The 72,089-nt window shown below is 39.0% G+C and overlaps 1 non-coding gene across 1 annotated transcript; it reads right to left on the bottom strand.

The window, feature by feature from the left end:
* Nucleotides 1–38,683: 38,683 nt before the first annotated feature.
* LOC131244928 (small nucleolar RNA R71) lies at nucleotides 38,684–38,790 on the bottom strand. The gene has a single exon (XR_009170696.1). It is a non-coding gene; the product is annotated as a small nucleolar RNA R71 (small nucleolar RNA).
* Between the last annotated feature and the right edge of the window lie 33,299 nt (nucleotides 38,791–72,089).

The raw sequence follows: 72,089 nt of genomic DNA, 5'->3' as shown, positions 1-72,089 counted from the left end.
TGGGATATTTTAGAGCTGACACACGAGAGAACATTAATTGTCAAGAAATCTAAAGTCCAACTCTTCATAACCAAATTTAAAGAAATACATATGGAGGAAAATGAAATGTTCATGGACTTTTATACAACATTAAATGACATTGTGAACTCTATGTGGGGTCTTAGCGATAAAATCTCAGAAAGTAAAGTGTGTGCAAAGATACTACACTCACTACTTGAACGGTTCAACTCAAAGGTTACCACGATCCAGGAACTTCGTGATGCAGACAATATGAGGGTAGAAGAACTAGTTGGGTCTTTACAAACCTATGAGTTAAATTTCAAAGCTCCCAAATGAAAATCTATTGCCCTTAAATCTTCTAAATGTATTTCTCAAGAAAATTCTGATTTTGAAAATTCTGAAGATGATATGGCCCTTATAGCGAAAAAGTTTTACAAGATTTTCAAAAGTAAAAAGAGGGTTGATTTTCAAAAATCAAATGATAAGAAAAGATCTAAATCTAAATCTAAAACTTAGAAATATTTAAAGATAGTCAATGTTACAACTACCAAGAATATGGGTATTTAACAAACAAGTGTCCTAAAAAGGACAAACCTAAAAAGAAAGGAATGTTGGCTACTTGGGATGAATCTTCTGGCACGAAGCCTCTTCTTAATCAGAAGATTCTGAAACCGAGTCGGGCAATGAAGTTAAAGCCCTTATGACTCTAGCCAAGTTCACTTTTTCAGATCACGATGATTTAACTAGTGAAGAAAATCTAAATAGTGATCATGAAAATGAAGAAGACCTTCAAGATGCTTACAATGCCCTATACAAGGAAAGTTGTAAAATTGCAATAAAACTAAAACTTCAAAAAGAAAAGTTTTTAAAACTTAAAGAAAATTTTGATTCTCTTGTTTTAGAAAAATCCCACATTTCAGATTGTTTTGAAAAATCAAAATGTGATTTAGATTTCAAAACTTCCTTGATTGAAAATCTAAAATCTGAAAATGAAAATCTTAAACTTGAAGTCTCTTCTCTTTTGAGTTTAAAGGATACATGGAGGTATGCCCAAGGTGATCCTAAGTTAAAAAAACTTTTATTTAGATTAAGAAAATGTGGCAACCAATCTGATTTGGGCTACGATAAAAATCTTCCTCCTAAACAGAAGAATACTTCTCCTAAGTTTGTAAAAGGAGAGTCCTCAAACTCAAAAGAGAAAAGTTCAAATCAAAAGTTTTCTAAAAATGCTAAAACATTTCAATCATATAAACTTAAAAGTTATCATATCAACTATAATAATCAGAACCGAAACGCTTTAGCAGAGAAATCGTTGATTTACTTAATGAGCTCTTAAAATCTAACTCAGTGGGTCATTCTTACAACAACTACAAACATAAGAAGACCAACTATATTCCTAAACCCAAAACAGTTATGAAATGGGTTCCTAAGGTTACTTGTTTAGTTGCCCACATGACTTTCAAAGCTTCAAGCCATTCAAAGTGGTACCTAGACAGTGGATGCTCTAGGCACATGATTAGTGACAAAGGTCTATTCACCACTCTTAAAGACATGACTGATGGTTCAGTCACATTTGGTGATGGTAACAACTGCAGGATTATTGGCCAAGGTACGGTTCAACTTTCTAACCTCCCCTTATTTGAGAATGTTCTGTACGTTAAAAGTTTAAAACATAACTTATTAAGCATTTCTCAATTATGTGATAAAAATCATAGTGTTAAATTTTCTAACCTAGGGTGTGAAATTTTAAACAAAAATGGTTCAGTAATATTAACTGGTCGTAGAACTTCTGAAAACTGTTACATCGTAAGTGATTCTAGCTCATCTATTCAGCTCATCTATTCAATCGTGTTACATGGTCCATACTAATGAGACTGAATTATGGCATAAACGCCTTAGACATGTACACTATCACAATCTATATAGATTGAGAAAAAGAGAACTAATAAGAGCTCTACCTAAACTACAAAAAGTAGATAAGATATATGGTGAATGCCAGATTGGCAAGCAAACTAGGAATATTCACAAAAAGGGTGAACTCCAATGCCACATCAAAACCACTCGAGCTTCTCCATATGGATCTTATAGGACCAACCAGGACGGAGAGTCGAGGTGGCAAAAAATACATACTAGTAATTATGGATGATTTTACCATATTCACTTGGGTAGCCTTCGTAAGGGATAAATCAGAAACCCTTGATGAAGTAAAAATGATTCTCAAACGGATCCTCAAGTTAGTAAGATCCGCAGTGATCATGGATCAGAATTCGAAAATAACAGTTTTGAGAAATTTTGTTGCGATCAGGGAATATCATATGAATTCTCTGCACCTAAAACACCACAACAAAATAGAATTGTTGAAAGAAAAAATAGAGTGCTTCAAGAAATGGCAAATCTAATGTTGAATAGTATAAAGCTCCCTAAAAATCTTTAGGCTAAAGCTATAAATACTGCATGCTATACAATCAATCGGGTTTATACAAGTTAACTTATAATAAAATTGCTTATGAACTATGGTTCGATAAGCTATTGTCAAATACTTTTGAGTTTTTGACAGCAAGTGCTAAATTTTACGTGACTGTGAAAATCTAGGTAAGTTTGACACAAAGAGTGATGAAAGTATCTTTTTAGGATATTCTTTGAACAGTTGTGCATATCGAGTATTGAATAAGAAGACCGGTGTTATTTAAGAATCCATTAATGTGGTCATTAACGATCACTTAATTACACCTGCCTCAAGTTCAGATAGTGATGAAGTTCTTTTAATTAACAAACCAGATACTTCATCAAATCAATCTAACTCTGATCTGAGGACTGTTAAAGATCACCCAACCACTCAAATTCTTGAAAACCCTCTCACTAGTGTGCGCACTCATAGACAACTAGAAGATATATGTAATTACGTGTGTTTTACATCCTAGATAGAACCGGCTAACGTAAAAGAAGCTCTTACTGACGAAAACTAGATAGTAGCAATGCAAGAAGAGCTTAACCAATTTGTGAGAAATGTTGTTTGGTATCTTGATCCTAGACCTAAAGATAAATATATTATCAGAACTAAGTGGATTTTTAAAAATAAGTCTGATTAACTTGGTAATATAATTCAAAACAAGGCTAGACTAGTTGTATAAGGGTACACTCAAATTGAAAGCATCAACTATGATGAAACCTTTACCCCAGTAGCTCGTCTTGAATCAATTAGACTATTTATATCCATTGCTTGCTTTAGAAAATTCAAAATTTATCAAATAGACGTAAAAAGTGCCTTCTTAAATGGCGATCTACATGAAGAAGTGTATGTTAAATAACCAATGGGTTTTAAAGACCCTAAGAACACTGATCATGTCTACCACCTTAAAAAGGCTCTCTACAAATTGAAATAAGCTCCCAGGGCATGGTACGAAAGTTGACTAAGTTTTTACTAAGTCATAAATTTCAAATGGAAAGTGTTGATAAGACTCTTTTTGTTAAAAAATATAACGATGATATCTTAATAGTACAAATCTATGTCGATGATATTATTTATGGATCTACCTGTACTAACATGACTATTGAGTTTGTAGAGTTAATGAAATCTAAGTTCGAAATGAGCATGGTTGGGGAATTGAATTATTTCCTAGGGTTGCAAGTAAAACAACAACCAGATGGTATTTTCATTTCTCAAACCAAATATGCTCTGAACTTGATTAAAAAGTTTGAATTTGAGAATGGTAAGAATTTTGATACTCCTATGAGTACAATCTTAAGACTCTCAAAAGATTTTACAGGTAAAAATGTGGATCCTAAATTATATTGTAGTATGATTGGTAGTTTACTTTATTTAACTGCAAGTAGACCTGATATTGCTTTTAGTGTTGGTATTTGCGCTAGATATCAATCTGACCCAAAGAGTCAGATCTAACTGCTGCTAAGTGGATTATTCGATATATCATAAGTACTGTTAATTTGGGTCTGTTATCCATATGATACTAGTGTTCAGTTGGCTGGGTACACTGATGTTAATTGGGCTGGTAATATCGATGATAGGAAATCAACTAGTGGTGGTTGTTTCTATATCAGAAAATGCTTAGTTTCTTAGTTTAGCAAGAAGTGAAGTTTTGTATCGCTCTCAACCGCTGAGGCTGAATACATCGTAGCTAGAAATGCATGTACTCAGCTTGTTTGGATGAATAGAATGTTAACCGATTATGGAATTGCACGGGAGTCAATGGTGTTATATTGTGATAATTCCAGTGCAATAAATATTTCTAAAAATCCAATTTATCGTTCACGTACCAAGCACATTGACATTAGGTTTCATTACATTCATGAATAAGTGGAAGAAAAAATAATATCTTTGGAATATATTCCGACTGAGAATCAACTTGCAGACATTTTTACTAAGCCGCTCGACAAAAGCAGGTTTAATAAATTGAAATTTGATCTTCGTATGTGCAATCTAAATTGAATATTCATGTATATTTGTATCATACTGTGTATATATATATTTGATAATTTATTAGTTTAAATTTCATTTTTTATGGAAAATGCATGTTTTTGATGGTACACGACCAGTCATGGAGGTGCTCGACCAGTCGTGGCATGACCGGTCAAGGACGACCCACAACCAGTCATGTAGTGCGCTGGCCCTTTTAAAATTTGAAAAAAACCTCATCTTCTTCATTTCCTATTTCCTCTCCAACGAGCCGACGCCCGACCAGTCGTACCTACCTTCCTGGATCTTCAAGGTTAGTGCATCATTTGTATTTTTCTTATAGATTTTAGTCAATATTACTTCATTTTCACTCTTGGAGTAATTTATTTTGGGATTCATTGCGATTTTGGAGTTTTCTTTTAAAAAATTTGTTCTAGCTAAACCCAACTCTACATCCTTTGTAATCTCTTGATTCTTTGTACTCTTTGTTGCAAATGGATGTTAGAGGTAAAAAGAAAACTTCCCTTGGTCTATCATCTTCTAGATTAACTCCTATCTCTTGGCGCCATCTTCGGTCACCCAAAGATGATCCCTCATATGTGTGGGATTTGCGAATGCGTAATGTCATTGTTGAACGACCTGTTGATCTTGACCGCATTGCTCCTTTTGGTATCCTTCTTCTTCTCCAAGCAGGAGGATGGGCTAACATCCTACATTGGGGTAGGCTTGCATACCAATCTATTGTTCAATCCATGTTTGCATGCATTTCTGAATTTTTAACTAAGAATTTAACTTTTAAAATTGATGCTAGAGAAGGTCCATTTAAAATAGACTGTCATTTAATTTCAGGTCTAATGGACATACCGATTAATGACGAGGGTATTCCTATTCATACTCTAGTTGAGAAACCCTCGGAATCAGAAAAACTCATGCTCACTAAAGCACTATGCAATATGGATGTGCAATGGACTCATAAAGGGAATGCGCTCCCCTCAAAGTACTTATTACCCAGATACAAGGTTCGCCACAGAATCTTTATTTCAAATCTATATCCGCGTTCTAATAATAAAATAGAACTGACTTCCTTTATGGTTCAGGTTTTGCATTCTGTCATCACTAGTGTAAATGTCTGTCTGCCTTCTTTAATATGTCATTCCATCATTCAATTTCATCTCCATCTAGGACATAGTGATATTCCATTTGCCTATCTTATGACTGTGTTAGCTACTCACATGCTAGTTGTAAGACCCGTGTCCTAATCCGTACTGTTCCGTTAGCTTCCGCGATCCTTCCGGTCAAATTCCGGCAACCTTCGCACCGTATTCGGTGTTTGCGCACGATCCTAAGCCAGGTCCCGCGCACCGACGTCGGCTTGGTCTGAAAGTTATATCATAGAGACCGCGTTGTCGCCGCGGTTCCAACGCCGTAACTTGCGCACCGAACCGATACCCAGGCAAGAAGATGCCGATCAGCGTTTATTCCGAAGAAACACCGCGCGTTACGGATTTTGAGGGAATCTCTACAATTAGTCCCATCAATCAACCATTAAAGCATCCCATACCTCAAGTACAACAACCCATCTCCACCTTTTACAAAAGTCTACCCTCTTTCCACCTCACCACTCCTCTTTTTCCCATTTTCAACATCAACCATACCTCCTTTTACAATTTTCAACCCAAACCATCCCCCATCACTCCATCACCCATCTCTTTCTCTCTCTCTCTCCCTTTACAACTATCTCTCTTATTCATTTTTTTCAAAAATCCAAATCCAAGAGAGAGTCCCATACGATTTAGATTTCAAAACTTCCCTGATTGAAAATCTAAAATCTGAAAATGAAAATCTTAAACTTGAAGTCTCTTCTCTTTTGAGTTTAAAGGATACATGGAGGTATGTCCAAGGTGATCCTAAGTTAAAAAAACTTTTATCTGGATTAAGAAAATGTGGTGACTGATCCGGTTTGGGCTACGATAAAATTGTTCCTCCTAAACAGAAGAATACTTCTCCTAAGTTTGTAAAAGGAGGGTCCCCAAACTCAAAAGAGAAAATTTCAAATCAAAAGGTTTTTAAAAATGCTAAAACTTTTCAATCGTTCAAACTTGAAAGTAACCATATCAACTATAAAAATCAGAATCGAAACCCTTTAGCTGAAAAAATAATTGATTTACTTAAGGAACTCTTAAAATCTAACTCAGTGGGTCATTCTTACAACAACTACAAACATAAGAAGACCAACTATATTCCTAAACCCAAAACAGTTATGAAATGGGTTCCTAAGGTTACTTGCTTGGTTGCCCACATGACTTTCAAAGCTTCAAGCCATTCAAAGTGGTACCTAGACAGTGGATGCTCTAGGCACATGACTGGTGACAAAGGTCTATTCACCACTCTTAAAGACATGACTGATGGTTCAGTCACATTTGGTGATGGTAACAACTGCAGGATTATTGGCCAAGGTACGGTTCAACTTTCTAACCTCCCCTTATTTGAGAATGTTCTGTACGTTAAAAGTTTAAAACATAACTTATTAAGCATTTCTCAATTATGTGATAAAAATCATAGTGTTAAATTTTCTAACCTAGGGTGTGAAATTTTAAACAAAAATGGTTCAGTAATATTAACTGGTCGTAGAACTTCTGAAAACTGTTACATCGTAAGTGATTCTAGCTCATCTATTCAGCTCATCTATTCAATCGTGTTACATGGTCCATACTGATGAGACTGAATTATGGCATAAACGCCTTGGACATGTACACTACCACAATCTATATAGATTGAGAAAAAGAGAACTAATAAGAGCTCTACCTAAACTACAAAAAGTAGATAAGATATATGGTGAATGCCAGATTGGCAAGCAAACTAGGAATATTCACAAAAAGGGTGAACTCCAATGCCACATCAAAACCACTCGAGCTTCTCCATATGGATCTTATAGGACCAATCAGGACGGAGAGTCGAGGTGGCAAAAAATACATACTAGTAATTATGGATGATTTTACCATATTCACTTGGGTAGCCTTCGTAAGGGATAAATCAGAAACCCTTGATGAAGTAAAAATGATTCTCAAACGGATCCAAACTAAAAAAGGTTCTCAAGTTAGTAAGATCCGCAGTGATCATGGATCAGAATTCGAAAATAACAGTTTTGAGAAATTTTGTTGCGATCAGGGAATATCATATGAATTCTCTGCACCTAAAACACCACAACAAAATAGAATTGTTGAAAGAAAAAATAGAGTGCTTCAAGAAATGGCAAATCTAATGTTGAATAGTATAAAGCTCCCTAAAAATCTTTAAGCTAAAGCTATAAATACTGCATGCTATACAATCAATCGGGTTTATACAAGTTAACTTATAATAAAATTGCTTATGAACTATGGTTCGATAAGCTATTGTCAAATACTTTCGAGTTTTTGACAGCAAGTGCTAAATTTTACGTGACTGTGAAAATCTAGGTAAGTTTGACACAAAGAGTGATGAAAGTATCTTTTTAGCATATTCTTTGAACAGTTGTGCATATCGAGTATTGAATAAGAAGACCGGTGTTATTTAAGAATCCATTAATGTGGTCATTAACGATCACTTAATTACACCTGCCTCAAGTGATGAAGTTCTTTTAATTAACAAACCAAATACTTCATCAAATCAAACTCGAGGACTACCAAAGATCATCCAACCACTCAAATTCTGAAAACCCTGCTATGTGCACTCATAGACAACTAAAGATATATGTAATTACGTGTGTTTTACATCTAAGAAAACAGCTAACGTAAAAGAAGCTCTTCTGATGAAAGCTGGCAAAAAGGGCTTAACCAATTTGTGAGAAATTTTGGTATCTTGATCCTAGACCTAAAATAAACATATTATCGGAACTAAGTGGATTTTTAAAATAAGTCTAATGAATATAATTCAAAACAAGGCTAGATGTTTAAGGGTACACTCAAGGCAGTCATCAACTATATAAACCTTTACCAGTCGTCTTGAATCAATTAGGTGTTAATCATTGCTTGCTTTAAAATTCAAAATTTGAAAAGTGTAAAGTGCCTTAAATGGATCTACATGAAAAGTGTCAGTTAAATAACCAGGGTTTGAACCCAAGAACACGATCATTCTACCACCTTAAAAGGCTCTCTACAAATTAATCTCCCATGGCATGGTACGAAAGTTGACTAAGTTTTTACTAAGTCAAAATTTTCAAATGCCTTTTGATAAGATTTTTGTTAAAAAGCAAAAGGGTGGAAGTGCATTATTTATGGATCTACTTGTACTGACTGACTATTGAGTTTGTAGATTAAGAAACTAAGTTCGAAATGGCAGGTTGGGGAATGAATTATTTCCTAGGGTGCAGTAAAACAACAACCGGATGGTATTTTCATTTCTCAAACAAAGTATGCCTTGAACTTGATTTAAGAATGGTAAATGGTAAATATTGATACTCCTATGATACAACTTAAGATCTAAAAGTTTTAGTATATATGATTCTAAATTATATTGTAGTATGATTGGTAGTTTATTTATTACTATATATAGACTGATATTTTTTAGTATGTTTGGGCCGTGATAAGACCCAACATGATATCTAGGTAAGGGATTTTCGACTTCAATACTTGTTACCATTTGGGTCCCATTGATCCATATAGATCTAGGTTCAGTGGGTACCGATTTAATGTATCGATGATCGAAATCAATAGTGGTGGATTTTTCTATATTGAAAATTGTCTAGTTTCTTGGTTTAATTGAAGTTTGTATGGGGCCAATGAGTTGAGGCCAATTCGCATGTGACAATGGGGCCAATGTGCTCGGCTTGTTTGGATGAATAGAATTTAACGATTATGGAATTGCAGAGTCAATGGGTTATATGTGATAATTGAGCCCAGATAAAATTTCTAAAAATCCATTAACCTTACGTTCAAGCCATTTGACATTAGTTATATCCATTCATGAATAGTGGAAGAAAAGACAATTTTGAATGTGGCCCAATTAATGAATATAAGGCCCATTTTTACTAAGCCGCTCGACAAAAGCAGGTTATGGATCTCCCCCATCTTATACCCGTGTCTAAAATAATTTAATGATATGGATGGGCTACGTGGATATAACACAAGCATCACCGTGGCCCAACAAAGCATGGGGTTAAGGCAAATTCAATACAGGCATACGACCATCGTGGATCCGTCTAGGCCCATATTCATTATGAACATCATCCACCCCATATAACATATTTAATTCCATGATTCATGATCATATGCATCATACGTATGCTTGATATGAGAAATGATCGATCATAGCATAGCCTTCGGGCAGATTGTTTATGGATAGGCGGTGTTGCCTACATGAGCGCACGATATGCGCAGATTTGATGATGAGTGAATAGTGTGATTCATGCATTCGCATTGTGTGGTATAATTCTTGTACGCCCTAGCGACATCGGTAGTAGCCTCCACGACGTATCGTGGTTGGCGAGGATTGGATACCTGAAATCTTGTTCTACATGGGGTGCGATAGATATCCTGGGTGAAAGTCCCTAAACCCTTATAGTACCAGGAGGTTGCTCCAACGCCTGACCGAGTGGGTGCATGAGCGCAGAGTGCCGATTACCAGGCTGCGTCTCCTACCGTGTCGTGGTCGGTTGGAAGGGGGTGCGGCCTTACCCGCCCGAGAGTAGGGGGCAATGCTAGGCTGAGTCTGACCAGCTCAAGGAATGGGTCCGCTATTGACGAGCCGAGCCCGATATTGGCAGGAGGATAGTGAGGTCTTTTCCACTCACCTTATTGCGCGCGATGGGGCGGCAATCTGGCTTGGAGTGTACTAGACCCCGGTGATATTCCAGATTTGAGCTGTATTGACATGTGGACTTAGATGAGGATTTGTATGCTTGACTTGCATTTTGCATTGCATGGCCTTGGTATGGCCGACATCATTCTTTGCACCGCATGGCCTTGGTACGGCTAATGGGATTCTTAGCATTCATCAGCATGTTCCGCATTACTCTGATACTGCATGACTACATTATCACCTTGAGCATACACTTTCACCACCCTCTAAGCTTTCTATAAGCTTATGCACGACCGTTGCGTGCAGGTGACGTTGGATCGCAGCAGCGCTGAGGCTTGGACGTGTGGCTGATCTTCCTTTGGAGTTTTGGTCTATCTTCATTGTATTTCCCTTATGCTCATTGTACTTGTAAAGTTTTTTATTATAGTGGAAATGTGATGGAGTTTTTGGTTGTTGTTTGTGGGTTATGCCTTTGGTTATGCTTATTACGAATCAAATTGATGTTGAAAATCCTCCTTGTAGCATCCCAGGATCGGAACCTGGCGAATGGGCGCTGGGAGCCGAGAATGGGGTTCTACGGAGGCTGTCGGCGCCAGATTCGGCGATCGGGAATTTTGTGAGCCCGGTTTCCGAGTTTGGGGCGTGACACTAGTTGCTATACCTGTTAGAGAGGCTCTTATTCATCATCTTATTTTCAATAACTCTAATATTAATAAAATGAAATTGGAATTGGCTCCTGGCCGAGTGGATGTTGGTGGTGGTGGAGCTGAAGTAGGGAATGTAAATGAGGCTGGTGATCTTCCTCCTGATGATATTAATATGGATGACATCTTTGATGAAATTGAATCTGACTAATGATCCTGACTATGAGCCATTTGATTTTGATGCTCGTCTTCGTGCACTTGAGGAGAAGGTAGGGAACATGAATGTTGCCCATGATTTCCAATTTAAATATATGCGCAAGTATCTTAGGCGCTTAAACAAGGGGCTTCATCAACTTGATCCTACCATACCTGCTCCTTCTTCAGGATCTGATTAGGTGTTTTTATCCTATGTTCTGTAATAACTCCTATACTATTTTGGTTTCTTTCAGTGTGCTAGACTTACTTTGGATTATACTAGTTTATGATATGTGCACTTTGAATTTACTTTTATATCTTTTACCTATTTAACTCATTTATTATTCTCTTATTGGTCTTCCTCTTCCATTTATTCATTGCTTCCTTCGTCATATTGTGACAAAAAGGGGGAGTATATTAAAGTTGGATTGAATACTTATGGATATGGATTAAGGGGGAGTAGAGTAACATATTTTTTTTGGATATATGTGTGCTACTCAGGGGGAGCAAGTAAGGAGGAGTCTGAATTTATGCTAGTTAATAATAACTAGTGCATGATTCTTTAACCATGCTGTAACTGGTTCTCTTATATGATTCTTTATTGAGTATGTTGTACTTCTCTTATTTTGATTGGAGTGTGTTTTGTCACAAATTTGACAAAGGAGGAGATTGTAAGTGCTATGGTTTCCTACTACTTTAGTTGTCAAATTTTGCGGTGCCAAAAACATAATCTGTGTCTTGTGTAACATGTTGATTTATATGTTCAAGACACTAGATCACAATGCTTCAAGTTAAGAATGGTGATCTACTTCAAGAAATGCAAGGTCAAGTACTTTGTCCACTTCTTATAATTCAATGTTCAGAGTTTTTAAAGTTACATCGAAAAGACGAGTGCTTGTTCAAGACTCAAGATAATGTTTAACTCAAGATCAAGTACAACTCAAGAACGACAAATTCAAGCTTTAGAAGCTCTCAAGTTCAAGCTACATCATATAGAGATCTCAAAGCTTCATAATCTTTAAAGGCTAACCATCATCTGAAGAAATGAAGATTCAATGCCCATACTTCACATTTAAGGTATGAATGACCTTAGATTGACCTTAGGGTAGGTCATTTTCTATACATAAGTCAATTGAATCATTTTATAAGTGTTTGGTCTGTTCTAAGAGTAGTCCTGGACCTTGTTCGACTAGTCCTAGAACTACCTCGACCAGTCCAAGAAATTCCAAGACTAGTCCTAAGTTTGTTGCAAATTTTTAGAATTTTTTGGTTGAGCTATGACTAGTCCTGGACTCTGTTCGACCTATCATGTGAACAATGCATGACTCATCCTATGACCAATCCAGAATCTACGACTCAAACTACAGTGAACAAACTTGGTGCCTCATGACCAGTCGTAGGATGGTCATGACTGGTCATGACAAGACCAGTCGTGGAGGTGTCACGACCGGTCGTACAAGGCCTACGACCAATCATGGAACTATTTTATCGATCGCGCTTAAAATTTCAAAATGCAGTTCATCCTACAACCAGTCATAGTGTCCACAGGACTAGTCGTAGATGCGATATCTGTAATTATAAATAGAGCACGAATTTCAAAGTTTGATATCCAATTCAAATAAAATCAAAGCATCACTCTAAGAGATAAGTTTGTGTTATTTTTAAGCTACATAGTGCATATTTAATATTCTCTTTTGTTAGCTTTTCTTATTTGATTTTGTTTCTACATTTCAATCTAATTTGAAAGAGGAATTGGGATATTCCACTCAGAATCAAAATCAAATAGAGCTAGCCCAACTTGATTTAATTTAAAATCAATTAGAACTTATAACCATTTCAAAGTGAGTATTGGACATTGAACTTCTATATTTGAACTTTTACTCCAATTAGTTCTTCCGGGCTGCTACAAAAGGAGAAATCCAGGTATTTTACATTATTGTAAATTTCTTTCTTTTGGTTTTATTTGAGATTAAGCTAGAAAAATCTCATTGTGTTGGTTATCTAAGGAGAGCCAGAAAACTCAAAGGTTGGGGTTTTTGAATTATGTAAGCCCATTTGAAAGACACAATTATGAAGGTTTTAAGTGAACCTGAGAAACCTATTTTCATAGTGAACGCTAATATCCCCTGTGTGAGGATATTAGGAGTAGAGTATCAAGTGATGTGGCTGTTGTTTAACAATTGGTGAACACATAGGCAAACCGCTATAATTCTTTGTGTTTTGTGATTTGAATGTTTGTTTAATTTCTATTTCTTTTATCATTCAAATTTGTGGGATGTATGTGTGGATGTGAATGTTGCAATATTTACATTTCAAGTATTGTGGGGAATGTTGTAATAGTTTAGAATTTATTTCTTGTTATTTCCTTTGTTTCCTTTCAGTTTGAGTTTTTGATATTCAAATTGTTCTAATAAGGTTGTCCTACCACAAACCCTTAGTTTTTATGGTGTAAGGTTGTCCTTAGAATAACATTGGTATCAATCTCTCTATTTGAGGTTGCTTTACATTTCTGTATTGCGATTTGTTTGAAGAGATATCTTTACTTTATTCATTTATATTCCACTGTTAAAGTTTTAATTTGGCATAGTCCTATTCCCCCCCCCCCCCCCCCCCCAAGGACATATAGTTAGTCCTTTTCAAAAAGCTTCAATTCTCCTTCTTCAGGTACTACATTTCCATCACCTCTCATTTGTTTTCATTGTCTCATGAGTGTTAAGGGTCAAATATTGCATATTATCCCCCATTTATTTCTTAGTTTTATAAACATAATATGCCTTAATCGTATATTTTACATGTGTTTGTGTTGCAAGGTGAATTTAAGAGCTTGGACTGAAATGAATGCTAAATAAATGGGTTTAGTACTCAAGAATTACCAAAGCAAAGAATGGACCTGTGGAGACCAAGATTGAAGATTTCAAGGTCCCAAGATCCAAGAAAACCAAGTGGAGAAGGAAGTCGAAAGAACAAGCGCAGAAATCACGAAGACTATGCCATCGAGAACCATTTGATGACTTCAAAGATCAGTTTGATGATATCAAAGATTAGTTCGATGACATCGAATATTGGTCAATGACATCGAATTTATGAGGAAAAATTGAATTGGTTGCTAGATATATTGGGTGCTTTTCTCAATTAATCAAAGACATGTTCGATGACTCGAAGGAAGGTGCTTGATGACATCGAAGACTGCTTGATGGCATCGAATTTAATGAAGAAATTGAAGCAACTCACTGAATTGTTTTGGACACATTCTCGATGACTTGAAGACCTGTTCGATGGATCAAAAATTCACTCGATGACATCGAAGGACGGTTCGATGAGACAAAGACTTACGCAGTGTGAAAGAAGAAAAGGTGCGACTTGTGGATTCAAACCCCTTCGATGACATCGAAGGGTGTTCGATGACATCAAAGGCGTTACACTGTTTATGCAGACTGGGTAAATTTGATCTGATTTTGCGATTTTGTGGAACTTTACTTATAAATAGGGATTTCCTAAGTCTTTTTAGGACATTTAAGGGTTTGGAGAAGCAGAGCAATAAGGCAGAGGTGCTTCCTAAGAGTTCTTCCCTTCTCCTTAGTTTTTAATACTTTCTTCTAGGGTTTTCAATCCAATCATGTCTATGGTTGGCTAGATCCCTTAGCTAGGGCTAAGGGGTGAAGCTTGTATCATGGTTGAGATATTTTTCTTATTTGATTCTTATTATTGTTGAACTCCTTTGATTCTAGTTTGATATTTAAGGAATACTTTTAGTGTTTAATGGTTTGTTGTTATTGAAATTACAATAGATCTGTAATAGTTTGAAGTATTTTATTTTTTTTGTTTGGAGTTTGTGAAAATAGGAAATCTTGTTGTTCTCTATCATCCCTTAGGCATGGATAGGTGACGGAATCCATTCTATTCTTCACAATTTTCCCATGTTTGTTGTTAGATTGGTATACCCTGTTGTTTACCATTGTCTCTTGGGCATGGTTAGGTGATGGAATCATTACCAATCTTCACAACTTTCATCTGTTGAGAATTAGGTCAATGGAAGTTCAGATTTGATCTTATTAAATATCTTCCAATTGGATAAGATATGACTCCAATTCCAATTGAGAGCTTTGAATCAAATAAGGAAGCATCCTAATAGCTGCAAGTGGACCCCTAGAAACCCTAATTTCCCACCTTTAAATTCTTAAGTTTCTAAATTCATTATCTCACAATTACTCTCTACTTTCCTGATTTAGTTTTGATCTTCTCCTAGTTTTGATTCTAATTATTCTCGGAATAGACACACAAGATTAGTCCCTGTGGATTCGAGCTTGGTCTCACTGAGATTATTATTACATCGCGACCCTACACTTAGGGTTGTGAATAAGTTTTTGGCGCAGTTTCCAGGGATTAACGACTGTGTTTTTTGAGATTGATTAGTTTTAAAAGTAGGTTAAGATTAGGGTTTTCCTACTTTCTATTTTTAGGTTAGGGTTTTTCTAAATTATTTTATAAACTAACTTAGCTTTCTAATTCTAGGTTTAGAGATTTTCCTTTTCTGTTTTTAGAAACTTTCTCTCTTTTTAGAAACTTTCTATTTTCTGTTTTTAGAAACTAGGTTGCTTTCTTATTTTATATTTTTAGAAACTAACTCATCTTACTATTTTTGTTTTTAGAAACTTTCTAATTTTAAAATTTCTATTTTAGAAATTCACTTGTCTTGTTTTGTTTTGCAGGATCTTAATTTAGGAACTTCTAATTTAGCAACTTCTTTCTAATTCCTTCTCTATTTCTATTTCTAGATTTCTATTTCCTTTCTTTCTTTTAGAATTAGGTTAGAATCTGAAATTGAGGGCTGAGAGTGTTTCATGCCTAAGTGCGTCCGTGACAATACTCAACATCTGTTGAGTGAAGGAGGATTGGTTGAGGAGTTATCTATCCATCACAGGATAAGACACTACTCGAGATCCTCAAAGTCAATTGAAATGATGGATACCAATCATCCGGTCAATCAACTGAGAAGACAACCTCAATTTCGAAGTCCAGGATGAGAATGAAGTGCATCAAGCACCCCCGCCTTATACTTTGTGAGACTATTTACAACCGGCAGGGGTGAATACACCCTCATGCATGGTTTTTCTAGAAAATACGGGACACATGGACATTAAGACAGGGGTGATCCAACTCCTTCCAAAATTTCATGGGCTTGAATACGAAAATCTGTATCTACACTTGAAAGAGTTTGATGAGATTATAACCACTTTATACTTTCCAAACGTGTCTGATGACACAGTCAAGCTGAAACTCTTTCCTTTTTCCTTGAAAGAGAAAGCTAAGACGTAGTTGCATTCACTACTTCCTCGATCTATTGGTAGATGGAATGAAATGACAAGGGAGTTCATAAAGAAAATTTTCCCAACCACAAGACGAACACCATTAGAAAGTCAATCTTGAACTCTGCCCAAAAGGAAGATGAAACATTCTTCCAATGTTGAGAGCGGTTCAAGGATCTTGTCAGTTCTTGCCCACAACACAGTTTTGAAATGTGGCACATCGTGAACTTTTTCTATGATGGACTGACATCTCCTATGCGCCAATTGGTCGAGACAATGTGTAATGGGGAATTCATGAATAAAAATATCGACGATGTGTGGGACTATTTTGATAAGCTTGCTGAAAACACACAATCATGGAACATCTCCCCAAAATCAAGCACCATGTCTGGGCCGACTCAATCCAAGGCGAGGGGCAGAATGTATCTCCTGAGAGAGGATGATGATATCAATGCTAAAGTGGCTAATCTCACCAGAAAACTCGAGGCCATGAAATTAAAGAAGGAAAAGGCTAAGGAAACTGTTTGCAATATTTGTGCTTGCAACATTCACACAACTGAAAATTGTCCAGCAATACCTGCCTTTCAAGAGGTACTGAATGAGCAATCCAATGCCGTGAATAATTACTAAAGACCTTTTAGTGGGCCCACCTCTAATATGTACAATTCTAGCTGAAGAAATCATCCAAAATTCAGTTGGAGAAATGGACAAACTACTACACCTCAAGGATTCCCTAATCAAATTCCACATCAAGGGAAACCTCGGGAGGATCCAGTTTAAAGCATTTTCAAAATTAAGAGCTTTTCAATCAGGGTATACTACAAGTCTTTCAAGGCCTCACAAAGGCCATACAAGGACTTGAGACTAAAAGTACGATTGGGAACAAGGGGAGCCTTCCAGCTCAACCTCTTCCCAATCCAAAACCGTAATATAAAGTTAGTGACCCATGCTCTTCAAATCAGATGGAGCAAGCTAAATCTATCACCACTCTTAGGAGTGGGAAGACCATTAACAAAACCATTCCGGTTTGGGATGAAAAGCCTAAGGACCCGGAAGAGGACAACAATGATAGATCTAGCCATGCCCTATAAGAGTTAGAACCGAAACCTCAAGGGAAGTCCATTTCCCTAAAGGTTGATAGCACCAAAACCACTCTTTAACTCTCAGGACATTCAAAAGGTGTTTAAGCAAGTGAAGGTCAATATTCCTCTACTAGATACCATTAAGCAAATTCTTTCATATGCCAAATTTCTGAAAGACCTATACACGACCAAAAGACGGTAAAATATTAAAAAGAAGATTTTTTTAATTGAAAAAGTGAGTGCCATCCTGAAGCAAGATGTGTCATAAAAATACAAAGATCTAGGTATCCCAACCATCGCTTGCGTAATTGGGAACTACCGGATTGAGCATGCACTTCTTGACTTAGGAGCGAGCGTGAATCCGATCCCGTACTCGGTCTACGAGCAACTAAGTCTAGGTGAATTAAAACCCACCCAGACCACGTTACAACTTGTCAATCGCTCAGTCTGTGTACCAAGAAGGATAATTGAGGATGTGTTGGTCAAGGTTGACAAATTCTACTACCTGGTAGATTTTATCATCCTGGATACTCAACCCATCATGGGCATGAGCATTCAAATACCTGTCATCCTTGGTCGTCCATTCCTTGCTGCATCAAATGTGATCATTAATTGTAGGAATGGAGTCATGAGTTTATCTTTTTGTAATATGACATTGGAGTTGAATATCTTTTTCAATACAAGCAAACAGTCAGAGGATGATGACGATCTCCATGAAATTAACCTGGTTGATTCTTTCGTGGAGGATAGAACACTGCTGACCTTATCCTCTGATCCTCTAGAGATGTGCTTAGCCCACTCCCATGATTTTGATGATGACATGATTAGAGAGATGGGGACCATACTAGATACCATGTTGGTACTTGAAGTTAACCGATGAAGGCCATAATTTGAAGAATTGCCTCAAACTGATGTAGTGCCTCTACCATCTAACCTCAAGGCACCGAAGCTTGACCTAAAAATTTATCCTCTGATTTGAAATATGCTTATTTAAGTCAAGATGAGACATATCCGGTGGTGATTTCTTCCCACCTTGAGCAAGGACAGTAGAGTATGCTCATCTCTACTCTCATTGAGTATAAGGAAGCCCTTAGATGGTCGATTGCAGACCTCAAGGGAATTACCCCTTCAATTTGTACTCATCGCATTTATCTAAAGGACAATGTGAAGACCTCTCGACAACCACAATGTAGATTATATCCAAACATGAAGTGGTTAAGGCCGAGATTCTTAAGTTGTTGGATGTGGGTATCATATACCCTATGTCCGATAGCCAATGGGTGAGTCCAACTTAGCTGGTTCCCAGGAAGTCTGAAATCACCATCGTAGCCAATGCCAATAATGAACTCGTGCCAACTAGAGTTACTACTAGTCGGAGAATGTGCATTGATTACAGGAAGTTGAATACCGTCACTAGGAAGGACCACTTCCTTTTACCCTTCATCCATCAATTTTAAAAAGGCTAGCTAGTCATTCCTATTACTGTTTCCTTGACGGCTATTCGGGATATAATCAGATCAAGATAGCCCTTGAAGACCAATAAAAGACCACGTTCACATGTCCTTTTGGTACCTTCGCACACCGAAGGATGCCATTCAGACTGTGTAATGCCCCTGCTGCCTTTCAACGATGTATGATGAGTATTTTTTCTGACATGGTGGGACAATATCTGGAGGTCTTCATAGATGACTTCTCGTTCTTTGGTCCATCTTTCAGTGATTGCTAAGAAGTGTGCTGAAAAGATATGAAGAAAAGAATTTGGAACTCAATTGGGAGAAGTGTCATTTCATGGTTCGTAAGGGGATTGTTCTTAGACGCATCATCTTGTCCAAGGGAATAGAGGTAGATAAAGTGAAAATTGATCTTATGTCTACCCTACCTCCACCGAAAAGCATACGAGAGACGCAATCCTTCTTAGGACATGCTGGGTTTTATAGGAGATTCATAAAGGACTTCAGCCACATCTCTTATCCTTTATGTAATCTACTTTAAAAGGATGTACCATATGAGTGGACTGAGTATTCCAGGAAGCTTTTACTAAGCTCAAGGGTATGTTAACCACTGCACTATCGTGCAGCCACCCAACTAGAGCCTTCCTTTTGAACTTATGTGCGACGCATCTGACTATGCTCTTGGGGCGATTTTAGGCTAGATAAAAGAAAAAAGGCCTTACATTATTCATTATGCAAGTAGAACTCTGAATCTTGCCCAAGTGAACTACTCTATCACGGAAAAGGAAGTCTTGGTCTGGTATTCGCTTTGGAAAAATTTAGATCCTACTTGATCGGATCCACAATCATTATCTACACCAATCATGTGGCACTTAAGTACCTTCTTTCCAAGAATGATGTTAAACCCTACCTAATAAGATGGATCCTCCTACTCTAGGAATTTGATTTTTAAAAAAAAGATAAGAAAGGAGTAGAAAACGTAGTGGCTGACCATCTTTCTAGGCTTAACCTCCCTGATTCCCTTAAGATGATACCCATAAATGACATGTTCCCTGACGAACAACTGTTTAAAGTCTCCCATTCACCTTGGTTTGTTGATATTGCTAATTATCTTGCCACAGGTTTCACGTCGACACATTGGACTGCGCAAGATAAAAAGAAAATTTTTACCGAGGTGCACAAATTCTTCTGGGATGATCCTTATTTATTTAAATATTGCCTAGATCAGATTTTAAGGAGATGTGTGTCAGACAATGAATATCAGAGTGTCATCTCCTTCTGTTATTCTCAGGCCTGTGGTGGTCACTTTTCTGCTGAAAAGACAACGGCCAAAATTTTGTAGTGTGGCTTTTATTGGCCCACTATGTTCAAGGACACTCATCAGTTTTACAAAGCTTATGAGCTTTGTCAGAAGTTGGGAGCATTGTCACGTAGAAATATGATGCCTTTAAATCCCATTCTGTCATTGAAGCATTTGATTGCTGAGGCAACGATTTCATAGGACCATTCCCTCAATCTCATGGAAATTTATACATTATATTAGCTATAAACTATGTCACTAAATGGGTCGAAGAAATCCTGTTTCAGAATAATGACCATCAGATGGTCATTAAATTCTTAAAAGAGAACATCCTTTCTTGGTTCGGAACGCCTCGAGCCATCAATAGTGATGGAGCTCACATTTTTGCAATAGGCCATTCACAAACTTAATGAAGAAATATGGCATCTCTCACAAGGTGAGCACTCTATACTACCCACAGACAAGTGAACAAGCTGAGATTTTCAATAGGGAGATCAAGCACATCCTGCAAAAGACGGTTAACCCTAACCATAACGATTAGTCACTTCGCTTAACTGATGCTTTATGGGCTTACCATACAACCTTTAAAACTCTCATTGGAATGTCTCCCTTTAGACTTGTTTATGAAAAATCTTGCACTTATCGGTGGAGTTGCAACATAAAGCCTACTAGGCTATAAAGAATTTGAACAACGCTGGCTCGCTGCGTAAGCTACAATTGAATGAACTCGAGGAGATCCAGAATGATGAGTATGAGAACTTGAGAATTTACAAGGACAGGATGAAAGTATTTCATGACCAACATATTCTTCGAAAATCATTCACACTAGGTCAGAAAGTCCTCTTGTACAATTCACGGTTACATCTCTTCCCTGGAAAACTCTGATATTGTTGGACCCGCCCGTTCACTATTACTAATGTATATCCTCATGGGGCTATCGAGATAAAGATTCCAGACATTGACAATGAATTCAAAGTAAATGGACATCGATTAAAGCCATTTGTTAAAATTTTTGATTTAGAGGACATGTCCATACCTCTGAGTGATCCAGTTTAATAGGATTGATCTCCTAGTCTGATGGAGGTATAGGTAGATTTATCGCTTTCTTAGGACTAGGGTAGTTTGTTTCTACTATTTTAGGATAGTTTGCTTATACTTTGTTAAGTTTTGTTATGTGCTAACCCATTTTTATGCTGAGATCCGTGGAAAAGCTTCAAATTTCCTTCATCTAGGTACTATCTTTCCATTACCATCCCCTTTCTTTTCATTGTCTCATTTGCATTACACGCTTATTTCTTGTACATTGAGGGCAACATAGATTTTTTGTGGGGATGTGGGAGATTAGATAACCTTTTAGTGTTTTTCTCAGTTTTGAGCAAAATTTTTGAAAAAATTTTAATATTTTGAGTTGAACTCTGTTTGGAAGGTAAGAAATTATGTAATGAAGAATGCTTGAAGTATGGTGAGATGAGAGATTGGATTTTAAATTGTTGGAGCTTGATCATTTAAGTAAATTATCACCTAAGATTCTTGAACGATTGAGAGGAAATCTGTATATCATGATAATTTAAATCACAAAATACTTGAAGTTGCTTCCTTAGGATATATTGGGGTCTCTAATTGTTAGTATGTGAATCATTGATAGATGTTGAGAATCGAGACGGGAGAATTTTATCTACCTTAAAAGATGAAAAACCAGCAAAAAAACAGGAAATCAACAAAAAGGCCATGAAAAAAAAATTGATAACATCGCTAAAAAGAATGAAAAAGGTCTCTAAAAAAGATGAATTGTCCAAAAAAAAGTGGTATAAAATTAGCCGTCGATTAAAAAATCAAAAATTGGAAAAAAATTATGAAAAAAGGGATATATTCGAAATCAATACTTGAGTTTGTGACTTATTTTGATATGATGAACATGACTAACATTATGAAACATTAGTAGTCCCATAAGAAGTAAGTTGACATACAATGGAAAACTTGATATTTAAATTTATATTCTGATTTAAGCAATAAACTTAATCAATTGCATGTTTGATTTAGTTCTAAGTTTTCAAAATCTCACCTTCTTGTCTTATCCGTACTCATTCATACTTGATTGCACAAAAGATTGTTTTTCAAAAATGGTTTTGAACTTGAGATTAAAGATTATTTTTCGCATATTTTGTTCAGGACTAGCAAAATGTTGGTTGAGGGTTGTGTTGAGGGTCAAATATTGCATATTATACCCCATTTATTACTTGGTTTTATAAATATAATATGGCTTAATGGTATATTTTACATGTGTTTGTGTTGTAAGGTAAATTTAAGAGCTTGGACTGAAAAGAATGCTAAAAGCATGGATTTAGTGCTCAAGAATTGCCAAAGCAAAGAATTGACCTATGGAGACCAAGATTGAAGATTTCAAGGTCTCAAGATCTAAGAAAACCAAGTGGAGAAGGAAGGAATTCGAAAGAACAAGCGCAGAAAGCACAAAAACTGTGTCATCGAGAACCGTTCGATGACATCAAACACTGGTCAATGACATCGAATTTATGAATGAAAATTGAGTTGGTTGCTAGACATATTAGGTATTTTTCTCAATTAATCAAAGACATGTTCGATGACTCGAAGGAAGGTGCTCGATGACATCAAAGACTGTTCGATGGCATTGAATTTATTAAAGAAATTGAAGCAACTCACTAGACTATTTTGGACACATTCTCTATGACTCGAAGACCTGTTTAATGGATCGAAGATTTGCTCAATGACATCAAAGGACAGTTTGATGACACAGAGACTTACGCAATGTGAAAGAAGAAGAGGTGCGACTTCCGGATTCAGACCCCTTCGATGACATCGAAGGCGTTATGCAGTGTTTACGCGAACTACGTAAATTTGATTTGATTTTGTGATTTTACGAAACTTTGCTTATAAAGAAGGATTTCCTAAGTCTTTTTAGGACATCTAATGGGTTTGGAGAAGTAGAGTAAAAGAGCGGAGCCACTTCCCAAGAGTTCTTCTTCCCTTCTCCTTAGTTTTTAATACTTTCTTCTAGGGTTTTCAATCCAATCACGTCTATGGTTGGCTAGATCCCTTAGCTAGGGCTAAGGGGTGAAGCTTGTAGCATGGTTAGGATGTTTGTCTTGTTTGATTCTTGTTATTGTTGAACTCCTTTGATTCTAGTTTGATATTTAAGGAATACTTTTAGTGTTTAATGGTTTGTTGTGACTGAAATTACAATGGATCTGCAATAGCTTGAAGTATTTTCTTTTTCTGTTTGAAGTTGTGAAAATAAGAAATCCTGTTGTTCTCCATCGTCCCTTGGGCATGGATGGGTGATGGAATCCATTCTATTCTTCACAATTCTCCCATGTTAGTTGTTGGATCGGTATACCCTGTTGTCTACCATTGTCTCATTGGCATGGTTAGATGATGGAATCACTACCAATCTTCACAACTTTCATCCGTTGAGAATTAGGTTAATGGAAGTTCAGATCTGATCTTATTAAATATCTTCCAATTGGATAGGATAGGACTCCAATTCCAATTGAGAGCTTTGAATCAAATAAGGAAACATCTTAATAGCTGCAAGTGGACCCCTAGAAACCCTAGTTTCCCACCTTTAAATTCTTAAGTTTCTAAATTCATCATCTCACAATTACTCTATACTTTCTTGATTTAGGCTAGATCTTCTCCTAGTTTTGATTCTAATTATTCTCGGAATAGACACAAAAGATTAGTCCCTGTGGATTTGACCTCAGTCTCACCGAGATTATTACTACATTGTGACCCTACACTTGGGGTTGTGAACAATGAGCATTTCATGCTAATAGCTTTTACATTGTGGACAATGTAGATTTTTGGTTGGGGTGTGCATTAGGTAAACTAATCAATATTTTCTTAGTCCTTGAGCAAAAATTTTGAAAAATTTCAAATTTTCAAATTAAAAACCTATTTAAATAGTGATAATTTGTGTATTTAAGAATGCTTTAATTATGATGATAAGATAGAGATTGAATTTTGAGTTGTTGGAGTTTGATTAACTATGTAGACTATCACTTAAGTTTTTTCATTTAATTGATTAAGAGGAAGTTTGAATATCATGTTGATCTAAACCACAAGACACATTTAATTTGCTTTTTGTGAATAATGCTAGAATTTCTGATTGTTAACATGTGTATCATTGATAGATGTTGAGAATTAAGTCTGAAGAATTTTATCCGCCTTAAAAAGATGAAAAGAATTAGTTAAAAACAGAAAGATTGACAAAAAGGTCATGTATGATGAAAAGACTGGAAAAGAATGAAAAGTCTAAAAAGAATGAATATGAAAAGCCTATAAAGAATGAAGATGAAAAGATTAAAACAAATGAATAAATAAAAGGGACCATTGATATAAAATCAAAAAAATGGAAAAAGAAGAAAAAAGGGATAAGTTTGGAATCAGTATTTGATTATTCAATTAATCTTGAGATGATGACCATGGCTAACATTATGAAATGATAGTATTTTTATGGAAAGTAAGTTGGAATTCACTAAGCACATTGAGAAACTTGATATATGAACTTATGCTCCTAAGTGATTGATGAAGAACCTATTTAAATGATTGCTTATGTGATTCGGCTCTAGGTTTTCAAAGTTCCAGTTTCACATCTTGATTTTTCTCATTTAGACTTGATTGCACAAAAGATTATTTTCTGAAAGAGGTTTGAACATTGAGAATTAAGGATATCTTCATGCATATTTTGCTCGGGACTAGCAAAATACTGGTTGGAGGGTGTGTTGAGTGTCAAATATTGCATATTTCTCCTTGTTTATGTCTTAGTTTAATGAAGATGATAATACTTAATAGGTATATTTTATGCATGTTTGTCTTGCGAGATAAATCTAAGAGCTTAGAATGAAAAGAGTGTTAAAAGCAAGAAATTGATGCTTGAAGATCACCAAAGTAAGGGATGGATCTTAGGAGACCACATTGAAGATGTCAAGTCCCAAGATTCAAGGAAAACAAGTGAAGAAGGAAGAAAGTCGACAGATCAAAGTGTAAAAATTCATAAATCTAAAGCTTCTCTATTGATAACATCGAACACTTATTCGATGGCATCGAAGTAAGTATTCTTTGGCATCAAGACCTGATCGATTGCATCGGAACTTATATAAAAATCAAGTTTGGTTGCTGGATTAATTGGGTACATTTCTCAATGGCATCGTCCACATGTTTGATTCATTGAAACTTAGTTCGATGGCATCGAAGACTGTCTAATGGGATCGAGATTTTTAAAGAATATTGGAGCAACTCACTGGAACATTTTGGACACTTTTCCGATGGCTCGAAGACATGTTTGATGGCATCAAAGGGATACTCAATGGCATCGAAAACTTACGCAATGTGAAAGGGAGTGACTTTAAAATCCGATTCAAACTGGGATTCTTCCTTCGATGGCATAGAAGTCTATTCGATGGAATCGAAAGCATTACTTAGAGTGCGTAAATTTGAGGTGGTTTTTAAAGTCGGCCGAATAAAGCCTATATATTTGGGTTTGCCAAGGAGTTCTAAATATGAATTAGGATTCAAGGAGTAAAGTAAAAGGGTGGAGCAACCTCCCAAGAATTTTCTTCTTAATTTAATTTTCATGTTTCGTTTAAGAGATTTAGTTTTAATTATGTCTCTGGTTAACTAAACCTCTTAGCTAGGGCTAAGAGGTGAAGCTTGTAGTTTGTTTGGATGTTTATCTTGCTTTGATTTATGTTAATGTTAAACATCATTAATTCCTAGTTTGAATTAAGGAATATTTTCAGTTTTCTGTGATTTATTGCAACTCAAATTACAATAGATGTTGTGATATCTTTGAATATCTTCTTATCCATTTTGATATTGTTGAGATTGGTAAAATTTGTGATTCATCATCATCTCCTGGGCAAGGTGGATGGTTGAATTCCCTTCCAATCATCACAACAATGGTTCTTCTTGTGTGAACTAATTCAATGAAAAGTTCAAATTATGCTTCAACTATTTATCTTCCAACTGAATAGGATAGGACTCTGAAACCAGTTGGGTTTTGTTAAATCAAACAAGTTAGCATCTTAATAGATACAAGTGGATCCTTGGTACTCTAGTTCTTCTTTTAATTGATAAGTCCTTCACAATTATTTTCAACTATTCCATATTTTTGTTTATTTTCAATTCTAGTTCTATTTCTACTTACTTTGAGAATACGTACAAGTATAGTCCCTGTGGATTCGACTTCGATCTCACCAAGTTAGTACTACATCGCAACCTCACACTTGGGGTCGTGAACAACTAGAAAAATAATATCCTAAAATTCCAGGGCCAGAAAAACATAGTTTTGAAAAATTACATAAATAAACTTCGATGTCATTGAGGACATTTTTGATGCCATTGAAGATAACTTCGATCTCATCACAAAAAATAAGGAAATTCAATTTTATTATTAGACATATTCATGCACCCTTAGATGCCATCAAAGTTACCATCGAAGGAGCTTCAATGCCATTGGAGGTTCCATCAAACGAGTGATAACTGCGTATATTCAAATTCGGTTTAAGAACTTTTCTGAGGTAGTGCGAAAGATTGAGTTTCAAAACTAGTTAAAGGAGTCCATAGGCTATTCCAAATCATCTTCTAGTGTTTGGAAAGGGAAAGAAGGCCTAAGTGGAGTGTCGACAATGTTCTTCTACTTTGATTTCTTCATGGGTTCTAGTAGATCTTATAGTTTTTCTTTTGTTTTTGAGTTAGCTATGACTTGCTAATCTCTTAGCTAAGGCTAAGGGATGAAGCATGTAGTTATTCTTAATTTTTAGTTTACTTTTATTCAAGTTATTTGGTTTATATACTAAATAATTCATTAATATTTGGTTTGAATGAAGATTTATTTCTAGTTTACTTTAATCCATTGTTGACTCCGGACATATTGGATGCTTAAAAAAGCTAAGAATTATTTCTTATCTATTTTGCAAGGGATTGATATGTAAAATTTATTGATCTAACATTGACTCCAGACCCGATAGTTGCTTTGAATTCCCTACAATCAATATTTTGGTGCATGATGTGGGAATCAATTCAATTGAAGTTCAATTCTATTTTAGTACATAAATGATGGTTTAATGGAATTTGAAAGTGCCATTGTTTGTCAATTAACACGGTGGTTTAGCTTAAGAGTCAAGTGAGCTCTAAATGAAGAATACAAGACTGAAGACTTATTAAGAGCGGAAGGTTCAAGTGTAATATAAAGGTAGACTAAGCCTCGTGAACCTAATTAAGCCCCTTTGTTTATAAAACCACTTAAAACATGGTTCAAACGTACTCAAAATCATCTAGGAATATTGTTCACAACCCCAAGTGTAGGGTCGTGATGTAGTAATAATCTTGATGAGACCGAGGTCGAATCCACAGGGACTAATCTTGTGCGTATTCTAAAAACAACTAGAAAAAGTGAAAAACCTAAAGCTAGAATATTTGAGAGTAATTGTGAGAAATTTAATAAAAAACTTAAGAAATTCAAAGGTGGGAAACTAGGGTTTCCAAGGATCCACTTGTAGAGATCAGGGAGATCTATGCTTAATTCATGGACACAACTAGAATCAGAGTCCCATCCTATCAAATTGGAAGATATCTCAGTAAAATCAAATCTGAACTTCCTTTGACCTAGTTCTCAATGGATGAGAGGTGTGAGAACTGGAAGTGATTCCATCACAAAACCATGCCTAGGAGACAAGGCAAACAACAGGATTTACCAATCCCATAACTAATCTGGGAGAATTGTGAAAGTTAGGTAGGATTCCATCACCCAACCATGCCCATAGGATGATGGTGAACAACACGATTTCCTAATTTCACAATCTTAATATATGAAAAGAACATACTCAAAGCTATCATAGATCTATTATAATTGAAGTCACAACAAACCATTAAAAACTAAAAGTATTCCTTATAATCAAATTAGAATCAAAGAGAGTTCAATATAAACATGAATCAAAGCAATAGAAACATCCCATCATGATACAAGCTTCACCTCTTAGCCCTAGCCAAGAGGTTTAGCCAACCATAGACACATTGAACTAGAATCTCTTAAGAAAGGCATAAAAACAACTAAGGAAAAGGAAGAAAAAACTCTTGGTGACGGCTTCTCCATGCCTTTGCCCGATTCCTCAAACCCTAGATGATGCCCTAGGGACTCCTATTTATAGTTTTAGGCCTTACACTTTCACACCAAGTGAAAATTTCTAGAAACCATATCAAACTTACATAGTCCACGCAAAAATTGTGTAATGGTTAACTGGTCATGGGCCGTCCTTGATAGGTTATGGGATGTCCTCGACTGGTTGAGGGTCAGGACAGGGATTTTGAGGTTTTACTTGCTGAAGTTCAAGTCAAGACACCTTCGACTGGTCGAGCAGAATCTAGGACTAGTCATGCGTAGCCAGGACTGGTCGAGGATCTCTGAATTTCACTTCAAAAATTTAATTTTGTGAGACCCGACCCGAGTTCGCATGTGTGCATGTGTGTGTGTGAGTATGCATTCCGTCCATCTTGATCTCGCGGTCCTACCGGTCGAATCCCGGCGACCCGTGACCCTTGGATAGTGTTTGCGGTCATCCGTGAGCCCAGTCATGAAGACCCGACTCGGATCGAGTTGAGACCTATACCATTGTGACCGCATTGTCGTTGCGATTCCAACGACGCGTCTTGTGCATTCATCCGACTTATAAATCAAAAGTTGTGAGCATTTCATCATGTGGCCCACTTTTTATAAAAAAGCATATAGACCAATCTCAGGCACAAGTTCCCATGCACACCACCCACACACACTACAATTTCCATGGAATAAACACTACCCATCCTAAACACTACCCACACCTAACCTACCCTAGCAAGCATTGTTTGTATCACCATAGGTCATGATTTCTTTCTCTAACCAAGGAGGGAGAGTAATGATGACTCCCCTACAACCTTCCCTTCCTCTCTCTCCTCCTTCATTCTCTCATTTTCCTCTTCCATGGAAGAATTTCCAGCCCTCCCTCTCCCAATTTCCAGCAACTTCCCCTTCCTTTCTTCCTCCATCTAGCCACCACAAATTCATCTTGACCATTGAACCTTTAAGCTTGGAGCTTGGAGTACCTAGTGTTGGTGGTAGCTTGAAGATTCAAGGTGGGTGATTAAAATTGTTGATCTTATTTTCTACCCTTTGATCTTTTTTCTTTCTAGATGGATCATATGGGACCCACCAATCCATGGTGGGGATCCCATTTGATCCCATGGATGTGGCCCTTTGGCCCATCCTACATGCATGTCATGATCCATGATGAGGCCATTCTCCATGGACCCCATCATGATGTATTTTATAATCCACTCCATCTTAAGGTCATCTAGACCCTAAGGATCATGTTGGGATGGCATCCCAACCATCCATAACAATTATATATCATGCATGTAGTGATTTTATGTTGCATGTAAAATCAATGTAGTTGTATGGGTATGATTCACTCTTGGGAGGGCCCACTAGTGGCGGGGCCCTACCCTCATGGCCGGATTACTCTCTTTCCTTCTTTTCTTTCTCTGATGTATGGATGATAGTGTGTGTGTGGCCCATTTATAGTGGGCCTTGGATGTCCCAAAATAAATAAAAATAAAAATCCAGCAAGGTGGGATGCTCTTATCACCTAATTCCATGATCATCGGACACCTTAATCAAATGCATGCAAGTGTCCTAGTTCTAGTATGTGATCTGGACTTATGTGGGGCCCATTGAGGAAGGCCACACACCCTTTTTATGGCTGGGATTATTGAGATATAAGCTGATGTGTCCAGCCATGTATTGCTGTCCAAAAACTTGGACTGTTGCATGGATTGTCATGTTCAATCTTTGGCATGGATTTTTGGATCATGATTGTCATTATTTTCTTTATAATTATAGGGTGTAATGAGAAGGTGTGGACCCCACCGTGAGGTGTGATGGGTCATACCTCAGATGGTCCATGAAATGGTACCCAAAAAGGAGGCCCATAGGGGTGGGCGGTCCACCTTGTTGGGCTGTCCAACCCACATGTATGGAGGGAAAACATACACTTCAGCTTGGTTTATCTGAGGGATGGGCCACTTTTATGGACCCCACCTTACTTTATTTTATGAAGAAAATACTAAACCTCCATTTTCCCCCTCTTGGATGAAGGTTGGGCCCACCTTATTGGGTAAACAATGCATGGACCGCAACATCTCTTCCTGGACAGATTGAAATTCCTAACTTAATTAAAATATTTATGAGTATCCAAAAATCATGAAATTTTGCAGAGAGCTGGTTCTCTCATGGTAGGAACCACCTACAAACTTTTAGGGCCAATGGACACCTGTATACACTATGGTGATGGCTAGACTGACCCATTAAATACGGTGTCCAGATCAGTCCGATTTTTAGGACAAATTGATTTCTTTAAATAAATTAAAATATTTTTATATGTCTAAAAAATCTAAAATTTTGTGGAGATATGTTCCACCCATTTTAAGACCACTTACCAAATTTCAGGGCCCATAGACCTCTGTGCACACCGTGGCGAGGGCCGGACTGGCCCACCACATTGGGACGTCCAGGTCAGTCCGATTTTCTGGACAGTTTATTTTATTTAAATAAATTAAAATATTTCTAAGTGTCCAAAAATCTTGAAATTTTGTGGAGGTGTAGGTAACCTATGGACAGTTTATCACTCTGTAAAATTTCAGACCCAAAATACATTTGAGTTGCCCGTGGTATGGCTGGAAGTGGTTTGCTAGGCAGGGACGCCTAAGCTGGGGCATTCAGCCTGCTTCGCGGGCCCACTTTGATGTGTTGAATGTCCCACCACCCATTCATGTAGGGTCCTTAGGGGATCGATCATACTTGCCCCCTTTTTATTCAATTAGAACCCATTAGGTAGATTTTTGGGCCATATACCCCAGGCCCATAGGACTGCCTACACATGGGACATCCCTGCCTTAGGCTACTGCTGGGCTTGCATTCTAACAGTCTGGCCCATTTCATATATGTATTGTATATCCTCTCTCATCTGGTGGGGCCCACAGTGATGTGTGTGAGCCATCCAGAATTAATTATACTAAGAAATACTTCTAATGCTGAACTCCAACCAACCCAGAAATTTGGGTGGGCTGGAATTTGGCATTGAGCCCAATAACTGTTGCCTATAGATGTTCTTTGGGGCAATATGGCCCACTAGATTTGAGGAGGATTTATGTCAGTATCTTATCATCTTAATTTTTATGTTTTGGGCATACTTAGGGTATGATTAAAGGCCCATCCCAAATAGGATTCTTCTTGGGCTAGTCTCTTAGTTAAGTAAGGGCCTTATAGCCTTGGTTGGGCTGAAACTTTTGATAGGCCCATTGAACCCTTGGGTCCTATATTTACCATGTCATTGTGATGGGCCTTATGGGCTAAATACTCAAGTAGTTGGGCCCTTGTTTTCCCACTATAATAAATCCAGACTTGGGCCGAGATGTGAGGCCCAACTTACATGTGTTAAAAATTTAAGAATTTCCCATATGTTGGGATAATGGGCTGCCCATTAGGCCTACCACAATGAATGAACCTATGACCCTTATGGTTGGGCCCTAACCTTGCTTAAGGGCCCACTAGGTTGCCTTTGTTTTTGGGCTTAGTGTATGGCCCACTAGGCCATGGGTTGATTGTGCCTTGGACCTTTCTTTGCATATATAGTAGGCTACCTTTTGCGACCTAGTTGAGGTTGGATGTCCTCCTTGGTGGCCCTAAGGTAGGCCCATAGAGGCCCTTATAGGTGGTTAAAGGCCCACCTTGGGCCTGGCTAGGACTGTTCCTCCTTAGGATTTTGACTCTCTTAGTTTGTGGGTCATCCCAAAGTACTGGGCTCCCACTAGAGGACTTCTCTTCTTCTTAGAATACCTGTCGATGTGCCTAGATCTTGACCCTCCTTGGGACAGACGATTTCATATTCCTCGTAGCACACTTACATCGTTGCAACCCATATGCATCATCTGTATGAATTGATTGCATTGTATAGTGGTCATTCAGGGATGGAGTTTCTTCCTTTTGCACATTGAGTGCCTGAAACTTGTGCATGATTTGTGTGTGCGACTCATGCATTGGCATCGCATTTCATGAGGATACCGCCCTTGCTTCATCAGGGCCTTGCCTCCACAGGGACATTTGTGGATGGCCGCATGTGTGGACACCGGAAATATTACTTGAGCATACTGGGTGCGTAGGATGCCCATGGGTGAGATTCCCAAAACTTCCATGGTACCAAGGATTTGCTCCAACGCCGTGACCGGGTGGAATACATGAGCGCACGAGGGCCTTATACCGTTAGGCCGCGACTCCCACTGTCGTGTAGTCAGTTGGATAGGGGTGTGGCTTTACCTGCCTGGTGTGAGGAGCCATTGTTAGGCTAAGTCTGACCAGCTCGTAAATGGGTCTGCTACCTTCAGGCCTTGTTGGTGATTGGTTGTCCACAGGCGGGTAGTGAGGTCTCTTACGCTCGTTTGACTGTGCGGGGTCTGTAGAGCGGCAGTCATTCAGCAGTGTAATGGACCCTAGTGATTTCTTTATGATTGAACATGTACTTGACTTATGGTTTGGATATGAGCACTAACATTACTTGCATCGCATTAGCATTGGTTGTACAAGCCCCCCTTTCATACATTGTCTTGGTATGACACCCATTACTTATTGCATCACATTCATGGTAAGCCTTGGTAAGACTAGTGATATGTTCATTGATCATGCTTCTCTCCTTATACCTCCTACTATTCTTCTATGCACCATTGTCACACACTTACACCACCCTCTAAGCTTCTATAAGCTTATGCACGATTGATGCGTGCAGGAGACTCTAGGTAGGCGCCGTAGCAGTAGAGCGTGGAGTAGAGTTGAGCAGTGAGGACTCCAGTGTTGCTAATTTCTCTTTCTTTTCCTTTTATTCTCATGTATGTCCTTTTGGACCTTTTGGATGATTGTAAAAGTTCAAATTTTTAGTGGATTTTGTGATGTGTGCCTTTATTATTCTCAGATGTACTTGCTGTGATCTTGGGTATGCTCGCATTGGAAGTGATTATACTGTTATGAAAATCCTCCTTGTAGGATCCCAGGATCGGAACCTACCTCAGGAGCCGAGAATGGGGTACTATGGAGGTTCATGCGTAGCCAGGACTGGTCGAGGATCTCTGAATTTCACTTCAAAAATTTAATTTTCTTCATTCTGGACTTGGTTTTCTTGGATCTTCAGTATGTGCATTCTTCATTCTTAGTTTTATCTAATCCATTCTTGATTTTGGTGATTCTTGAACATTAAATCCATGCTTTTAACATATTTTTCAATCCAAGCTCTTAAATTCACCTTGCAACACAAACATGATTAAAATAAAACATTAAGCATTATCATCTTCATAAAACCAAGTAACCAATAGGGTCCAATATGCAATATTTGACCTTTAACACAATCCCCAACCAGCATTTTTCTAGTCCTGAGCAAAGTATGCGAAAAATGAACCTTAACGCGTAATGTTCAAACCTTTTTCAGAAAATAATCTTTTTCGTAATCAAGTATGAATGAGTAGACTCAAGATGAGAAATTGAGATTTTGAAGACCTAGAGTTGAATCACATAAGTAAACAATCAAATATCTCTTTTGTCCATTAGGTCGGAGCATAATTTGCATATCAAGTTTTTCAAGTGCTCAGTGAAAATACTATCTTTCCATAATGTTAGCCATGGTCATCACTTCAAGATTGGTTGAAAACCCAAGTACTGATTCTGAACTTATCCCCTTTTCCTTCTTTTTTTAGTTTTTGATTTTATATCGACGATCATTTGTATTTATTCCTCTTCTTTAGACATTACATCTTTTTCAAAGGCATTTTTCATTCCCCTCAAAGATATTGTCATTCTTCATTCTTTATGACCTCCTTGTCGATCTCCTATTTTTTAACTTGTTCCTTTTCTTCTTTTAAGGTGTATAAAATTCTCCAGACTTGTTTCTCAATATCTTTCAATGATCATCATACTAATAATCAGGAAATCTAGTACTATTCATAGAAAACAATTTGAATAACATAATATTCGAACTTACTCTTAATCAATTGAATGTAAGAACCATAAGTGATAGGTTACTTAGTTGCTCCAACTCCAACAATTCAAAATTCAATTTCTATCCTATCATCACACTCAAAATAGTCTTAAATACACAACTTATCGCTTTCCAAACAGATAAATATTGAAAATTTTTCAATAAAAAATTTTGTAAATTTTCCTCAAAACTGAGAAAACACTGATTAGGTAACCTAATCTCCCATCCCCAACCTAAAATTTACATTGTCCTCAATGTAAAAGAAATAAGCATTTAATGCAAGAGACAACGTAATTGAAAAAAGGTGATGGAAAGATAGTACCTGATGAAGAAATTTTGAGCTTTTTCCAAAGGATCTCAGCATGAAGGTGGTTAACACAAGAGTTAATCAACCGAAAAGTAAACTATCCTAAACAGCAGAAGCAAACTATCCTAGAACGGCAGAAAGCAAACTATCCTAAAATGGCAGAAAGTAATAAACCTAACTATACCTTCATTAGACTAGGAGACCAATCCTAATAAACAGGATCATTCAGAGGTATGGAAATGTCCTCTGAATCAAATTTCTCAACAAATGGCTTTAATTGATGTCCATTCACTTTGAATTCTTTGCTATTGTTCAGATCTTGTATCTCGACGGCCCCATGAGGATAGACATTAGTAACAGTGAAAGGACTGGTCCAACGAGATCAGAGTTTACCCGGAAAGAGATGTAACCGAGAATTATATAAGAGGACTTTCTGACCTGGTGTGAATGATTTTCAAAGAATGTTTTGGTCATGAAACACCTTCATCTTGTCCTTGTAAATTCTCGAGTTCTTGTACGCATCATTCTGAATTTCTTCAAGTTCATTCAACTAAAGTTTGTGTAGCGAGCCAGCGTTGTCTAAATTGAAATTCAAATTTTTGATCGCCTAGTAGGCTCTATGTTCTAACTCCATAGGCAAGTGGCAAGCCTTCCCATAGACATGTCTAAAAGGAGGCATTCCAATAGGGGTCTTAAATGTGGTACGGTAAGCCCATAAGGCATCAGTTAATCGGATTGACCAATCCTTTCGATCAGGGTTAATCATTTTCTCCAAAATGTGTTCGATTTCCCTATTAAAAATCTCATCTTGCCCACTTGTTTGTGGGTGGTATGGAGTGCTCACCTTGTGAGAGATGTCATATTTCTTCATTAAGTTCACGAATGGCCTATTATAAAAACATGAACTCCCATTACTAATGATGGCTTGAGGCATTCCAAACTGGGAAAGGATGTTCTCTTTTAAGAATTTGATAACCGTTTGATTGTCATTATTCTGGCATGGAATCGCTTCGACCCATTTAGTGATATAGTCCACGGCCAGCAAAATGTATAAATTCCCAAAGGATTGGGGGAATGGTCCCATGAAATCGATGCCCCGGCAATCAAAAGTTTCAATGATCACAATGAGGTTCAGAGGCATCATATTTCAACGGGATAATGCTCCTAACTTCTGACAACTCTCACAACCTTAGAAAACTCATGAGTGTCCCTGAACATATTGGGCCAATAAAAGCCACGCTAAAGAAACTTGGTCGTGGTCTTTTTTGTAGAAAAATGACCACCATAGGCCTGAGAGTGACAGAAGGAGATGACACTTTGGTGTTCATTGTCTGACACACATCTCCGTAAGATTTAGTCTAGGCAATATGTTGAGGGTCAAATATTGCATATTAGACCCCAGTTATCACTTGGTTTTATGAACATGATAATGATTAACATTCTATTTTAATCATGCTTGTGTTACAAGGTGAATTTAGGAGCTTAGACTGAAAAGAGTATTAAAAGCATGGATTTGATGCTCAAAAATCACCAAGGTAAGGGACAAATCTTAAGAGACCGAGATCGAAGAATTCACACGCCAAAGATCCAAAAAAATCAAGTGATTGAAGATAAGGAAGCCTGAAAATCATCCTCAATGTAAGATCACAGGGTTCCCATCATCCGTTTGGCTTGAAACTTTATATCTAACCGGAGGATCATAAAGTAACCGTACACGTAAAAGTTTAGCCATTGGATCTTTATGGAAGTAGTCCAATAGAAAGATCAGCCACAAAACCACCGATTTGAGATCCACTTGATCTTTGGATATGCTTGAAACCTAAGCTCAACCCATTAAATTAAATTGGTCAACAAATGGATGGTGTGGATTTACTGACCCAACATTACAGTGGGCCCCACTTATAGCGCGTGTATCTCACTCACGTGCACCAACGGCACACAAAACCAGGAGTCGGGTTAAACTACATTTGACCCGACCGACTTCTCTCATTTACGCAGGTAGCGGACGTGCGTCCGCTGTGATGAGTCATGGCCCACTATGATCGTCTGTCCGGATGGTGGGGTCGACCACAACATGATGTCCATCCACTGCCATGCACGCACACATAATAAAATTAAGTTCAAACGCAGGATGGACAGCAGGAAAGAAAACTCTTGTGGGCTACACTGAATCTGAGATGTATCACGTCATCTCCGACCAAAATTTCATCAAGAATCATATGGATGGAGTGAATTTCTCTTTTGATGCATACCAAGGGCCCACCGAACATCTCAGCGTGGCAGTGACGCACAGACGTGTGTCCAGAAATCACTCGACCGCTGTGGATTGATTCCTTCATTATTTTGATACTTTATTTAAGAGATTTTTAGCTTAATCATGTCTATGATTGGCTAAACCTCTTAGCTAGGGCTAAGAGGTGAAGCTTGTAGTGTGATGAGATGCTTTCTATGCTTAGATTTATGTTAAGTTGAACTATTCTTGATTTTAGTTTGATTATAAGAAATACTTTTAGTTTTTAATGGTATGTTGTGACTTAAATTACAATAGAACTGCGATAACTTTGAGTATGTTCTTTTCATTATTGAGATTGTGAACTTACGAAGCTAGTTGTTCATCATCGTCCCCTGGGCATGGTTGGATAATGGAATCCTTCCTAACGTTCATAATTCTCTCAAATTGGTTGTGGATTGGTACATTTTGTTATTTGCTTTGTCTCATGGGCATGTTTTAGTGATGGAGTCACTTCTAGTTCTCATACCTGTCATTCATTGAAAACTAGATGAAAGGAAGTTCAAAGTTGAGTTTTAATGTGATATCTTCCAATTGGATGAGGATGGGACTCTGATTCCTATTTAGTTCGTGAATCAAGCATAAATCTCCTTGATCTCTACAAGTGGATCCTTAGAATCCCTAGTTTCCCACCTTTGAGTTTTACAAGTTTTAGTTTAATAATTCACCATTATTCTCCTACATTCTCCTAATTTAGATTACATCTTCTTCTAGTTCTAGTTTTGGTTACTTTCAGAATACGTACAAGGTTCAGTCTCTATGGATTCGACCTTAGTCTTACCGAGATTATTACTACATCGTGACCCTATACTTGGGGTAGTGAACAAGTTTTTAGCGTCATTGTTGGGGATTGATAGTTGCCTTTTTCTGAGATTGACTAGTTTTAGAATTAGGTTAAGATTAGGGTTTTCTAATTTTAGGTTTAGTTTTTTCTGTTTGATTTTTAGAGACTAACTTAACTTTCCTGTTTTGTAAGATCATGATATAGACTTTCTAAATTGGTAATATCTTTCTAATTTTTCTATTTTTCTATTTTCAGATTAGGGTTTATTTTCTATTTTTAGAAACCTTCTAATTTTAGAATTCCTATTTTAGAAACTGCCTTGTTTTGTTTTGTTTACAGGATTTTAATTAGGAATGTCTAATTGGGTAACTCCTCTCCAACTCTCTCTTGATTTCTATATCTAGATTTCTATTTCCATTCTTCCTTTTTAGGTTTAGGTTAGAATTTGAGATTGAGGGCTGAGACTGTTTCATTCCCAAGTGGGTCCACAACAACACTCGATGTCTTTTGAGTGAAGGAGGATTAGTTGAGGGGTTATCTATCTATCACAGGATTAAACACCACTCGAGATCCTCAGAGTTAATTGAAGTAATGACTGCAAATCAACCGGTTAATCAACAGGGAAGACAACCTCAACCTAGGGTTGAGGAAGTCCAGGACGAGAATGAGGTGCATCAAGTACCCCTGCCTCGTACTTTGTAAGATTATTTACAACCGACAAGGGTGAGTACGCCCTCATGCATGGTTTTTCTAGAAAAATATGGGACGCATGGATATTAAGCCAAGGGTGAACCACCTCCTTCCAAAATTCCATGGACTTAAATTTGAAAGTCCATATTTGCACTTGAAAGAGTTTGATGAGATCATAGCTACTTTATATTTTCCAAATGTGTCTGAGGACACAGTCAGGCTGAAACTCTTTCCCTTTTCTTTGAAAGAGAAAGCTAAGATGTAGTTGCATTCACTACGTCCTAGATCTGTTGGCACATGGAATGATATGATAAGGGAGTTCATAAAGAAATTTTTTCCACATCATAAAATGAACACCCTTAGAGAGTCAATCATGAACTTCACCCAAAAGGAGGATGAAACATTCTTTCAATATTGGGAGTGGATCAAGGATCTTGTCAGTTCATGCCCACAACACAATTTTGAAACGTGGTGCATTACGCACTTTTTCTATGATGGACTAACATCTTCCATGCACCAATTGCTTAAGACAATGTGTAATGGGGAATTCATGAATAAAAATGTCGATGATGTGTGGGATTACTTGGATAGACTTGCTGAAAACTCACAATCATGGGACACTTACCTAAAATCAAGCACCACCTCTAGGCCTACTCAATCAAAGGAGAGGGGCGGATTATACTTTCTGAAAGAGGATGATGATATCAATGCTAAAGTGTCTAACCTCATAAGGAAATTCAAGGCCATGGAATTAAAGAAGGATAAGGTTAAGGAAACTGTGGATGGTTGTAACGACCTTGGAAATTTTTGTGCTAATCTTTCCTTAAGTAGTTGTTTTTGGGGTAATTAGCGCTTTACTTGATTGCTTGTGAAATTCACATCAATCACTTTAAATTGTATCTCCATGGCTCTAAACGTGTCGATTAGTGAGCGCTACGTTACTCAAATCCGGGATCCATCGCTAAATCCAGTTGTTCGGGGATTTTTGGAAGATCTGGATCGGATCTGAACGCGCCGAAAGTCCGATGGCGATGATCTTAGGCTGGTGCACCGAGTTGGGCTTGGTCTTCACCTCAAAATCAAGTCGATTGATGTTCTCGGTCGATTTGGTTGAGTTCGGAGTGAAGAGTGTGAGAACAGTTGGAATTTAATAAGCTTTTATGAAATTGAGTCGTGTCTCGCGCGACGATTTTAAGCATTCTCACCGTTGGATTTCGACCCAATTTCACCCTCGAATCAGGAGGTTGGCCCTGGCATATCCTAGTGCTTGTGGACTCGATCGAGTTTCCGTGACCGTTGAATTGAGTGTGGTCCGCCACGCTGATCTGAAGAGCCGGTGGTTATGAAACTCTGCGACCTAGATCCATGGTCGGTGAGCTTAAGTCCGACCTTTCGTGGTTATAGGCCCACCGAAGTGCTTCGTTGGATCGAGAAAGGCGTACTTTGGTTATAACCTAAGTATACCTTGACCACGGGTTATTTCCATCATTTTAAGGCCTATATATAGTCCTTAAACCCTAGCTCTCATTTCCATACGAATTTTCTCTAACCCTAGCTTGGAAAGAGAGTGGAAAAGAGAGAGTTAGTGAGAGAGATTGATTGGTGAATCATCTTGATTCTTCCTTGTTCTTCTTCACCTTTGAACCTTCACTTTGAATCGTTCTTCTGACGATTCTGAGTTCTTTTGGGGTAAGTTAACCTAACCCTAACCCGTGTTAGAGCTTAGATTAGACTTGGTGTTGTTGTATCTCATTTCTATCCTTATTTTAGGGTATTCTTGCGCCGTTGACGAAGACAACTCGTCTAAATCAGGTTCGGCGGTTCTTTCTTCGCTTAAGGTGCGGACTTTAAGTGTATAGGTTATGGTTTTCGAGGCTTTCAATCCCAGTTAGTGATTTATTCTTGTTATGGATGAGATTTCACATGTCAAATGTTATGTTTGCATTGCTTTCCTGATATGCATGTGCTATATTGAGATTTGTGTATTCTAAGTGTATTTATAAAGTACCGTATACGTATAGAATACGCACTTGTGCTTGCCATGATTATTGGTCATGTATGTATGCTAGATGCATGTATGACAACTCCTTGATAAAAGGAATTGTCTAAGTGCATGTATTTCAACATGCGTCATGTATGTTGTTCCATGTATGCTAAGTGTTTGTAGAAATGCATGGATGATCTAAGTGTAACTCTGATTACACTAAATGTGGGCGTTGAGAAGTGATTCTCAATACTCCTATGGATGCGCATGATTTCTTTCTGCAATTACATTCCCAGTTATTTAAATTCAAGCATTCCTATGCTTACATTTATGTTAAGTTGATATTCTTCAGATGTGTATGCACCATGATTTGAGTGGTTGTTCCATTACTGTTTTACATTCCATATGAATATCTGTCGTAGTGTAGGATGTTTGGGACTATGCCTTAGTCCAAGAAATCGGTAATTGACCCTTTGGTCGTGGTTGAGATTGCTTTCGCCACGTGAGACGCATTAGACGAACCCGAGTCGTATTAGAGTTGGCGGCAGTGGTTTGGCCACGCGGAGTGTTTGCGCGCTCTATGTCGTTCAATTCAACGTGCGCTCGTGCTAGTCGAGTTCGTCAACTAACCCGATTGTCCGATGTATGTTAACCATGTATGGACGCTACTGCTTGAATCTAGGGTATCGAACTTACCAGTGAAATCCTAATAACCATGGTACCTGATCCGCTACGACTCATGAGCCGGACATGGTGGTATGGGACACCGTGGTCGAGCTGTCGGCCTACGCTGGGGTGACGAGCCTCCCCGTAGTGACCAGTGAGCAACTTAACTCGTGAGCCGATTATGGTGGTATAGGACACTATATTCGTGATGTCGGCCTACATTGATTGGTGACGAGCCCTTTGTAGTGACCTCGAGCATACCTGGATACCGCAAGGAGGTGACGAGCCAATCTGTGGTAGTAAAGGCATGAAAGGCGTGCATTGATTGGTGACGAGCCCTTTGCTACGACCTCAACTATATGATCGTATGAGATATCTAGGATTGACGACCCTAGCATGGATCACTGTTTAGACGGTGATATGAGGAAGGTATCTTAGCTTCCCAATCCTGTTGTGTGAAATGGACTAATAACAACTTGGTAATCATAACCATGCACCGCATTTGCATGTGCTTTGTAGATGTGGCGCACTTTGAGGCGATGTCATGTGTAACGTAAGATGAAGACGCCGAGGGTGTACGCGTGAGGGCACGCATCATACCGCATTCATACTTGCATTAATAAGAGTACTTAGGATTTCTTTAATTGTCCTGCTTTATCATTACTGTTTGATTGAATCGATAACATGTTAACCTTAGTGCCTTATTGTTCCACCGAGTTGATCACTCACTCCCACGTTTGGGCGGTGTTGCACACCCACCGACTGCCTTAGGCCCCGATGTTGCGAGATGTGGATGCGACGTCCCGAGGCAGCGGAGCCGGATGACGACGAGGCCGCCTTCTCCTATATGCAGTTGAGACGGGTTCTAGCGAGCCTCGATCGTTGCGCGGATCTATGGGATTACTATTTTGGGAACTGAAATGATGTAACTTGTACTTATAATTTTGATAAATAACACTTTTACACGATCTGGTTGTATATGTAATTCAGGAACTTACACTTGTACACATATTTTACTATAAGTCTTCCGCTTGCTTTATTCACTTATCCCTGAATCATATTTGTGTTTTGGCTTAATCTATCCCATGTTTATGTACTAATACAGTCAACATACATCTCTCATTAATTATGTTGCATAAGTGATGTTTTGGAACTCGGGAGCCGAGTTATGCTCGACCCCCGAATTTCTGTTTGTGGTATTTACGCTTGCAACGTTCACACAACTGAAAATTGTCCAATAATACCTGTCTTTTAAGAGGTGTTGAATGACCAATCTAATGTCGTGAATAATTACTAAAGACCTTTCAATGGACCTACCACCAATACATACAATCCTAGATGGAGAAATCATCCAAACTTCAGTTGGTGGAATGGACAAACTGCTACTCAAGGATTTTTCGATCAAATTCCAAATCAAGTGAAACCTCAAGAGGATCTGGTTCTAAAACATATTTAAAACCAAGAGTTTATCACTCAGGGTATATTGCAAACCCTTTAAGACATTTCAACAGCTATACAAGGGCGTGAGATAAAAAATTCAATAGGAAAAAAGGGAGATTCTTCCAACCCAACCTTTCCCCAATCCTAAACCGCAATATGAGATAAGTGATCCCAGCTCTTCAAATTAGATGGAGCAAGCTAAATCTATCACCACTCTTAGAAGTGGGAAGACCATTGACAAAACTATTCCGGTTAGGGCTGAAAAGCCTAAGGACTCGAAAGAGGACAACGATTATAGACCTAACATTGCTCCATAAGAATTGGAATCGGAACTTCAAGGCAAGCCGATTGCCCCATTCCCCCAATGGTTAGCTATACCAAAATCACTCTTTAACTCTCAGGACATTCTAAAGGTGTTGAAAGAAGTGAAGGTCAATATCCCTCTATTGGATGCGGTTAAACAAATACCTTCATATGCTAAATTTCTGAAAGACTTGTATATGACCAAAAGATGATGAAATATTCAAAAGAAAATCTTCTTAAATGAGAAAGCGAGTGACATCCTAAAGTAAGATGTGCCACAGAAATTTAAAGATCTCGCTAGCCCAACCATACCTTGTGTAATTGGGAACTACCGAATTGAGCACGCACTTCTTGACTTAGAAGCGAGCGTAAATTTGATTCCCTACTTAGTGTACAAACAATTAGGTTTGAGTGAATTAAAACCCACCCTAACCACATTACAACTTGCTGATTGCTCGGTTCATGTACCAAGAGGGACAATTGAGGATGTGTTGGTCCAGGTTGACAAATTCTACTACCCAGTAGATTTCATCGTCCTAGATACGGAACCCATCAGTAACATGAGCACTCAAATTCCCGTCATCCTTAGTCGTCCATTCCTTGCTACTTTAAACGCAATCATTAATTGTAGGAATTGAGTCATGAGTATGTCTTTCGGGAATATGACATTGGAGTTAAATATCTTTTTCAACACAAGCAGACGATTAAAGGATGATGACAATTTTCATGATATTAACATGATTGACTCTTTCGTAGAAGATAGAACACTTTAACCTTATCCTCTGATCCTCTAGAGATGTGCCTGGCCCACTCCTATGATTTTGATGATGACATGATTAGGGAGATGGGTGTCATGCTTGATACTGTGTTGGTACTTGAAGTTAACCAGTGGAGGCCACAATTTGAAGAATTACCCCAAACTTATGAAGTGCCTCTACCATCTAACCTTAAGGCACCGAAGCTTAACTTAAAACCTTTACCCTCTGATTTGAAATATGTTTATTTAGGTCAAGATGAGACATACCCGATGGTGATTTCTTCCCACCTTGAGTAAGAACAGGAGAGTATGATCATATCTACTCTCATTGAGCATATGGGAGCCCTTGGATGGACGATTGCGGACCTCAAGGGAATTGACCATTCGATTTGTACTCACGGCATTTATCTTGAAGATAATGCAAAAACCTCTCGACAATCACAACATAGACTAAATCCAAACATGAAAGAAGTGGTTAAGGCCGAGGTTCTTAATGTGGGTATCATATATCCTATATCCGATAGTCAATGGGTGAGTCCAACTCAAGTATTTCCTAAGAAGTCCGGAATCACCATTGTAGCCAATGCCAACAATGAACTTGTGCCAACTAAAGTTACTACTGGTTGGAGAATATGCACTGACTACAGGAAATTGAATACCGTCACAAGGAAGGACCACTTCCCTTTACCCTTTATTGATCAAATCTTGCAAAGGCTAGCTAGTCATTCCTATTACTATTTTCTTGACGGATATTTGGGCTACAACCATATAGAGATATCCCTTGAAGATCAAGAAAAGACCATGTATACATGTCCTTAGGATACCTTTGCTTACCGAAGGATGCCATTCGGACTATGTAATGCCCCTGTCACTTTTCAGCGATGCATGATGAGTATTTTTTTTGATATGGTGGGGAATATATAGAGGTCTTCATGGACAACTTCTCTGTCTTCAGTCCACCCTTTAGCGATTGCTTAAAGAACTTAAATGTGTACTGAAAAGATGTGAAGAATAGAACTTGGTACTCAATTGGGAGAAGTGTCATTTCATGGTTCGTAAGGGAATTGTCCTTGGACATATCATCTCGTCCAAGGGAATTGAGGTAGATAAGGCTAAAATTGATCTTATTTCTAACTAACCTCCACCCAAGAACATACGAGACATGCGATCCTTCTCAGGACATGTCGATTTTCACAGGAGATTTATAAAGGACTTTAGTCATCTCTCTCATCCTTTATGTAATCTACTTCAAAAGGATGCACCATACGAGTGGACTGAGTAATGCCAGGAAGCTTTCACTAAGCTTAAGGGCATGTTAACCACTTCACCTATCATGTAGCCACCCAATTGGAGCCTTCCTTTTAAACTTACGTGTGGCACGTCTGACTATGCTCTTGGGGCAGTTTTAGGCCAGAGAAAAGAAAAGAAGCCCTACGTTATTCATTATGCAAGTAGAACTCTAAATCTTGCCCAAGTGAACAACTCGATTACAAAAAAGGAACTCTTAACCGTAGTATTCGCTTTAGACAAATTTAGGTCCTACTTGATCGGATCCAAGATCGTCATTTACACAGATTATGCGATGATCAAGTATCTTCTTTCTAAGAATGATAATAAGCCCCGCCTGATTTATGGATCTTCCTACTTTAAGAATTTGATTTGGAAATAAAAGATAAAAAGAGAGTAGAGAACGTAGTGGCTGACCATCTTTCTCGCCTTGATCTCCCTAATTCTCATGAGAAGACACATATCAATGACATGTTCCATGATAAACAATTGTTTAAAGTCTCTCATTCACCTTGGTTTGCTGATATTACTAATTATCTTGCCACAAGTTTCACGTCAACACATTGGATTGCACAAGATAAGAAAAAAATTCTTCATTGAGGTTCATAAGTACTTCTGGGATGATTTGTATTTGTTTAAATATTGCCCAGACCAAATCTTAAAGAGATGTGTGCCAGAAAATGAACGCCAAAGTGTCATCTCCTTTTGTCACACTCAGGCTTGTGGTGGTCACTTTTCTGTTAAAAAGACCTAGCCAAGATTCTGCACCGTGGCTTTTAGTGGCCCACTATGTTCAGGGACACTCATGAGTTTTGCAAAGCTTATGAGCATTGTTAGAAATTGAGAGTATTGTCCCATTGAAATATGATGCCCTTGAACCCCATTCTTATTATAAAAGCATATGATTGCTAGGGTATCGATTTCATAAGACCATTCCCCCAATCCTTTGGAAATCTATATATTTTGCTGGCTGTAGACTATATCACTAAATGGGTCAAAATGATTCCATGCAGAAACAATGACCATCAAATGGTTATTAAATTCTTAAAAGAAAACATCCTTTCCCGGTTCGGAACGCCTCGAGCTATTATTAGTGATGGGGGCTCACACTTTTATAATAGGCCATTCACGAATCCAATGAAGAAATATGACATCTCTCACAAAGTGAGCACTCTATACCACCCACAAACAAGTGGGCAAGCTGGTATTTCCAATAGAAAAATTAAACACATCTTGGAAAAGACGGTCAACCCTGATCGTAAGGATTAGTCAATCTAATTGACTGATGCCTTATGGGCTTACCATGCCACATTCAAGACCCCTATTGGAATGTCTCCCTTTAGACTTGTCTATGGGAAAGCTTGCCACTTGCGTGTGGAGTTGGAGCATAGAGCCTACTGGGCAATTAAAAATCTGATTTTCAATTTGGACAACGCTGGCTCGCTACGCAAACTTCAGTTCAATGAACTCGAAGAAATCTGGAATGATGCGTATGAGAACTCGAGAATTTACAAGGATAAGATGAAAGCGTTTCATGACCAACACATTCTTCGAAAATCATTCACACTAGGTCAGAAGGTCCTTTTGTATAATTCTCAGTTACATCTCTTTGCAGGTAAGCTCTGATCTTGTTGGACCAAATTTTTCACTGTTATCAATGTTTATCCTCATGGGGCTGTCGAGATTCAGAATACAAACAATGACAATGAGCTTAAAGTAAATAGACATCGATTAAAGCCATTTTTTGAGAAATTTAATTCAGAGGATATGTCCATACCTCTGAATGATCCGGTGTACCAAGATTAATCTCCTAGTCTGATGGAGGTATAGGTAGGTTTACTGCTTTCATAAGACTCGGGTAGTTTGCTTTCTAGTTGTTTTAGGATAGTCGGCTTTATGCTATTAGGATAGTTTACTTTCCATTTGTTCTAGGATAGTTTGCTTTTTGTTGGTTTAACTCTTGTGCTGACCCACCTTCACGCTAAGATATCTTTAGAAAAAGTCGTATAGTCTCCTCGTCAAGTACTACCTTTCCATCATTTCTCCTTTGCTTTCATTGTCTCATGTGCATTGCATGCCTATATCTTTTATGTTGAGGACCATGTAGATTTTGAAATTATAGTAAGACCACTTTAATAAAAGTCTGAATAAGTCAAAGTGTCCTAGAGGGGGGTGAATAGGCCTTTATAAACTTTTCTTGATAATTAAAATCATCTTAACCTAATCTTGATCTAATGCACAACTATCAAGATATACTTACATTAACTCTAGTGGATTTCAAGCCAAGTAGAGGATCCAATCACAAGACTATTCAATATTCAATCAATATATAGCAATTAGTCTATAATGGATGAACTAAATGACAAGGTGTGTGGGATGTGATTGGTAGTTCTAAACATTCATGTTATCATGTTTTGTGTAATCATTTAAAGTAAGCATAATAGAAGAATACGCAAATATCAATCCCAAACACAATCGTTTATAGTGGTTCGGTTATGTGTCTACTCCACTCTCGGTGGACGCACTCAACCCTTGAGTATACCGGATTTCACTAATGGAGGTTTTAAATCAGGTTCACCTCTAACCTTCACAACCTATATAAGGTCAACTCTAGGACCTACATAAGGAACCTAGACATGCCTACACAAGGCACAAGTTTATGCCCCACACAAGAGCAAAGGTCAACACACAACACTGAGGTTTTATGCCCTACACAAGAGCAAAGAATCCACATAAGGAACCTCAGTTTTAGGCTACACAGGCCAAGGATCCGCACAAGGAATCTAAGTTTTAGGCCACACAGGACAAGGGTCTACACAAGGAACCTAGGTTTTAGGCCACACAGGGCAAGCGTCCACACAAGGAACCTAAGTTTATGCCCTACACAAGAGCAAGGGTCAATACACATTACCCAAACGTACTCTCCCGTCAGAGGCCTCCTATGAAGGCTTGAAAGGGTAAGAACCTCCTGTGACCCAATCCTACACAAGGAATGATCAACAGGGTCTTTAGACTCTACTTACTTACAGATAAGCAGATGAGCCCCATTCTTGCATGTTGATGAAGATCTCCTCCTTGATCATGAAGATTCTTCAGCTCTCTTGATCCGCAACACTTGATGATGCTCCAATGAATGGAATGGGTTAGGTCAAGGTTATGTTGGAATCCTACTCTAATAAATGCTTACCTAATTACTGAAGGAGTGATTCCAAACTTTCAAACATTTAAGGAATCCCAGCTCAATGATTTTCCATTAAGATGGTAGCTGGATGATCCTTGAATGAGCACTACCAGAAAATTGGGCAAAGGCTACGGATTAAATCCGTAGCCATAGACCTATGGCTATGGTTTTCGTCCATAGCAGGACTGTTGTTGTAGGTGCCCAGTCAATAGGTTTAAAACTTATAGCTATGGAATTAATCCATAACCATAGATGACAATAGCTACAGATATAATCCGTAGCAACTATTTCTATAGCTAAAAGTACCTACAGCTACAGATAGTATTTGTTGCTAAAAGTAGTGTTGGATTCGTAGCAATAGGGATGTCAGATTACCAGCTACGGTCTCCATAGCAATAGGGATGTCAGATTACCAGCTACAGTCTCTATAACAATAGAGATGTCAAATTACCAGATACGGCCTCCATAGCAATAGGGATGTTAGATTACCAGCTACGGTCAATATCCGTAGCTATTGCCTACATTTTAAAAAAAAAATTATAATCATTCATTCATTCAATTACCACCTGCATAATCAGTCATTCATTCAATTACAATCATTCATTCAATTCCAATCTTTCATTCATTCAAATCCAATCCTTCATTCATTCAATTCCAATCATTCATTCAATCAATTTCAATTATAATTACAATCACAATATTGCTGAAAATACAAATCTTGGTGAGTCTGTGTGCACTCGCATATGGTACCATAGTGAATTAATCACTTGGTGAGGATTTCATTCTATGATCGACTGCTTCTTGAATTTCACGAATATTCAGAATTTCCTTCTATTTGCATGGTACCATGGTGATCGCAGTACTTTCCCAAAATAAGGTTGTAAATGGAAGTTGTGACCTGAAGGAAAAAATATAAAAGAAATACACATTTCATCTTGAACCGTATGAGGATTACAATTTTCATTCATGATTTTCATACCTTACACATTGTAAGTGAAGAATACAAAAACTGCACATGAATTGCCACAGCCTATGTTACCCAAACACTATGAATTGCAATATGAATAGTACCAATTACCATGAGGAATCGTTGACGGTCCAACATAATTTACAGAAGGAAAATTTAAATGCAAAATAAAAAAGCAGCATCAGACTAATTACCAGTTGCTAGCAAAAACTAATTTGGAATGTCCAGACAGTGCATGAGAAAATAATATTGGAGTTGAAAAAATACAACATCTGTGGAACTTCACGTCCTACTTGAAACCACGCCTTCAACATCTCATTTTGGGCTGTGAGCAACTGATCTAGTTGTTGAAGTTGCTCAATCGTCAGTTGGACATCTAGTATTTCTGCTTGCCATTGATTGATTTCCTCAATCCAGTTATAAAAACAGAGCGCCCATGTGAAACTAGTCCTAGAACTTCATTTTAAAATATTGCAATAAAGAAGACATGAATGCAAGATGTTATGTGGTAGTTGTGAATAGTTCCATGCACCAAAAACAATGTTCTTTAGGCGCTGGAAATCCTTCTTTTTTTTTTTTTTGCTAAAAACTGCAATTAAAAATAAATAAATAAATAAATAATTTTCTTCTTGGAGGAAATCCTTTTTTCACAATTAAGAGCCTTTACTGCAAAATGTTGTTTTGAAGCTCGCTTTGCTCTACTCTCCCATGGCTAATTACCATGATCTTTGCAACTATTTTGAATCCCATCACATAAACTTTCGAATGAGCTCTAGATTGTCATAAATCTACATTTGAGTATGAAGTTGTGGTCGAAATGATCAGAGGCTTTATGTTAGTTCTCTATTAAATAGAATGGGAAAGTGGGGGTAAAAAGCCCTCTTTTATTTTTATTTCAGCATTCAGCGGCGGTGGCTTATCTATACACTAGCGGCCACATAAAAATGCCACTGATTTTACATGTACACTGGTGGTTTGTTGTGGTCCCTGTGATAGTGTGCTGCTGATACGGAGGTTTCTTGTAGTGTAAACATGAAATCCATTCATAATGATATCTATAAAAAGTTAATTAAAAACTCAGCTTGCAGCAATTGCACCAGCCTGTCCCCAGTTCACATAAAAGTGTTGATCTTATGTAGCACTGGTTTGCTTGTTGTCAAACTTTTGCCCACCAACCATGATAATTGTCAGAAAGCCAACATTAAATAGATGGGACAAGGTTATAGTGATGATGATCATGATTTATGCATGCGTAAAGGACAACGGTTGGTATTCTAAAGCAAGGAAAAAGAAAAGAAAAGAAAAGTCATATATATTCTTAAAATAGATACTTTTTTAATGAATGTATTCATAAGATGAATTACGAGGCATTACTCTACAAAAGTTTCAACACCGTGAGTATGACAAATGACAAATTCCAGTAAAGTGAGTACCACAAATGAAAAATTCTAGTAAACTGTTGAAGAATTACCATTGCAAATTATGAAGAAATCCTTTTCCAAATTAATTCAAGAAATCTAAGAAATTTCTAGTTCACCAAACCTTTTCCAAATTATCCCTGTTCACTGCATTCGACAAAAGCCCAACTCTAATTTACAATGCGTCTACAAACATTACCTCCTACATGATAGTCACTAGATTCATACTTCAATAACCAAATGACATTAATAAGATTAAGCAATTACCCTTTCAAATAAGAAGTTGTTTCTAGATGAGGTATAACTTGCAAAAAACATAATTGTCAGAATTGGTAGAACAACAGATGGTAGCGGTAAACAATGCCATAACTCTCATGTTTTTACTGATTGGTGAAACAAGATTGGGTTTAAATATCAATTCCCTTGATAGGAGGGAAAAGCTCACGTGATCCCTACCTTGCAATAAGGCTTTTTGGTAGACCCTAGTACAACATGACATGTGCACAGTTAAATCATTCATATGGATGGCCATTAGGATAGCCCCACTACTCATGGTCTATCATAACAACCCTAAGGTGACCACAAGATTCTAACCTTCAAAATCCAAGTCTCTCTTTTTGTAGCTATTGGTTTGCCAGTTATATTATTCTAGGTGAACACTAGACCTTTGAACTATACAATTCATCTTTTATGGCATTGATTGGATGAAAAGAATAATTCACTGTGGCCCTTGAAAAATGGGTCACACATGAGAACCATGTAAGTTGATAATTTGACTATCCACATATTTAAAAAGCATAATATAGTAGAGAACTGCTCCAATGCTCTCCTAGGAGCATCAAGTAATTAATTATAGTTGGATGTAAACTACCATTAAGTACAGAACACATTAAAGATTTACTGTGAAAAAATCAGACCGATCTGATGATCAAATCCATGCTAAGTTTGCCTTCTTACTTATAGACACCCCTTTTCTAACCCATTAATTGGATGGTTAGAATTGCCCCACAAAAGAATTATAAGCAATCCATGATGGGAACCGTCAAATAGATGGACCAAATTATGTATTAGACCAATTTTTATGCAAACGGTTTTAACAGGACCATTGATAAGATGGTTAAGATGATCAAATCAATTTGATATTGGCTTGTTAGCCCAAGAATGTGTGCTTGACCTAATGGACAGTCTAGATCAATTAATTAAAGGCAACAAGGAGCATTGTAATTTATAAGTGCTATGAAAGCAGAGGAGCATCTCTCATTAAAATATATGTAATGAGGAAAGATTCTACCGGTCCCTTCAACAATAGTGAGTGAGAAAAAATCTGTTGATTGACAACCATATATAACAAATTTGGGAAAATACTAAATTCTTGAAATCCATAGGTTTAAATCTAGGTTGTAATCTATGGCCAATGATGGTATTTGTCATTCTATGAAGTTGGCGACGATTGCTGCATCAAACCCGGCGAAAGCAGCCCTGATGATAAAGAACATTTCTTGCAATGAATTCATTATCTCTCTCTCTCTCTCTCTTTTAATTTTTTATAATAACTACCTGAAATCATGGCATTTTCTCAAGATAGAAGTCCAATCCATCCTAACTTGTGCACCTGTCAGGACAAGCAATTCAAACAACATCCTGCAACACATTGAAATGTCTAATCAGTCTCATTCCAGTCTTATATATATGAGAAGGAGAGAGACTCAATTGTCATCGTGGACAGGAACTCTCCATTCATCATCATGGTAAGCAACATACAAAGGATCTGTGGAAAATGAAAAACCCAAATATTTATTAAAGAAGAAAATTGAATGATGATGTACATAGTCTCTTAAATTGGTGCAAACCATACTTGAATTAAGTGAATTGAGTGTAATGAAGCTACATCTCTTCTCCTCTTGAGTAGCATTAGCCATTAAAGAAGAGTCAATTTGAGCTGCTTTCCCTTATATCTTCACAGGCGTTCTTCCATAATGAGCAATTCTCATCTTCCACTGCGCTTACATGAGGGATACTTGTTCCCTCCTTGCCACAACAATGCTCCCAGGAGAATCACTAATGAAATAATTCAAATTCCACAAAGAGTCACGAGAAAAATCCCCCCCATTATAGACAACAATTTTGACCTCTATATTCACTAAAGTTTTTAGTTTAGCCCCATACAAGAACAATAGTCATGCCATCAATTACGTTTTGGGAGAACCAAGTCATAAAATCAGTAAGTACTGAAGAGCTAGCATCTTTGTCTCTCAACCTATTCAAACAGATTAACTCCTAAAAGCCACTACCTAAAGAGAACTTGTCATGATTGTTGGGCTTCATTGGTACATTCTACATTGAGGTTCACTCCACTTGCCTTCAAACAGGCTATAAGAGATTCTCCATCTCTTTCCAATCATTTCCTTCCTACTAACTTCACATTATTGCCTAAAGCACAATCAACATTTAGCTTAATATAACCAACAGGAGGATAACCCATCGTGTAATCTTAACTTTCCAGGATTTAACCAGCATTATATCAGCACCCAGAACTTTTATTGACAGGTTGTTTGAGAAGCTACATTCCTCATTGAAAACCTTAGGCATATTATATTAGGGACTCCATGCCAAACGATGGAAAAAGAAAAAAAAAGGGTTGGATAACAATGAAAAATGATGAATTCCACTAAACAATATCCAAATCAATATCCAGAGAATTATTAAAATAAATGTTTAAATCCTTCTATAAATTTGCACCTAATTGAACATGACAAAGGAAGCAGAACAACAGTCAGAATTCAAACCTCTTTTGAGAAATGAACTCTAAAGCATGCAAAACCAAAGAATATAAATATTCCAATTTCCAACTATACACCTGAATTGACCTTGAATAAGCAAAATAATGCATAGTGGAAGAAAAAAGGGCTCATGATCTAATAGGCTTCTCCATTAAGCAAGGGAGCCAAATCCCACACAGTGGCTCTAATATGCACGATAGGTCTTTGGTGGAATGCCTGAGAAAGTAGCTCTGATTTTCTTTGTTCAATATCATTTAATTGAGATGGGCATTAAACAATTATTGAAAAGGCATTAAACCCTTCATATGGGTACTTTTAGCAACTTAAAATCCAAATTCCCTTTCTTTCAAGTAGAAATAGTCCCATAAGTAGAAAATTTACACAAATTTTTAAGAAAAAAAATAGAGGCGAATTTCTTACCTTCCAATTCTCGTCCTATGCCAGAACCCCTTGCTTCAGCTTACATCAGTTTTTCCCATCATTCTTGAAACTACCTACTTTTCCATGTTGAGCACACCTATCCCTGCACTGAATAATAAATAAAAGAATTAGAGGATGTAAAGTAAGGTCATAGTTAAAATGTTCAATACTACCAAAAAAGAATAACATGACAATTGTTCTTTCTTTGGTATGGAGTTGGAATCACATGGAACACAAAACAACAAGAAAAAAACTAAGTTTCGATTAGTTATGATATCAAACATTTGGTATGCATGTCTCCCTTTGTCATTTCATTGAACATCCAGTACAAATCACAATTCAAAGGCCTCAAATCCCAATTGGTTGAATATCCATACGCATCCCATGCACAGAATCGTGCACAAGTGAACTATAGCAGGGACATCAAAAACTTTTTTTACTTTTTTCATTTTCTTTCTTGAAATTACAGGATCCCCAACCCAAGGATTTTGGTCAAGATGCCCCTCTACGTCAGGTTGTTAGCTTGTTTAAATGGGTCCCATGATTTAGTTATACAAACTATTAGTATCTATCCACTTACATTCAACAATTTTTTCAATTGAATGTGAAATTGTAGACCTCATAGTATCTCTACTAATTATTGTCCATTTGTAAGCCATAAACTGAAAAGATAAGATGGTCCCAAAGAAAAAAAAAAGGGAAAAGAAAAGAGAAACTGTTTGGTGTATGAGTATCTATAGTGTAACCCATTAACTAACGATCTAGATCGACAGATCATCAGTCCACTTCTATAAACCATTGCCTCAATTTCCAAGAGCTCTACAAGAAAAGAAAAAAAACCTCAAACTGCTACCTCTGAGGTGCTCCTGTAAGTGTGGGCCCGTTGTTGAAAAATGACCCATACTTACCCAATGGGGGAATGCTTTGGGAACGCCTCTAGAAACATGGCTACCTAAGCGAAGTGTTTCCTCATACTACCATCAACTTCCACTGCTTAACAGGACAGGAAGCAAGGGCTGTTGATTGGGCACAGGGATCATCGGATGACAATCGGATGGATGAGGGGTCGGATTCTAATCGGACAACTGAGGAGCAAAGGGAAAAGATGAGAAGTCAGTTGTGTTGGGGAGACACTTGAGGAGTTTCCCCTTGTGAGGCTTGTGGCCAACGATATCAACTTCGGAGGAATCTTCACTGACATTGTGTAAGATCCCTCTGGAGATGCAACCATAGGCTGGCAATCTCTCGAAAGGGCCTTCTTGTCATCTTTGATATCCTTGTATGAGGTAGAGATGAGGAGAAGATGAAAAAGGCGGAAGCAAGGTTTTTTCTTTTTTCTTTTTGGAGAGGGGGAAATGAAAAAAAAAAGGAGGGAGAGCTAGTTTTTTCTTTTTTTAAAAAAAAGAGGGGGAAATGAAAATAAAAATAAAGGTAAAAATGAGTGAGTTGGGGTTTCAAGGGACGGAGCAGGAAACAAACGGTCCTATTAGGCGCTGTGTGGGCCCCATTGTGATGTATGTGGTCTATCCACACCGTCCATTCATTTTGAGAGCTATTTTTAGGCAATCATATAAAAAATGAGGCAGATCAAAATCTAAAGTGGACCACACCACAAATCAATGGTAGGTGCTTAATCTCTACTATTTCCTATGATGTGGTCAACTTGAGCCTTCGATCTACCTCCTTTTTTACACATATGCTTAAAACGAAGTGTCAAAATGGATGGACAACTTAGATAAAACATACACACTGTGGTGAACCCTATAGAGCCCCTGTAGAGCGTCAGTCTCTAGCTATGATATGGAGGAGGTGGTAGCTTTTAGCTACAAATTAAAACCGTAGCAATATAGCTACGGTTTATATCCATAGCTACGGTTTATATCCGTAGCCAAAAGCTTTCAAATTCTGTAGCCTTTGCTCGATTTTTTGGTAGTGGAGGAAGTTCATTCACCAATCCACTCTGTTGAATGTCAATGAAGAGGGTGGATTGAAGAATGAACTCCCATGAGAAAAAAGGGCTTAGGATAAGTAGTATGAAATTACTCTCTCAAAGTACTCTCTCTTTTTCTCAATTCAACAACTAAGAACAAGCTCTCCTAATATAGGCAAAAGTTTTAATGGAAATAAAATTGTCAGTCTCTGACTGAGTTCGATATCATCGGACCTGATTCGATGTCATCGAACATATACTTCGATGCCATCAAATCAAGGTTCGATGATACGAACTCAACTGAAGCACATACCTAAAACTTTTTGACTGAGGATTGATGTCATCGAACTTTATTCGATGTCATCGAAGTTTGAACGCCGATATCATCAAATACTAGTTCGATACATCAAGCTTTTCGGAGGATATTTTAAGGAAGCTTGCTGACCATTCTTTTTGACGATTCGATGTTATCGATCATATATCGATATCATCGATTTTTGAATTATGATGTCATCGAGACTATATCGATTCCTTGACCATCTCCACATGATTTTCCTTATAAGCTCACTGGAAAAGTTATGTCTAGATTCGATTTCATTGAGACTTTCTCGATATCATCGTGATTTGAAATTCGATGACATCGAGTAAGATTTTGATTCCTTGAACATTTTAGATGATTTTTCTCTGAAGCTTGCTGGACATAACTTGTCCCAATTCGATGCTATCGAGATCATGTCAATGATATCGGATTTTGAATTTCAATGACATCGATTGCCTTTCGATTCCTCGAGCATTATCAGAATATTTTCCAAGATTTTAGCTGGATAATGTTCTTCGTCTTTCGATGTCATCGACCGACATTCGATGTCATCGATTACAGATGGTTGATGTCATCGAGTGTATGTTCGATTTATCGAACATTTGTCCAAATTACTTTGTGGTTGCTGGACATAAAACGGCCTAATTCAATATTATTGAGTACTGTTCAATGACACTAACACAGACTCGATATCATCGAACTTTAGCTGAAAAACTTAGAAGATTTTCCTGTTTAAACTTAAGTTTTCAGACTATTTCATCCTATGTTGTTCTAAGACTTTTAAGGCTTTTGTTTACCTGGGTATTTTAGGATTTGGGATGTGAGGCTTGATTTACTTGTGGCGGCTCGAAAGACACTTCCGGTTGAGGCAATGGCTTGAACAATCTTCATGTAGGACTCATTTGACTCATCGACTCAACCTTCATGCTAATTGACAAACCAGGGCACTTTCAATCTCCCCCATTGTCAATTACGTGACAAAACACAAACCACCTAGAACAATACCTAGAACAACACCCTAAATTATGTGTACATGAACCTTTACACAATTTTACAAATGATCTATTTGAGTTCATACACACAAAATGAAGAACACACAAAATGAAGTCTTCGTATAGCTGCTCCCCCTATCTCCTTGCAGCTACTCCTCCTATCACTTGTATCACCATGCATATAAATCAACAGAATTGTTTTCATGGTGGGATTTTGTTCTCCCCCTTTTTTCAGTCATTGCAAAGGTTAGCATATACCTATAACAGATCAATTGACTGAAGTTGAAATTGAAGCAACGAGGAGAATCAAGACAATAGGAGGACTGAGATTTCCCATGTAAGCATATAATCAGAAAAACATTTCAAGATAGACATGCATTTAACTATAAAGCACAGTATCATTATTCCATAACAGAATTAACCGCTTTTATGAGCATAACAATAGTGATAAACCAATCACCATCCCATAACCAGTATTCATCCCCATGAGCATATGACATGTAAAATTCAGTATACTGCAAACATGAATCATTCTCATAGATAATTTTAATGTTCAAGCATAGAAATATCATCATTCATTCCATAAACATTCAACCCAAAAACATTTAGCTCAGAAGATTGATCATCAATTAAAAGAGTAGGAGCAATTATCCCAACTGCCCAAGGTTGGCAAAAAATAAGCATCCAAAAAATATATCATCCAGCCCATCCATGGGCATACATAATATCCCAATACTTTCAACATCTTTGGTCCTTCTAAGGACCAGATAGGCACACGAAATTGTCAGACTGTACAAGTTAGTAGACCATCACATACACTCATAAGTCCTTAGGACAATAAAAAAGATATCTATGTCCAAAGCATGAGTGATGAACATGTGTATGTGATGGGGCAATCAACAAAACTACGGCGCTAAGCTAGTTGGAGTGGTGTTGTCACGCCGCCAAGTGAGTAAATCAACTATATGCTGAGTTGTGCATTGCAAAGCAGCCACCATCTACTCCAAGCCCAAGATTTGCTCCACCTGTCATTGAATCCATCTTCAAAACGTGCCACCCCTCTTAGAGTTGCCCCGACTCAATCTTGATGCCACTTTTGTCTCTGTGTCTATGTGGAGTCAGGTGTGGTTGGAGTGACTCATGGTTCTTGTGTTTCTCCTTTAGTTTGTGCCGCTGCCTCCCCCATCTCAGTTCCACCTTGTGTTTTGTCCTCGTCCTGCCCTTCTGTGAGTGGATGGAACTTGAAGTCTATTTTTCGAACATTGACCTTGTTGAAGAGTTGCAGAGGATGCTCAGGATTGTCCGTCATGGGCAATTCCAACTCATTACTCAATACATAAAGGATATGAGGAAATGGGAGATAAGTTGTGCGGGAAGTGTGGACAACAGTAGCCAACTGATGGACTATAAGAGTGGACAGACACGGTTTGACACCAGATGCGATGCTGTACAGAATGAGGACCATGAAGCTGGTAAGATCGGCTCCATTGGTTCCCCTTGGATACACATTTATGGAGAAGATCCAATGCAGAACCCGATTTTTGGTTGCATATATTTAGATTTAAGTGCATTTCCTCGATACTAAGGAACATCTCTTCCATGGCACAGGAATTTGATGGCCATGAATCGCACAGTAGGATCGTCCATATCAAGGTCAGACATACCGATCAGAGAAAGAGTGAGACCAAACAGATTTGTGATAGACTCGGCAGTGATTTCCACATTCATTTCCCCAATTGTGACTGTGATCGAGGGAGGCTCAAGGACTGGAGAATGACAATAGGCAAGAAAGTGATAGGTCCTTTCATCATGGCATGGTCCACCAAAATCCAAGATAGGTGACCAATCAACTGCAGACAACAAGGATTCTAGGTCGAAAGGATGAATGCATTCCCTATCTACCCAACGTTCATACACAAGACTCCTCCCTAAATATTTTGCTAATACATTTGCGTGTGGTGGAGGAAATGCTGCGGTGGGAGGAGGTGTGGGCAGCATGGATGGAGCCTAACCATGAGACGACTGTCTGGTGGTGGTTCCACGGCAGCACGTAGGTGATTCAGGAGCTCTAGCCCTTTCTCGTGAAGCTAGAGACTTTTGTCGGGTAGGTCAGGAGGATTCTCCAACTATTAGAGCTTTTCCTTTGTCTGTTGACATGATAGATTAGCCACTCAAAGATAATGCAAGATGATATGATAACTGGAAACCAAGTCACTACAGGAAATTGTACTTTTACCGATGAAAAAATTCGTCGGTAAATGATCTTTTTTCATTGGTAATGAGTATTACTGACGAATTTTTTTGTCAACAAATTCATCGGTAAAAGACTGTGGGTAAAGGCTTTTACTGATGAAAAATCATATCGTTGATAATGGTAAGACTTTTACCGACGAATATTTTTGTAGGTAAAAAATATTGACAAAACTTTTACCGACAAATTTGTTTGTAGGTAAAAATGTTAACAAAACTTTTACCTATGACAATTTTCATAGTTAAAAACTATGCAAATTATTCGTTGATCATGGTAAGACTTTTACCTACTAACTTTTTTGTAGGTAAAAAAATAATGACACAACTTTCCCTACGAAAAGTTTCATAGGTAAAAACTGTGTAGATTGTGTCCGTCGGCCATGGTAAGACTTCTACCTACGAAATTGTTTGTAGGTAAAAAATGTTGACGAAACTTTTCCCTACGAAAATTTTTGTAGGTAAAAATGTGGTGAACCTTTTACTTTTGAAAATTTTTCATAGGTAGAAATGTGGATTAATCTTTTACCTACGAAATATTTTGTACGTAAAAAATGTAGATGAAACTTTTACCTACGAAATGTTTCGTAGGTAAAAAATGTGGTTGAAACTTTTACCTATGAAAATTTTTCATCGGTAAAAGTCTCTTTCTTTTTTTTTTTTCAAAATTCAGGCAAAAATCCTGACATACACCTATTACAATATATTTTATCATATTCACATTCACCTCCATCCAAACACAAACCATTTTTTGGATCACCATTTGAACGGGTATCCATTCAAGGGAACGGATTAGGTGAGACCCAGGCCTCACCCAAGATGGTGCAGTCTTTATTGTGGGTCCCACGCATATATATCTGTTCTTTATCCAAGATCTATATCTAAGCTGGACCTTACTCTAGGAAACAGTCGTAATTGAACATCCTACCATAAAAAAAAAAACTTCTCAGGGCTCACCTTAATGTTTCCATAGTGTTTATTTTCCATCTAATCCGTTGATAAGGTCATGTAAGCCTGGATTAAAGGAAACAATAAATATCAACTTGATCCAAAACTTTTGTGTTCCATTAATGGCTAGTCACCACTCTTTCCCATGGTATGATCCACCTGATAGATATATCTGCTTCATTTTGGTTTCATGCACTAAAATAATCTGGAAAAAAAAAAAGGATGGACGGCATGAATACATAATACATACATCAATGTGGGCCTCGCGGTAAGGACCGCACCGTCTTGGGTGAGGCAAGGGTCTCACTTAATCCGCTCTCCCCTTTCAAGTGTTACAAAGGATACTCTGGTCATTTTAAAGAGCCGAGGGAAGAGGGGGAATGGGCTGGGATGGTCATTTCTCCAGCCCATTTTAGGAAGGCATAATAAAAATTACGGAGATCGAATTCTCAGGAGGACCGCACCATCGAAAACAGCGGTGATTGAGTTACTCACCATTAAAAATTCTAAAGGGCTCTTTGTAAGGTTTTCATAATGTTTATTTGCAATCCAACCGGTTAATAATGTTAAGAAGATCTAGATGAAGGGAAAATAGAAAGATCGGATTGCCAAAACTTTTGTGGCCCACGATTATTTTAATGGTTATTCATTACTGTTTTTATTGGTATGGTCCACTTAATATTTGGATATTCTTAATGGAATCCATCCTAAACTATAAGTAGGGAAAAAAATTAGCTTGATCCTAAACTTTTGTGGCTCCCAATAAGTTTTTAATGGTAAGTGTTCAATCAACACTGTGCAGTCCACTTGAGATTTGGATCAACATCATTTTTTGGGATCATACCATAAAATGAACACATCCCCTATGATATCTTGCATTTCGTCAACGTCTTCATCCTCCTCATCCGGCACAATTAGGTCAGCAAGGACTTCAATGGCCTCAACTCTTTGGTGGATATCTTCACCACGATGGATCCACCAAGTGTAACCCAGGTCAATCTCAACTATGAACAAATCGTCTTCTACTTTGTCTAAAGTCTTATAAACCATGTTCTTGTAATTTCAACATGGACACCTAATCCTATTGCCTGAATCTGCTCGATTTCGTGTAAATTCCATGAACTCTTGAACCCCTTGTTTATACTCTGGGTCAAACCTGTTCTTAGCTCGCATCCAACTCTTATCCATCTCTACAATGAAAAGACTAGAGTCGGTTTACGGAAATAGGCTTAAGATTAGGCTAGGGTTATTGTAACAACCTTGGAAATTTTTGTGCTAATCTTTCCTTAAGTAGTTGTTTTTGGGGTAATTAGCGCTATACTCGATTGCTTGTGAAATTCGCATCAATCACTTTAAATTGTATCTGTATGGCTCAAAACTTGTAGATTAGTTAGCGCTATGTTACTCTGAAATTTGGGATCCATCTCTAAATCTAATTGTTCTAGGAAATTTTTGGAAGATCTGGATCGGACCTGGACCGCGCGTCGAAAGTTCAATAGTGATGATCTTAGGCTGTTGCGGTCACCATCTTGGGCTTGACCATCACCTTGAAAATCAAGTCCAGATGATGTTTTGGGTCGATTTGATTGAGTTCGGAGTGAAGAGTGTAAGAACGGTTGGAATTTAATAAGCTTTTATGAAATCTGAGTCGTGTCGCTTACGCCACGATTTTAAGCTATCTGACCGTTGGATTCTAACCCAATTTTACCCTCTGATCAGGGAAGGTGGCCCAGGCATATCCTTGTGCTTGTGGACCTGATTGAGATCCCATGACCATTGAATTGAGTGTGGTCCGCCACGGCTGATCTGAAGAGCCGGTCGATGTGAAAACTCAGCCTGACCTAGATCCATGGTCGATGAGCTTAAGTCCGACCTTTCGTGGTTATAGGCCCACCATAAGTGCTTCGTTGGATCGTAAGAGGCAGGTTTTGGTTATACTTTAAGTATACCTTGGCCCTGGGGTTATTTTCATCAATATGAGGCCTATTTATAGTCCTTAAACCCTGGCTCTCTTTTCCATACGAATTTTCTCTAACCCTAGCTTGGAAAGAGAGTGGAAAAGAGAGAGATAGTGAGAGAGAAGTTGGTGAATCATCTTGGATTCTTTCTTGTTCTTCTACATCCTTGAACCTTCACTTTGAATCGTTATTCTGACAATTCTGAGTTCATCTTTGGGTAAGTTAACCTAACCCTAACCTGTGTTAGAGCTTAGATTAGTTTTGGTGTTGTTGTAACTCATTTCTATCCTTGCTTTAGGGTATTCTATCGCCGTTGACGAAGATAACTCGTCTAAATCAATTCGGTGTTCTTTCCTTGCTTAAGGTGCGGACTTTAAGTGTATAGGTTATGGTTTTCAAGGCTTTCAATGCCAGTTAGTGATTTATTCTTGTTATGAATGAGATTTCACATGCCAAATGTTGTGTTTACGTTGCTTTCCTGATATGCATGCGTTATATTGAGATTTGTGTATTCTATGTGTATTTATAAAGTACCGTATACGTATAAAATATGCACTTGTGTTTGCCATGATTATTTGTCATGTATGTGTGCTAGATGCATGTATGACGACTCCTTGGTAAAAGGAATTGTCCAAAGGTGTGTATTGCAACATACGTCAAATATGTTGTTCCATGTATTCTAAGTGTTTGTAGAAATGCATGAATGATCTAAAGTGTAACTTCTTACACTAATTGCGGGTGTTGAGAAGTGATTCTCAACACTCCCATTGATGTGCATGATTTCCTTTATGCAAGTTACATTCCTTGTCGTTTAATTTCAAGCATTACATGTGCTTACATTTATGTTAAGTTGATATTCCTCAAGTGCTTATGTACCATGATTTGAGTTGTTGTTTCTTTTACTGTTCTACATTCAATTCATATATCTGTTGTAGTGTAATGTGTTTGGGACTATGCATTAGTCCAGGAAATCGGTAATCTGCCTTAAGATCATGGCTGAGGTTGCTTTCGCCACGTAAGACGTATCAGACGAACCCGAGTCGTATTAGAGTTGTCGGCAGTGGTTTGGCCACGCGGAGTGTTTGCGCACTCTATGTCGTTCAACACAACGTGCACTCGTGCTAGTCGAGTTCGTTAAGTAACCCGATTGTCCGATGTATGTTCACCATGTATGGACGTTACTGTTTGAATTTAGGGTACCGAACTTACCAGTGAAATCCTATTAACCATGGTACTTGATCTGCTAAGACTCATGAGCCGGACATGGTGGTATGGGACACCGTGGTCGAGCTGTCGGCCTACGCTGGGGTGACGAGCCTCCCCGTAGTGACCAGTGAGCAACTAAACTCGTGAGTCGATTATGGTGGTATGGGACACTATATTCGTGCTATCGGCCTACATTGATTGGTGACGAGCCCTTTGTAGTGACCTCGAGCATACCTGGATACCGCAATGAGGTGACGAGCCGAACTGTGGTAGTAAAGGTATGAAAGGCGTGCATTGATTGGTGACGAGCCCTTTACTACGACCTCAAACATATGATCGTATGAGATGTCTAGGACTGACGACCTTAGAATGGATCACTGTTTGGATGGTGATATGAGGAAGGTATCTTAGCTTCCCAATCCTGCTGTATGAAAATGGACTGATAACAACTTGGTAATCATATTCATGCACCGCATTTGCATGTGCTTTGTAGATGTGGCGCACTTTGAGGTGGTGTCATGCGTAACGTAAGATGAAGACGTTAAGGTGGTACGCGTGAGGGCACGCATCATTTTGCATACATCCCTGCATTAACAAGAGTACTTAGGATTTATTTAATTGTTCTGCTTTATCATTACCGCTTGATTGAACTGATAATATGTTAACCAGTGCCTTATTGTTCCACTGAGTTGATCACTCACTCCCACGTTCTGGGGCGGTGTTAAACACCCACTAGACTCTGTCTTAGGTTCTGATGTTGCAGATGTTGATGCGACTTCTGAGGCAGAGCGGGAGATTGATGATGATGAGGCCGCTTTCTCTTATATGCAGTTTTTAGACGGGTTCTAGCGAGCCTTGGTCTGATGCGCGAGACTCTGGGATTATTTTTTTAGGAATTTAAATGATGTAACTTGATACTTTAATTTTGATAAGTAACACTTTCATACAACCCGGTTTGTATATGTACTTCAGGGATTTACACTTGTACACATATTTTTCTATAAGTCTTTCGCTTGCTTTATTCACTTATCCCTGAATTATGTCTGTGTTTGGGCTTAATCTATTCCATGTTTTATGCACTAATACAGTCAACATACATCCATCATGAAATATGTTGCATAAGTGATGTTTTGGAACTCGGGAGCAGGGTTATGCTCGACCCCCAAATTTCAGGGCATTACAAGTTGGTATCAGTGCATGATCTGGATTAAACCGGACCTGGGTTATGGTCACACACAGCACGTTGTCGCCACTTTAGAGTATTTGGGTGCGGGTCTATCGTAGTTTTTGTGTTTGTGCTCCATAGCTTCTATCGGCGAAAGTTTCCTGAAAACCTTCACCGAGATCGAGTCTGTGCTCTCTCCTAATCACACACAGTGACCCGAAACCTTTTTTAGATCGTCTATTAATGGGTATAGATGGTTTATTTTCCTTTTTTAACCCTTAAACCTTCAAGAAATCTTTATTTGAATCAGATTTCTGCCAGAATGGCCCGATAGGCATTAAATCATGCAAGGGGCCGATCGGGGCATTTCCTGTGGGGCCCAGGGGGAACCACATATTTTGACCTTGGGGGACCAGGAGGACCTCGTCAAAACGGTGAGGCATCGCTGGAAGGTCCAGTGACCGGCGATGCCATCGCCGGTTCGGCCAGGGCTCGCCGATCAGCGGGCTGGCCCGGGCCGATGAATCCTAGGCCTAGTGTGGCCCACCCCTCCATGGTTTTCACCTTAAAACCCCTTCTTTCATCTATTTCCTTCACAAGCTCCCCTCCCAAGCTCTCCCTTTCTTGAAAACCTTCTCCAAATCCTTTCAAATCTCTCCCAAATCTTCTTCTTCTTCTTCCATTTTTCGTGCAAACCCATCACCCCATCTCAAAACCCTCACTCCCATTGCTGATTTCCATTTCTTTCCTTCTCATTTGAGCTCCTACATTCCCTTTTTGGCTCTTAGGTGTGTGGAAGCTTCACCATCTTCATATTTCTCTCTTTCTCTCATTTCTCATGGCCCTCTTTGAGATTGTGACGACCATCTTTTCCAATTCTTCCCTTCTTTCTTTGATGGGGAAGAAGAGGGCGCCCGTGGATAAAGCCGGGCCGAGCCACCCAACCCGTGCACGGAGGCCGAGAGGTGCCGCCGCGAGCACGTCCGCCACTCGTGAATTTCAGACGAAGCAGGACCTTGATCCTCGAGCTCCCATTAGTAGGACTTTGTTGGCGGAGTTGTCGCATGGAGCCTATGAAGGCCGTAGAGTCCTTTTTGAGGCTCATGTTGATCTGGGGCTCTTTGGTGAGTTTATGTTGTTGGAGCACCTAGAAGGGGCTGGTTGGGGTCCCTTGTTCAAAGGCGAGTATCGTGCGAATGCTAGCACTGTTCGAGCCTTTTATGCAAATATTCTTGATCCTTCGCTGGAGCCTTTGCAGTTTAAAATTCCTTGTGGTAGCAGTCGTGTGGGTATTGTCGACGTTGCTTTGATATCCTGCCTCCTGAAAGTGCCACTTGGTGAAGTGCATGCCAGCGAGAAGAATGTGAACAGTGTGCGCGAGAGGGATCGTCGCACCCGATCCTTGTGTGGTCGTCTGGTCGAATGGCAGCCGAATAGGAGTCTTCTGGCTACCTACATGACAGACGACTTCCGTTTGCTTCACCACATATTTACGTTCAATGTATACCCAAGGTGGAGCAATCGTAGCCAGTGTACACGCCTGATGGTGGATTTTCTGTATCAGGTGGGGCAGGAAGTGAAGTTGTGTGTGTCAACGTACGTCCTGCGTGAGATTATTCTCATCGCTCGTTCGAGTAGGAGGACCGAGTCACTTCCATTTGGCCACCTCATTTGCAAGCTTGCACATGAGTTTGGCTATAGGCTTGGAGCTGAGAAGCCTGTTCCTATTCGTCATATTGATCTGAGGACTCTTAAGCTGATGGAGATCGGTTCTGGTCAGCATGCCTCAGAGAGTGAGGCTGAGTCTGAGAGCGGTGATGAAGAGAGTTATGCTGAAGGTGGTGCAGAGATTGAGGAAGAAGCAGAGCAGGACAAGGAAGGAGATGAGGCACAGGATTCGAGTGATAGCTCTCCTCCTGTGGCGCCAGAGCAGGGCGCAGAGCAAACTGCCAGAGATGCCCGTCTTACACGACTTGAAGAAGGGCAGGCTGTTTTACGCTAGGATATTGTTGATCTTCGAGGCCTTGTTAAACATAAGTTTAAGAAGGTGACTTGAACTCTGAAGTCTATCCTGTGTTGCTTGCAAGATAAGGGTGCTCCGCCTCCATCTCCTGATTCTGACGAGTAGTTGTCGTCGTGGCCATCTTTTGCTTTGTTTATTATTTTCCTTCTGTGTGTAGCCGTTGTTGGCTTTGTAGTTGGAGTGTTGTAGTTGTTGTAGTTGTTGTTTGTAATTGTTGTGGTTGTTTGAAGTGTTAGATGTTGTTGTTTACATGCTTTCCTAGTTGTGATTCATGTATTGCTGCACTACTTGTATTGCGATGATTTTGATTAATGGAATGCATATTGTGTGCCTTTGGAGTTGTGCTGTGTTGCTGTGTGGATGGATTATGTGACGTAGAATCTAACAGGTTGTATCCTCTGTTGAATGTAGGGATGCCTCCTAAGGGTTCGAAGTCTTCGGCCTGTCTCTCTTTGATTGAGTCGCTTGATGGGGTTCCTCCCATGAGCGATAGCCAGTCAGATCCGCAAGCGGGTCCGTCTCATACCGGTGTTGGGTCGACACCTATGGCTCCCCTAGTCATACCCTCGATTCCTGAGCCGAGCCGTGCACCTTCGTCTGCTTCGCCGTCTGATAGGTTTGAGCAGATGATGCTGTTGATGCAGATTCAGTAGCAGTAGCACCAGCAGCAGCAGCTGCAACAGCAGGAGTTCCTCTCTTCCATGGCTGGCATCTTTACTCAGTCAGTGGGGGCGACTCCACCTGTTTCACCTATGCCTCCATCTAGGAGCGCCAGTGCCAGCGGCACTTTCGAGCGATTCCAGCGCTTACGACCTCCTACTTTTGTGGGTTCTCATAGACCCGAGGAGGCCGAGTATTGGATCGACCGCATCTCTAAGATGCTAAGACCGCTGCACTGCTCTGAGGTCGAGCAGGTTGAGCTTGCCACCTTCATGTTTGAGAAGGAGGCCAGTCTGTGGTGGGACAATGTTCTTCGCACTGTCGAGGAGGATTTTGTCTGGTCGTGGCAGACGTTTTAGGCACGCTTCCATGAGAAGTATTTTTCAGTTACGTACCGACATGAGAAGGAGAGTGAGTTCCTTCGCCTCCGCCAGGGAGGGTTGTCGGTGACGGAGTATGAGAACCGGTTTACTGAGTTGGGGCGGCATGTTCCTTTGATCCTAGGTGATCAGCCGATGAGGATGCGGCGTTTCTATGAGGGATTGAGACCTGAGATCTGATCGAAGATTTGTTGTGCTAGCATTTCTTCGTATGCGGAGCTGGTGAGCATGTCCTTGCGAGCAGAGCAGGACGGGGATAGAGCGTCCCGCATGCGAGCACCGATGGTTCTTAGGCCGTGACCGGACTTTCAGGGTGCACCTTTCCTCGGCAAGAGGCCGCGAGCAGATTCTCCTCTGAGGCATTCAGCACCGCCCGCTCAACAGATGAGAGCTGATCTTCGATGTTCATATAATGGGAAGACAGGGCATTTGGACCGTTTCTGCTTCTCCCGTATGCGAGCCAGTGGTTTTACTCCACCGTAGAGGATTAGCCGTCCGATGCCTCAGGTGATCTCTCCTCCACCTCTTCAATCAGCGCCAGCTCATCCATCCTTCAGACCTGCAGTTCTTAGCTTCAGGCCACCTCAGTGGCCCATGGTTCCTCCGCCGAATCGTTAGCAGCAGGCTCGAGTTCATGCGCTTTCAGTTGAAGCGCCTATGTCTGACTTAGTGCCGAGGTCCTTCGAGGTGACAGCGTACATTGAAGGTATTCCCGTTTTTGTGTTGGTGGATACAGGGTCCACTACTTCTCTTATATCTTATGCGGCAGTTAGGCGTTTGGGTTTGAGATCTGTTCCTATGCAAGGAGTGACGCTTACTACCGCTACGGGGATTTCCTCTGCTTTAGGCAAGCATTGTATGGATTGTTTGGTCGATCTTGAAAGTGGATCGATCCATGTTGATTTGTTAGTCACACCGCTTTATCACTACGATGTTATTATGGGTATGGATTGGCTCACGAGGATGCGAGCTGAGATTGATTGTGAAGCTAGATCAGTGACGATCCATGAACCTGAGGGCGAGACTGTTACTTTCCCAGTTCAGGTTAGTTACCCTCTTCGTATTGATTATTATTCTTTTCTGTTGGAGAGTTCGGCTGAATCAGCGTTAGTTAGTACACCGGTAGTTCGGAAATTTGAAGATGTGTTTGAGTCGATTCCTGGACTACCTCCTCAGCGTGAGATTGATTTTGCTATCGATCTTATGCCTGGTGCGGTGCCCATTTCTTTACCCACCTATCGTATGCCTTCGAGTGAAATGGAGGAGTTGAGGAAGCAGATAGATGGTTTGCTGGACTTGGGTTTTATTCGGCCTAGTGTGTCTCCTTGGGGAGCACCTGTTTTGTTTGTGAAGAAGAAGGATGGTTCCTTGCGATTGTGTATTGATTATCACAGGTTGAATTTGGTAACTGTGAAGAATAAGTACCCTTTGCCCAGGATTGATGATCTGTTTGATCAGTTGCAGGGGGCACGGTACTTTTCGAAGGTTGATCTGCAGTCAGGGTATCATCAGTTGCGCGTTAAGGATGGGGATGTGCAGAAGACCGCTTTTCAGGACCAGCTTCAGTCATTATAAGTTCCTTGTGATGTCGTTCGATCTGATAAACGCACCAGCCGTGTTCATGGATCTGATGAACAGGGTGTTTCGGCCATTCTTATTCCGATTCGTCATCGTCTTTATCGATGACATCTTGATATATTCGGCGAGTCGGGAAGAACACGAGGAGCACTTAAGAGCAGTATTGGATACTCTTAGGAAGAATCAACTTTTCGCACAGTTCAAGAAGTGTGATTTCTGGAAAGCGGAAGTCAAGTTCCTGGGACATGTGGTGTCCAAGGAAGGAATAGCCGTCGATCTTGCCAAGGTAGCTGCAGTGCAGGACTGGAAGTAGCCTGGTTCAGTTACTGAGGTAAGGAGTTTTCTGGGTCTTGCAGGCTATTATCAACGCTTTATTCAGGACTTCTCGAAGATTGCCAGACCGTTGTCGCAGTTGACATGGAAAGATTTGAAGTTTGCTTAGAGTGAGTAGGCGGAGTTACCTTTTCAGGAGCTGAAGGACAAGTTGACGTCCGCCCCTGTGCTAGTATTGCCAGAGCAAGGGGTTAAGTATGTTATATATACTGACGCCTCTTGCGTTGGCCTGGGTTATGTCCTTATGCAGAAGGCTTCGCGTCAGTTGAGGAAACACGAAGAGAATTACCCTATGCACGACCTGGAGTTGGCAGCTGTCATCTTCACATTAAAGCTTTGGAGACATTACCTCTATAGTGAGGAGTTCGAGCTCTTTTGCCACCACAAGAGCCTTAAGTATATTTTCACGCAGCGTGATTTGAATATGAGGCAACGCCGATGGATGGAAACATTGAAGGACTTCAAGTTCGATGTTTCTTACCATCCGGGCAAGGCGAACCTTGTGGCAGCTGCGTTGAGTCGCAAGAAGGCGATTGAGTTTGCGGCTCCGCTGATGATAGCAGAGTGGGATATGTTAGAGTTCGTGCGCGATTTTGAGCAGAAGCTTACGGTGGTTGAGCTGTATGAGGTTATCGCACACATTCGTATACAGCCCCTTATCGACGAGAGGATCGTTGCAGCTTAGGCAGATGATGAGCTTTTGGTGAAGATGAGGCGGCGGGTTGGTACAGATGAGAACTCCGACTGGAGTGTTAGTTCTGATGGGGGCCTATGTTTTCGTGACCGGTTATGTGTTCCTAACGTCCCTAACTTGAGACGGGAGGTTCTCAAGTTAGCCTATAGTTCTAAACTTACGATGCATCCAGGTAGCACGAAGATGTATCAGGATATGAGGAGAAGTTATTGGTGGGACAATATGAAGGTCCAGATTGCTGAATTTGTTTCTCGTTGTCTCACGTGCCAGTAGGTCAAGGCAGAGCTTCGCCGACCTCCTGGGTTGTTGCAGCCCATGCCCATAGCTGAATGGAAGTAGGATTTCATCTCTATGGATTTTATTTCTGGGTTGCCGAGGACGAGGAAGGGATATGACTCTATCTGGGTGATCGTCGACCGCTTAACGAAGTCGGCACATTTCTTACCGATCAGAGTCACTTACCCTGCAGACGAGTTGGCTAGGTTGTATATCAAGGAGATAGTGCGTCTGCATGGAGTTCCCCTGGAGATTGTGTCTGATAGAGACACGCGTTTTACATCTATCTTCTGGACTCATATCCAGGAAGCGATGGGTGTGAAACTGAAGTTCAGCACTGCGTTTCATCCGCAAACAGATGGGCAGACGGAGCGCGTGAATCAAGTCCTGGAAGATATGTTGCGAGCTTGTGTTTTGGATTTCAAGGACAGTTGGGATGATTGTCTTTAGTATGCAGAGTTCGTGTATAATAATAGTTTCTAGGTGAGTATCGGCATGACTCCCTTTGAGGTGTTATATGGTCACCCGTGCAGAGCACCACACTGTTGGGTAGAAATTGGTGAGCGTAGTTTGCTTGGCCCGGAGTTGGTGCAGGTAACTTCAGAGAAGGTTGACATCATTCGACGTCGACTTCTGATAGCGCAAGCAGGCAGAAGAGTTATGCTGATACGAGGCGTCGACCGCTTGAGTTTGAGTTTGGAGACCATGTTTTTCTAAAGGTCTCTCCTATGAAGGGAGTTCTGCGGTTCGGTAAGAAGGGGAAGCTGACGCCGAGATTTATTAGTCCATTTCAAGTTCTGGATTGAGTGGGAGCAGTAGCATACCGCCTTGCTTTGCCCACACCTCTTACGGGCGTGTATAACGTATTTCATGTTTCTATGCTGAAGAAGTACATTTCTGATCCTTCGCATATTATCAGTTGGGAGCAAGTGCAGTTGAGTGAGGATGCCACTTATGTACTGCGACCGACGCGTATTCTCGACAGGAAGGAGCAGGTATTGCGTAGCAAGGTTATCCCTCTTGTGAAGGTGCTATGGACGCATCATGGTGTGGAAGAGGCTACTTGGGAATCTGAAGCTGAGGTCAAGAAGACCTACCCTCTGATCCTTGAGGAATTTATGAAGGTATGAATTTTGAGGACGAAATTTTCTTTAAGGGGGGTAGATTGTAACGACCTTGGAAATTTTTGTGTTAATCTTTCCTTAAGTAGTTGTTTTTGGGGTAATTAGCGCTATACTCGATTGCTTATGAAATTCGCATCAATCACTTTAAATTGTATCTGCATGGCTCAAAACTTGTAAATTAGTTAGCACTATGTTACTCTGAAATCTGGGATCCAACGCTAAATCCAATTGTTCTAGGAAATTTTTGGAAGATCTGGATCGGACCTGGACCGCGCCTCGAAAGTCCAATAGCGATGATCTTAGGCTATTGCGGTCACCATGTTGGGCTTGACCATCACCTTGAAAATCAAGTCCAGATGATGTTCTGGGTCGATTTGATTGAGTTCGGAGTGAAGAGTGTGAGAACGGTTGGAATTTAATAAGCTTTTATGAAATCTGGGTCGTGTCGCTTGCGCAACAATTTTAAGCTATCTGACCGTTGGATTCTGACCCAATTTTACCCTCTGATCAAGGAAGGTGGCCCAGGCATATCCTTGTGCTTGTGGACCTGATCGAGATCCCGTGACCGTTGAATTGAGTGTGGTCCACCACGGCTGATCTGAAGAGCCGGTCAGTACGAAAACTCAGCCTGACCTAGATCCATGGTCGATGAGCTTAAGTCCAACCTTTTGTGGTTATAGGCCCACCAGAAGTGCTTCGTTGGATCGTAAGAGGCAAGTTTTGGT

This window comes from Magnolia sinica, chromosome 4 (genome assembly GCF_029962835.1).
Source record: "Magnolia sinica isolate HGM2019 chromosome 4, MsV1, whole genome shotgun sequence".
Classification (NCBI taxonomy): Eukaryota; Viridiplantae; Streptophyta; class Magnoliopsida; order Magnoliales; family Magnoliaceae; genus Magnolia; species Magnolia sinica.
This window is presented reverse-complemented; position numbering and strand designations above follow the sequence as displayed.